Below are 71,065 nucleotides of genomic sequence, written 5' to 3' on the forward strand. Positions count from 1 at the left end.
CAAAACAGTTGGGTGTACCTCCTGTCTCAGATCCGAAAGCAATAAGGGATTGTTTCTAGAATCGGATCCTTTCCCGAGGAAAAGTTTCTCTCGAAAGAATTGAGTGGGAGGATGGTGGAGACTTGATGAGGTTATTGAACCGTCTCTTCAACTAGTGTGTGGCAGGGCACAGGGAGTTGTTCCTGCGGCACCTACACCAATTGAAGTGGAAGCTTATGATAGTGATCATGAAACTTCAGATCAAGACACTACCAAACCTCGTGGGATGACAAGGATGCGTACTACTTCAGAATGGTACGTAATCATGTCTTGGAAGTCATGTTGCTAGACAACAATGAACCTACGAGCTATGGAGAAGCGATGGTGGGCCTGGATTCCAAAATGGCTCGAGGCCATATAATCCGAGAGAGGATCCATATATGAAAACAAAGTGTAGACTTTGGAAGAACTACTTGATGGTCATAAGGCTGTTAGGTACATATGGATCTTTAAAAGGAAGACGGACAATGATGGTATGTATCACCATTAAGAAAGCTCGACTTGTCGTTAAGATGTTTTCCGACAAGTTCAAGGAGTTGACTACGATGAGACTTTCTCACTCGTAGCGATGCTAAGAGTCTGTTGGAATTATATTAGCGATTATTGCATTATTTATGAAATCTTGCAGATAGGATGTCAAAACATTGTTTCCTCGACGATTTTTTGGAGGAAAGGTTGTATGTGATACAACCGGAAGGTTTTGTCAATCCTGAAAGATGCTAACAAGTATGCAAAGCTCCAGGAATCCTTCTAAGGACTGGAGTAAGCATCTAGGAGTTGGAATGTATGCTTTGATGAGATGATCAAAGTTTTTGGGTGTATACAAAGTTTATGAGAAACTTGTATTTCCAAAGAAGTGAGTGGGAGCACTATAGAATTTCTGATGAGTATATGTTGTTGACATATTGTTGATCAGAAATGACGTAGAATTTCTGGAAAGCATATAGGGTTATTTGGAAAGTGTTTTTCAATGGAAAGCCTGGATTAAGCTACTTGAACATTGAGCATAAAGATCGATAAGGATAGATCAAAACGCTTAATGGTACTTTCAAATGAGCACATACCTTGACATGTTCTTGAAGGTGTTCAAGATGGATCAGTCAAAGAAGGAGTTCTTGCCTGAGTTGTAAGGTATGAAGTTAAGACTTAAAGCTCGACCACGGCAGAAGAAAGAGGAAGGACGAAGGTCGTCCCCTATGCTTTTGTCATAGGCTCCATACGGTATGCCATGCTAAGTACCACAACTGATGTGTGCCTTGCCACATATTTGGCAAGAGGGTACAAAGGTGATCTAGGAGTAGATCACCAGATAGCGGTCTAAATTATCCTTAGAGGAATAAGGATATGTTTCTCGGTTATGGAGGTGATAAAGAGTTACGTCGATGCAAGCTTAACACCTGTCCGGATAGCTCTGAGTAGAGATACCGGATACGTATAATGGAGCAACAATTTAGAATAGCTCCAAGTAGAACAGTTATTTGAAATGGCTCCAAATGTAGCATAGTAGTTGCATCTACAAGATGACATAGAAATTTGCGAAGTACATACGGATCTGAATGCTGCAGACCCGTTGACTGAAACCTCTCTCACAAGCATAACATGATCAAACCCAGAACTCTTGGGTGTTAGTCACATGGGGATGTGACCTTGAGTGTTAATCACATATCGATGTGAACTGGATTATTGACTCTGGTGCACGTGGGAGACTGTTGGAAATATGCCCTAGAGGCAATAATAAATTGGTTATTATTATATTTCCTTGTTCATGATAATCGTTTATTATCCATGCTAGAATTGTATTGATAGGAAACTCAGATACATGTGTGGATACATAGACAGCACCATGTCCCTAGTAAGCCTCTAGTTGACTAGCTCGTTCATCAATAGATGGTTACGGTTTCCTGACCATGGACATTGGATGTTGTTTATAACGGGATCACATCATTAGGAGAATGATGTGATGGACAAGACCCAATCCTAAGCCTAGCACAAGATCATGTAGTTCGTATGCTGAAGCTTTTCTAATGTCAAGTATCATTTCCTTAGACCATGAGATTGTGCAACTCCCGGATACCGTAGGAGTGCTTTGGGTGTGCCAAACGTCACAACGTAACTGGGTGGCTATAAAGGTACACTACAGGTATCTCCGAAAGTGTCTGTTGGGTTGGCACGAATCGAGACTGGGATTTGTCACTCCGTGTAAACGGAGAGGTATCTCTGGGCCCACTCGGTAGGACATCATCATAATGTGCACAATGTGATCAAGGAGTTGATCATGGGATGATATGTTACGGAACGAGTAAAGAGACTTGCCGATAATGAGATTGAACAAGGTATCGGGATACCGACGATCGAATCTCGGGCAAGTATCGTACCGCTAGACAAAGGGAATTGTATACGGGATTGATTAAGTCCTTGACATCGTGGTTCATCCGATGAGATCATTGTGGAGCATGTGGGAGCCAACATGGGTATCCAGATCCCGCTGTTGGTTATTGACTGGAGAGGTGTCTCGGTCATGTCTACATGGTTCCCGAACCCGTAGGGTCTACACACTTAAGGTTCGATGACGCTAGGGTTATAGGGAAAGTATGTACGCGGTTACCGAATGTTGTTTGGAGTCCCGGATGAGATCCCGAACGTCACGAGGAGTTCCGGAATGGTTCGGAGGTAAAGATTGATATATAGGAAGTATGGTTTTGGCCACCGGAAGTGTTCCGGGCATCACCGGTAGTGTACCAGGACCACCGGAGGGGTCCGGGGGTCCACCAGGTGGGGCCACCAGCCCCGGAGGCCTACATGGGCCAATAGGGGAAGGGACCAGCCCCTAGGTGGGCTGGGGCACCTCCCACCAAGGCCCAAGGCGCCTCCAAGAGGGGAAGGGGGCAAACCCTAGGGCAGATGGGCCCTAAGGCCCACCCCAGGTGTGCCTCCCCCTCTCCCCCTTGTGGCCGCCACCTAGATGGGATCTAGGGGCTGCCGCCACTCCTAGGGAGGGAACCCTAGGTGGGGGCGCAGCCCCTTCCCTTCCCATATATATACTTGAGGTATTGGAGGCTGCAAGACACACGAGATCCTCTCCCTCTTGGCGCAGCCCTACCTCTCTTCCTCCTCGTCTCTCGTAGTGCTTGGCGAAGCCCTGCTGGAGTCCCGCGCTCCTACACCACCACCACGCCGTCGTGCTGCTGCTGGATGGAGTCTTCCCAACCTCTCCTTCTCCCCTTGCTGGATCAAGGCGTAGGAGACATCACCGGGCTGTACGTGTGTTGAACACGGGGGTGCCGTCCGTTTGGCACTAGGATCATCGGTGATTTGGATCACGACGAGTACGACTCCATCAACCCCGTTCACTTGAACGCTTCTGCTTAGCGATCTACAAGGGTATGTAGATGCACTCTCCTTCCCTTCGTTGCTAGATTACTCCATAGATTGAGCTTGGTGATGCGTAGAAAAATTTGAATTTCTGCTACGTTCCCCAACATACCGGAACCCCCCGGGGGGTTATTGGGCCTCATGGGCCCAAAGTGGTGGAAGAGGAGAGGCAGCAGGAGGTGGCGTGCGGCCCCCCTTGCCCCAATCCGAATTGGGAAAGGGAAGGGGGTGGCGGGCCCCCTTCTCCTTCCTTCTCTCCAACTCCTCCTTCCCCCTTCTCCTAGTTGAAATAGGAAAGGGAGGCAAAACCTACTTGGAGTAGGATTGCCCCCCTTGGGGTGCCTCCTCCTCTTGGCCGGCCCCCTCCTCCTCCCCCCTTTATATACGGAGGAGGGGGCACCCCATAGACACAACAATTGATCTCTTGGATCTTTTACCCGTGTGCGGTGCCCCCCTCCACCATAATCCACCTCGGTCATATCGTAGCGTTGCTTAGGCGAAGCCCTGCATTGGTAGAACATCATCATCGTCACCACACCGTCGTGCTGACGGAACTCTCCCACAAAGCTCGGCTGGATCGGAGTTCGAGGGACGTCATCGAGTTGAACGTGTGCAGAACTCGGAGGTGTCGTGCGTTTGGTGCTTGATCGGTCGGATCGTGAAGACTACATCAACCGCGTTGTGCTAACGCTTCCGCTTTCGGTCTACGAGAGTACGTGGACACACTCTCCCCTCTCGTTGCTATGCATCACCATGATCTTGCGTGTGCGTAGGAATTTTTTTTTGAAATTACTACGTTCCCTAACAGCCCCCCTGCCCCCGTATATAAAGGAGCAAGGGGGAGGCCTGATGACCCACAAGTATAGGGGATCTATCATAGTCCTTTCGATAAGTAAGAGTGTCGAACCCAATGAGGAGCAGAAGGAAATGATAAGCGGTTTCAGCAAGGTATTCTCTGCAAGTACTGAAATAAGTGGTAACAGATAGTTTTGTGATAAGATAAATTGTAACGAGCAACAAGTAACAAAAGTAAATAAAGTGCAGCAAGGTGGCCCAATCCTTTTTGTAGCAAAGGACAAGCCGGAACAAACTCTTATAATAGGAAAAGCGCTCCCGAGGACACATGGGAATATCGTCAAGCTAGTTTTCATCATGTTCATATGATTCGTGTTCGATACTTTGATAATTTGATATGTGGGTGGACCGGTGCTTGGGTGATGTTCTTACTTGAACAAGCATCCCACTTATGATTAACCTCTATTGCAAGCATCCGCAACTACAACAAAAGTATTAAGGTAAACCTAACCATAGCATGAAACATATGGATCCAAATCAGCCCCTTACGAAGCAACGCATAAACAAGGGTTTAAGCTTCTGTCACTCTAGAAACCCATCATCTACTTATTACTTCCCAATGCCTTCCTCTAGGCCCAAATAATGGTGAAGTGTTATGTAGTCGACGTTCACATAAGACCACTAGAGGCTAGACAAGATACATCTTATCAAAATATCAAACGAATACCAAATTCACATGACTACTAATAGCAAGACTTCTCCCTTGTCCTCAGGAACAAACGTAATTACTCACAAAGCATATTCATGTTCATAATCAGAGGGGTAATAATATGCATATAGGATCTGAACATATGATCTTCCACCAAATAAACCAACTAGCATCAACTACAAGGAGTAATCAACACTACTAGCAACCTACTAGCACCAATCCCGGACTTTGAGACAAGAATTGGATACAAGAGATGAACTAGGGTTTGGAGATGAGACGGTGCTGGTGAAGATGTTGATGGAGATTTCCCTCTCCCGATGAGAGGAGTGTTGGTGATGACGATGGTGATGATTTCCCCCTCCCGGAGGGAAGTATCCCCGGCAGAACAGCTCTGCCGGAGCTCTAGATTGGATCCGCCAAGGTTCCGCCTCGTGGCGGCGGAGTCTCGTCCTGAAAAGTTCCTTGCTATTTTTTTCTCATCGAAATACTTCATATAGGAGAAGATGGACGTCGGAGAGCCACCAGGGGGCCCACGAGGTTGGGGGCGCGCCCTGGGGGGGTACCCCCCACCCTCGTGAGCAGGGTGTGGGCCCCCTGGCCTTCATCTTTGGCGAGGATTTTTCTTTATTTATTTTAAGACGTTCCATAGAGTTTTAGGACTTTTGGAGTTGCGTAGAATAGGTCTCTAATATTTGCTCCTTTTCCAGCCCAGAATTCCAGCTGCCAGCATTCTCCCTCCTTATGTAAACCTTGTAAAATAAGAGAGAATAGCCATAAGTATTGTGACATAAAGTGAAATAACAGCCCATAATGCAGTAAATATCGATATAAAAGCATGATGCAAAATGGACGTATCAACTCCCCCAAGCTTAGACCTCACTTGTCCTCAAGCGAAAAGCCGATAACAATAAATATGTCCTCATGTTTAGAGGTAGAGGCGTCGATAAAAATAAAATACGGACATGCAGGCATCATGATTATTCTCATAACAGCAACATATATAGATTTTGTCATATGATTACTTATGTTCAAGTGATGATCTATTCACAATGCAAAATTATAAATCATAAACCTTATTGGGCTCCGACAAATCATAATCTCAGTCATTGAAGCAATTGCAATTTATCATAACATCAGAAAGAGTCTATGTCAGAGCTAAAAAGCAAGTCCACATACTCAACTATCATTTAGTCATCCATAATTGCTAACACTCACGCAATACTTGTGGTTACGGAGTTTTAATCGGACACAGAGAAAGATAGGGGCTTATAGTTTTGCCCCACAACCTTTTACCTCAAGGGTAATGTCAACAATAATGGTTCATGCTCCCCTACATCCAATTAGATATATATATCATGTTCTTTCCAACATGCTGAGCTTGCCAAAGGATAAAATGAAAAAGAAAAGGTGAAGATCATCATGACTCTTGCATAAGGTAGAGGATAATATTAAAAGATAGGCCCTTCGCAGAGGGAAGCAGAGGTTGCCATGCGCTTTTATGGTTGGATGCATAAAATTTCAATGCGAAAGAACATCACTTTATATTGCCCCTTGTGATATGAACCTTTATTACAGTCCATCGCTTTTATTACTTCCACATCACAAGATCGTATAAAGCTTATTTCTCCCACACCAATCAATCATACATATTTAGAGCAATTTTTATTGCTTTGCACCGATGACAACTTACTTGAAGGATCTTACTCAATCCATAGGTAGATATGGTGGACTCTCATGGCAAAACTGGTTTATGGATTTTGGAAGCACAAGTAGTATTTCTACTTAGTGCTGAGAATTTGGCTAGCATGAGGGGGAAAGGCAAGCTCAAAAAGTTAGAGGATCTATGACAACATACTTTATCTCAGATATAAGAAAGATATAACTCATTACGTTGTCTTCCTTGTCCAACATCAACTCTTTAGCATGTCATATTTTAATGAGTGCTCCCAATCATAAAAGATGTCAATGATAATATATCTATATGTGAAAACCCCTCTTTCCTTATTACTTTCTATTAATTGCAACAATGACCAAAGCTATGTCTGCCAACTCCCAACAACGTTTAATCATCATACTCTTCTATGTGAAGTCATTACTCTCAATAAGATCAATATGAACTTTTTGTTTTTTTATTCTTTTCTCTTTTTCTTTTATTCACCCAAGATCATGGCAAAATAATCAAGCCCTTGACTCAACACTAATCTTTATTATATATAGCTCACAGACTCGATTACAAAGAGAGATCATAAAGCAAAACTCAAAACTATGCCATAAGCTTTATTCTACTAGATCAAGATACTATTAATAGGATCGAACTAAGAAAAACGATAAAGATAGGAGTTGTGATGGTGATACGATACCGGGGCACCTCCCCCAAGCTTGGCAGTTGCCAAGGGGAGTGCCCATACCCATGTGATTTTATCTCCTTCGTCGGTGAAGAAGGTGGTGGTGATGGATAATCGCACATCGAGCGTAAGAGGTCCTCCAGCTTGCGGATAATGCCCTTGAGTGCGACAATATGCTCCTTCAACAAAATATTTTCTTGTGTGAGATACTTGTTTTGTATACGAGGTAACTCAATCATCTTGAAAGCTTCGATCTCGGTTGGGGTAAGAAGGTTATGATCAAGTTGAAGGATGTCTTTTGCTGCCAGAGCTTGATCCTCCGTGGCCTTCTTGATCCTTTCATCCTTGTTGACCCTCGTGGGTTCTTCCCTCTTCAGATCTATCTTCATTAGCCAAGCATCGTTGTCACCATTGTTGGAGGAGGGAGACGACATGATGCCTAGCCTGGAAAACCCTGACAGAAAACAGATCGAAACAAGAACAGAGGAGGTTTGCGTGATACGGGAGTCAAAACCTTCGGGAGAATATATAATGAATTTTTACTGACCAAAATACGTATTGCACAAGAAGACGGAGTCTGGAAGGCACACGAGGTAGGGGGCGCGCCCAGGGGGGTAGGGCGTGCCCACCACCCTCATGGGGCCCTTGTGTCCTTCCCGGACTGCTACTTATTTTTCTATTTTTTAAATATTCCAAAACGGAGAAATATTGCCTTAAAAATTGTTTTGGAGTCGGTTTACTTACCATACCACATACCTATTCCTTTTCGGAGTCTGAAACATTCTGGAAAGTGTCCCTTATGTATTCCTTCGGGGTTACGGTTTCAATAATATTGGTTTCAACATTTATGGGATTACCTGAGATATAATGTTTAATTCTTTGACCGTTTACCACCTTCGGATTTGAGCCCTCGAAGTTGTTGATTTTTATGGCACCGGAACGATAGACCTCTTCGATGACGTAGGGGCCTTCCCATTTGGAGAGAAGTTTTCCTGCAAAAAATCTTAAACGAGAGTTGTATAGCAATACATAATCACCTACATTAAACTCACGCTTTTGTATCCCTTTGTCATGCCATCTTTTAACTTTTTCTTTAAACAACTTGGCATTTTCATAAGCCTGGGTTCTCCATTCATCAAGTGAGCTAATATCAAATAACCTCTTCTCACCGGCAAGTTTGAAATCGTAGTTAAGCTCTTTAATAGCCCAATATGCCTTATGTTCTAGTTCGAGAGGTAAGTGACATGATTTTCCATAAACCATTTTATACGGAGACATACCCATAGGATTTTTATATGCAGTTCTATAAGCCCATAATGCATCATCAAGTTTCTTAGACCAATTCTTTCTAGACCTATTAACAGTCTTTTGCAAAATTAATTTGAGCTCTCTATTGCTCAACTCTACTTGACCACTAGATTGTGGGTGATAAGGAGATGCAATTCTATGATTAACATCATATTTAGCAAGCATTTTACGGAAGGCACCATGAATAAAGTGTGAACCACCATCAGTCATTAAATATCTAGGGACTCCAAACCTCGGAAAAATAACTTCTTTAAGCATTTTAATAGAAGTGTTATGATCGGCACTACTAGTTGGAATAGCTTCTACCCACTTAGTAACATAATCAACAGCAACTAAAATATGTGTGTATCCATTAGAGGCAGGAAAAGGTCCCATATAATCAAAGCCCCAAACATCAAACGGTTCAATTACAAGAGAATAATTCATAGGCATTTCTTGACGTCTACTAATATTACCAATTCTTTGACATTCATCACAAGACAAGACAAACTTACGGGCATCCTTGAAGAGAGTAGGCCAATAAAAACCAGATTGCAGTACCTTATGTGCAGTTCTATCTCCAGCGTGGTGTCCTCCATAAGACTCGGAATGACACTTGCGTAGGATCTGTTCCTGTTCATGCTCAGGTACACAACGTCTAATAACACCATCTACTCCTTCTTTATAAAGATGTGGGTCATCCCAAAAGTAATGTCTCAAGTCATAGAAAAACTTTTTCTTTTGCTGGTATGTGAAGCTAGGTGGTATAAACTTAGCAACAATATAATTAGCATAATCAGCATACCATGGAGTACTACGAGAAGTACTTATAACATTTAATTGTTCATAAGGAAAGTTATCATTAATAGGCAATGGGTCATCAAGAATATTTTCTAACCTAGACAAGTTGTCTCCAACGGGGTTCTCAGCTCCCTTTCTATCAACAATATGCAAATCAAATTCTTGTAGCAAGAGAACCCATCTAATAAGTCTAGGTTTAGCATCTTTCTTTTCCATAAGGTATTTAATAGCAGCATGATCAGTTTGAATAGTTACTTTAGAATCAACAATATAAGATCTGAACTTATCACAAGCAAATACAACTGCTAAAAGCTCTTTTTCAGTAGTAGCATAATTTCTTTGAGCATTGTCTCGAGTCTTACTAGCATAATGAATAACATTTAATTTCTTATCAACTCTTTGCCCTAGAACAGCACCTACAGCATAATCACTAGCATCACACATAATTTCAAAGGGTAAATTCCAATCAGGTGGCTGAACAACAGGTGCAGAGACTAATGCTTTCTTAAGTATTTCAAATGCTTCTACACAATCATCATCAAAGACAAATGGTATATCTTTTTGCAATAAATTAGTCAGAGGCCGAGAAATTTTTGAGAAGTCCTTAATGAACCTCCTATAAAATCCAGCGTGACCAAGGAAACTTCTTATACCTTTGATGTCCTTGGGACATGGCATCTTTTCAATAGCATCAACCTTGGCTTTATCAACTTCAATACCTCTTTCAGAAACTTTGTGCCCCAAGACAATACCTTCATTAACCATAAAGTGGCACTTTTCCCAATTCAAGACAAGATTAGTTTCTTCACATCTCTGCAGAACTCGATCAAGATTGCTCAAGCAATCATCAAAAGAAGAACCATAGACGGAAAAGTCGTCCATGAAAACCTCACAAATCTTTTCACAAAAGTCAGAGAATATAGCCATCATGCATCTTTGAAAGGTAGCAGGTGCATTACATAAACCAAAAGGCACACGTCTATAAGCAAAAGTACCAAAAGGGCATGTAAAAGTAGTCTTAGATTGATCTCTAGCCGACACAGGTATTTGAGAGAAACCAGAATAACCATCTAGAAAGCAATAGTGTGTATGTTTGCATAATCTTCCTAGCATTTGATCAATAAAAGGTAAGGGGTAATGATCTTTCTTATTAGCTTTATTTAATTTGCGGAAATCAATTACCATCATATAACCTGTGATAATTCTTTGTGGAATCAATTCATCTTTATCATTAGGAACAACAGTAATACCTCCCTTCTTAGGGACACAATGGACAGGACTTACCCACTCACTATCAGCAACGGGATAGATTATACCTGCCTCCAGAAGCTTAAGTATTTCTTTTTTTACCACATCTTTCATTTTAGGATTCAGACGTCGTTGAGGATCATGAACTGGTTTGGCATCTGCTTCCAAATTTATTTTATGTTGACATAGAGTGGGACTAATGCCCTTAAGAGCATCAAGAGTATATCCAATAGCAGCACGATGCTTCTTCAGAGTTTTCAATAATCTTTCTTCTTCATGCTCTGAAAGGTTAGCACTAATAATAACAGGATATATCTTCTTTTCATCAAGATAAGCATATTTAAGATTATCAGGCAAAGGTTTAAGTTCAAACACGAGATCACCCTTGGGTGGAGGAGGATCCCCTAAAATTTCAACAGGAAAATTGTGTTGCAGAATAGGTTCCTGTTTAAAGAATACTTCATCTATTTCCCTTCTTTCATTCATGAACATATTATTTTCATGGTCTAGCAAATAGTGTTCTAAAGGATCACTAGGAGGTACAGCAATAGAAGCAAGACCAATAATTTCATCCTTACTAGGTAATTCTTCCTCATGATGTTGTTTACTAAATTTAGAGAAATTAAACTCATGAACCATATCATCCAAGCCAATAGTAACAACATTCTTTTCGCAATCTATCCTAGCATTAATAGTGTTCAAGAAGGGTCTACCAAATATAATGGGACAAAAGCTATCTTGCGGAGAAGTAAGAACAAGAAAATCAGCAGGATATTTAGTTTTCCCACACAAGACTTCAACATCTCTAACAATTCCAATTGGTAAAATAGTATCTCTATTGGCAAGTTTAATTGTGACATCAATACCTTCTAACTCTGCAGGTGCAATATCATGCATAATTTCTTTGTATAAGTCATGAGGTATAACACTAGCACTGGCACCCATATCACATAAGCCATGATAACAATGATCTCCTATCTTAACAGAAATAACAGGCATGCCTACCACAGGTCTATGTTTATCTTTAGCACAAGGTTTAGCAATTCTAGCAGTTTCACTTTCGAACTGAATAACATGCCCATCTATATTATCAGACAAGAGATCTTTAACAATAGCAATATTAGGTTCAACTTTAACTTGCTCAGGAGGTGTATATGTTTTAATATTGCTTTTACGAACCACAGTTGAAGCTTTAGCATGATCCTTTATCTTAACAGGGAAAGGTGGTTTCTCAACATAAGAAGTAGGAACAATAGGATCATTATAAGTGACAGTCTTTTCTTCAACTTTAATAGGTGCAGCTACTTTTACTTCTATGGGAGGATGATATCTAAACCACTTCTCCTTAGGGAGATCAACATAAGTAGCAAAAGATTCACAGAAAGAAGCTACTATCTTAGAGTCAAGTCCATATTTAGTGCTAAACTTACGGAAAATATCGGTGTCCATAAAAGATTTAACACAATCAAACTTAGGTGTCATACCTGACTCCTTACCTTCATCGAGGTCCCAATCTTCAGAGTTGCGTTTAATTCTATCCAATAAATTCCATCTGAATTCAATAGTCTTCATCATAAAAGAGCCAGCACAAGAAGTATCGAGCATGGTGCGATTGTTTTTAGAAAGCCGAGCATATAAATTTTGAATAATCATTTCTCTTGAGAGCTCATGATTGGGGCATGAATATAACATTGATTTAAGCCTCCCCCAAGCTTGAGCGATGCTTTCTCCTTCGCAAGGCCAGAAATTATATATATATAATTGCGATCACGGTGAACAAGATGCATAGGGTAATACTTTTGATGAAATTCCAACTTCAATCTTTCATAGTCCCATGATCTCATATCATCACATAGCCTATACCATATCAATGCATCTCCCTTCAAAGATAAAGGGAAGACCTTCTTCTTAGCAACATCATCGGGTATATCTGCAAGCTTAAATAATCCACAAACTTCATCCACATATATTAAGTGCTCATCAGGATGCTTTGTTCCATCACCTGTAAAAGGATTAGCTAGCAGTTTTTCTATCATACCCGAAGGATACTCATAAGGAATTTCATTTTCAATAGGTTCAGTAGGTTGAGGAGCAACTCTTTGATCTACTGGTCGGGGTGAAGATACCCCGAACAAGCCCCTCAGAGAATTACTTTCCATAGTAACAAGTGACAGTAAATTTCAGCACACTATATAAATTTTTCCTTACCAAATTCCACCTACCAAAGGCGCTACACTCCCCGGCAACGACGCCAGAAAAGAGTCTTGATGACCCACAAGTATAGGGGATCTATCTAGTCCTTTCGATAAGTAAGAGTGTCGAACCCAACGAGGAGCAGAAGGAAATGATAAGCGGTTTTCAGCAAGGTATTCTCTGCAAGTACTGAAATAAGTGGTAACAGATAGTTTTTTGATAAGATAAATTGTAACGAGCAACAAGTAACAAAAGTAAATAAAGTGCAGCAAGGTGGCCCAATCCTTTTTGTAGCAAAGGACAAGCCGGAACAAACTCTTATAATAGGAAAAGCGCTCCCGAGGACACATGGGAATATCGTCAAGCTAGTTTTCATCACGTTCATATGATTCGCGTTCGATACTTTGATAATTTGATATGTGGGTGGACCAGTGCTTGGGTGCTGTTCTTACTTGAACAAGCATCCCACTTATGATTAACCTCTATTGCAAGCATCCGCAACTACAACAAAAGTATTAAGGTAAACCTAACCATAGCATGAAACATATGGATCCAAATCAGCCCCTTACGAAGCAACGCATAAACTAGGGTTTAAGCTTCTGTCACTCTAGCAACCCATCATCTACTTATTACTTCCCAATGCCTTCCTCTAGGCCCAAATAATGGTGAAGTGTTATGCAGTCGATGTTCACATAACACCACTAGAGGCTAGACAACATACATCTTATCAAAATATCAAACGAATACCAAATTCACATGACTACTAATAGCAAGACTTAACCCTTGTCCTCAGGAACAAACATAATTACTCACAAAGAGTATTCATGTTCATAATCAGAGGGGTAATAATATGCATATAGGATCTGAACATATGATCTTCCACCAAATAAACCAACTAGCATCAACTACAAGGAGTAATCAACACTACTAGCAACCTACTAGCACCAATCCCGGACTTTGAGACAAGAATTGGATACAAGAGATGAACTAGGGTTTGGAGATGAGATGGTGCTGGTGAAGATGTTGATGGAGATTGCCCTCTCCCGATGAGAGGAGCGTTGGTGATGACGATGGTGATGATTTCTCCCTCCCGAAGGGAAGTATCCCCGGCAGGACAGCTCTGCCGGAGCTCTAGATTGGATCCGCCAAGGTTCCGCCTCGTGGCGGCGGAGTCTCGTCCTGAAAAGTTCCTTGCTATTTTTTTCTCATCGAAAGACTTCATATAGGAGAAGATGGACGTCGGAGAGCCACCAGGGGGCCCACGAGGTAGGGGGGCACGCCCCCCACCCTCGTGAGCAGGGTGTGGGCCCCCTGGCCTTCATCTTTGGCGAGGATTTTTCTTTATTTATTTTAAGACGTTCCGTGGAGTTTCGGGACTTTTGGAGTTGCGCAGAATAGGTCTCTAATATTTGCTCCTTTTCCAGCCCAGAATTCCAGCTTCCGGCATTCTCCCTCCTTATGTAAACCTTGTAAAATAAGAGAGAATAGCCATAAGTATTGTAACATAAAGTGAAATAACAGCCCATAATGCAGTAAATATCGATATAAAAGCATGATGCAAAATGGACGTATCAAGGTCGGCCGGCCCTAGCAGGGCGCGCGAGGAGGAGTCCTCCTCCTAGTGGGAGTAGGACTCCCCTTTCCTAGTCCCACTAGGAGGGGAAAGGAAGGAGAAGGGGAGGAGAAGGAAAGAGGGGGTGCAGCCCCTCCCCTAGTCCAATTCGGACTAGGCCCATGGGGGGCGCGCGGCCAGCCCTCGTGGCTTCTCCTCTTTTTCCCTTAAAGCCCACTAAGGCCCATATGTACTCCCGTATTCCCGTACCTCCCCCGGTACTCCAAAAAATACCCGGATCACTCGAAACCTTTCCGATGTCCGAATATAGCCTTCCAATATATCAATCTTTACGACTCGATCATTTAGAGACTCCTCGTCATGTCCGTGATCTCATCCAGAACTCCGAACAACCTTCGGTACATCAATTCACATAAACTCATAATACCAATCGTCATCGAACATTAAGCGTGAGGACCCTACGAGTTCGAGAACTATGTAGACATGACCGAGACATGTCTCCGGTCAATAACCAATAGCGGAACCTGGATGCTCATATTGGCTCCTACATATTCTACAAAGATCTTTATCGGTCAAACCGCATAACGGTATATGTTGTTCCCTTTGTCATCGGTATGTTACTTGCCCGAGATTCGATCGTCGGTATCTCAATACCTAGTTTAATCTCGTTACCAGCAAGTCTCTTTACTCGTTCCGTAATGCTATACATCCCGTAACTAACTCATTAGCTACATTGCTTGCAAGGCTTATAGTGATGTGCATTACCGAGAGGGCCCAGAGATACCTCTCCGACAATCGGAGTGACAAATCCTAATCTCGATCTATGCCAACTCAACAAGTACCATCAGAGACACCTGTAGAGCACCTTTATAATCACCCAGTTACATTGTGACGTTTGGTATCACACAAAGTGTTCCTCCGGTACTCAGGAGTTGCATAATCTCATAGTCATAGGAACATGTATAAGTCATGAAGAAAGCAATAGCAACAAACTAAACGATCATCGTGCTAAGCTAACGGATGGGTCAAGTCAATCACATCATTCTCTAATGATGTGATCCCATTAATCAAATGACAGCTCATGTCTATGGTTAGGAAACATAACCATCATTGATTCAACGAGCTAGTCAAGTAGAGGCATACTAGTGACACTCTGTTTGTCTATGTATTCACACATGTACTAAGTTTCCGGTTAATACAATTCTAGCATGAATAATAAACATTTATCATGATATAAGGAAATATAAATAACAACTTTATTATTGCCTTTAGGGCATATTTTCTTTAGGAATCACATTCATTGTGATATCTCAAGAAGAATATGGTGAGCCTTCATGGTGTTGGTGTGCCTGTCGGTGTCAAAACCGGCGGATCTCGGGTAGGGGGTCCCGAACTGTGCGTCTAAGGTGGATGGTAACAGGAGGTAGGGGACACAATGTTTTACCCAGGTTCGGGCCCTCTTGATGGAGGTAAAACCCTACGTCCTACTTGATTAATATTGATGATATGGGTAGTACAAGAGTAGATCTACCACGAGATCAGAGAGGCTAAACCCTAGAAACTAGCCTATGGTATGATTGTATGTTGTCCTACGGACTAAAACCCTCCGGTTTATATAGACACCAGAGAAGTTAGGGTTACACAAGGTCGGTTACAAAGGAGCAGATATACATATCCGTATTGCCTAGCTTGCCTTCCACGCCAAGTAGAGTCCCATCCGGACACGAGATGAAGTCTTCAATCTTGTATCTTCATAGTCTAACAGTCGGGCCAATGGATATAGTCCGGCTTTCCGGAGACCCCCTAATCCAGGAGTCCCTCAGTAGCCCCTGAACCAGGCTTCAATGACGATGAGTCCGGCGCGCAGTGTTGTCTTCGGCATTGCAAGGCGGGTTCCTCCTCCGAATACACCACGGAAGAATTTGAATATAAGGATAGTGTCCGACCCTGCAAAATAAGTTCCACATACCACAGTAGAGAGAATAATATTTCCACCAATCCAATTTGCTGACTTGTTTTGGTAACACGACATTATGTCACGGCCCGGTGATTATTCGAACTGTTTCCTTTAACTAGCCCCGCACATAACGTGAGGCAGTTTTTTGACACGTCTTGTCAAAGCAGAGATCGTGTCCCCTTATCACGGGATTCTCATTAATACGGGTGTGGGTAACCCAACCGCGCCATCGATTATGACGCTTGGGGGACAAGCGAGTTTTACCAGGCTAGTGGGGACGCATAGTTTCGTCCGCCCATATAAAGGGATAAGGATTTACCTTTTAATCCATGCCTTCTTCCTCCTTCGCTCGTCCATCTTCGCACACTCGAGCTCTAGCGCCCAAGTTCACATTTCCCACCTCGACCTTCTCCAACCATGTCCGGAGCGGGAGGCAGGTGGATGGTCTCCTCCGTCACGGAGGGACATGTCAAGAAGCTGAGGAGAGCCGGACACTTGCCCGACGACATCGCACACTGGCTCCCAGAAGAGGGGCAGCTCATCCCCACCCCCAGGCCCCATGAGAGGGTAGTGTTCCTTACCCATTTCCTCTGCGGACTGGGATTTCCTCTCCACCCATTTGTCCGGGGCTCATGTTCTACTACGGCCTGGATTTCCACGATCTGGCCCCGAACTTCATCCTCAACATCTCGGCGTTCATCGTCGTGTGCGAGACCTTCCTCCGCATCAAGCCCCACTTCGGCTTATGGCTGAAGACGTTTAACGTCAAGCCGAAGGTAGTGAGCGGCCGCCAGGCGGAGTGCGGAGGCGCCATGGAGGGCAAGATGCCCAACGTCACATGGCTCGAGGGCTCCTTCATGGAGACCATAAAGGGGTGGCAGTCGGGGTGGTTCTACATCACCGAGCCGCGTGACCCTACATGGGTGGCGGCCCCCGAGTTCCGATCTGGCTTCCCCACACGGCTCACCTCCTGGCAAGAGAAGGGCCTGTCATGGGGTAGTTCGGGAGAGCTGACCGGACTCCAAACATGTATTCAAAACATGGTCAACAAGAAGCTCAAACTTGTCAACGTAGTCCAGGTCATGCTCAACCGTCGGATCCTCCCGTGCCAACAACGGGCCTTCAACTTGTGGGAGTTCGACCCGGCGCAGCACCGAACTCTGAACAGGCTCTTCGACACAACTCACGAAGATGCCTGGAGGGTGCTGTTCAAGAGCGTCGAGGTCCCCCCTCCCACTACTGAGGATCGTGGATTCAGCATGAAGCGCCAAGCCAGCGTGGTAAGCTGCTTTACCTTTTACAGGATATTTTTTTTTCATAGCTTGACTCCGTGCGGGATCTAAACTCCCATACCTTTGACAGGACTGGCAGGAGACAGTCGGACAGATCGACTGTCCAGCTCCTTTGCCCGAAGGCCCAGCAGATGCCCTTTTGGCGAAGATGCTGACTCCGGCTCCTTATACGGTGCCAGAGAAGACCAAGAAGGCCAAGGGAACCTGAAAGAGTTCCCGGTGCTAGGCGTCATCGGACTCACCGTCCGAGGACTCTGCGGCGCAATCCTCCCCCGAAGACGAGGAGGCAGAAGAAAATGCTCCCCCTCCAGATGGGGGAGACAAGAAAAGGAAGGCCTCCCCAACTGGGGAGGCCGAAGGGTCCAAGAAGGGAAGGACTCTTCTTCCGGACTGCTCTACCACCGCCGCCGACGGCGAAGACGAGTAGCTGCCCAGGGTCAAGCCCCTGGGGAAGTCGTAAGTATTCGGGTACCAGAGTCATTCATAGCACCCCTTTTTCGCACTACTTTACCTAACGCCGAATGTGATAATGCAGGCCGCCCCGAGCCCGTATCGATGTATCATCGGGCGGCTCCCTAGGCTCGTCGGATATGGATAGCGATCCAGTTCCGAGCGCCACCTCCCCCCATCCTGCGGACAACGCCGAGGTGCTGTCTCAAGAGGCACTGGGGCGAGGGGAGACAGTCCCGGAGGTGCCTCAAGGCGGCCTCCCGGACTCCGGGAGCAGAGGGGACAAAGCCCCTGAGGGCTCCGAGTTCGGCCCTCAGCCGAACACCGCGCCGGAACCTCCCGTGGTTCCAGACTCGGGCAGGAGGCCCTCTGTCCATCCAGAGGCGCCGGACAATCTGCCGGAAGCGCTTCGCAGTGCTTCCATCGACGAGGAGCACCGCACTATTATGAGTGCGGTGATCCAGAAGGTTCAATCCGCTAAGAGCGGATTGACTGAAGCCTGTGCCAGCCTTCTAACAGGCTTTGAGGTGAGTGTTTAAAGTATAGGGAAAATATTACCGCATAGACAGTAGCCCCTGATGCTCTGTTTGGTGTTCACAAAGAAAAGCCGAATAGAGGATCAAACAATATCGCAGGAGTCTAATAGAAGTATGTCAATATGCATATGCAGGCTTCGCTGCTGGCGTCCGCCGCACTGACTGTGGAGGTCACCGTACTGAAGCAGGACCTTAAAGGGTCCTAGGACGAGCTCGGCCTTACCAAGAGGCAGCTCGAGGAGAATAAAGGTAAGTAGTACCTAGTCTATGTATATGTATAAAAATAATGCGATTGCAAAATGACAGGATCATCATGAATTTGCCAGGGGCCACGACCGAAGTGGCGACCCTAAAGCAAGCGCTGTCCGAGGCCGAAGATAAAGCGGCCAAGGAGCGCACTGAGTGGGAAAAACAAGAGGCTCGGGTGGGCGAGGTGCAGCAAGAGCTCCAGGCTCTCATGACGAAGCACGAGGCGTTGGAGCTTGACTAGAAGACGCTTGAGTCTGAGCTTGCCGCGGCCCTCGAGAGCGCAAAGAGTGCCAAGGCCGAAGCCCAAAAGGCCCTCCGGGAGATCGATGCGATGAAGAAAATAGCGGCGGGTAAGGCATTCTATATGAAAAGCTAGCATGTAAAAGTAAATTACCGATTACTTACCCGAATTCGGAGCTCTCCAGGAGCATTCGCAGATTTTCCCCGTGGCGTGGCGGATGCCTCGAAGTTTTACTGGGCCGAGGATGGCAGCTCAATGGAGAAGTTGTTCTGGGCCCAGTATACTGGGACCGAACACCCAGTGTTTGTGAGCGATCAGCTAAAGCAGTTGGTCGAACTGCACAAGGCGGCTGAATAGGCCATGAAGGGCTTTATAGTCCGGCTGTGGCCTGGCGACGCCCTTCCGAACAGCTACTTCGGCCTGGTGAGGCGGCTTGTGGATGCCTGCCCACGGCTGGAGGTCGTCAAGCGATCCGTCTGTATTGAAGGTGCACGCCGGGCTTTCGCCCGTGTGAAATTGCAATGGGTCAAGCTAGACGCCGTGAAGCTGATCAAGGAAGGGCCGCCGGAGGGCAAGGAGCATCGCCACCCCGAGATGTATTACGAGGGTGTTCTGCCGGGTGCCCGTCTCATAGCGGACGAGTGCACAAAAGATGTAATATTTGAGTAAAACTTGCTCGTGTGATCCTGTATTTATGAAAACTTGTTTCATATGTGCTATGCAACGCTTGTTTTAATTTAAAAAATTACCTTCTGTTTGGCTGTTTATCCAATCTGAGAGATGGCTAGTCCTCGGCTTCTGCCCCCATGCTGCGAGTGATGGGGTGTTCGGGATAAACCTGAGCACTCTTGTTCCCATTTTTGGGTCCTTCGAGGGAGGTGCTCAGCACAACGAACAAGGCAACCGGACTAATAATGCTTTATCACTCTCACTTAGCCATAGAATTCTATAATTTTAAATTTCGGTGAAGCCCCTAGTATTCGGAAGACCGAATTCGGGGCGCGATACACGCCTTTAAGCCGGACAGGGCCGGCCCCTCGCTCTAAGCGGCATAAGTCTTTAGGCACTCGAAACCTCGCCGAACAGCGACCAGTCTCTCGCCTTATCATGACAGTCAGTTTTAGCTTTCTCTACTGAGGTGCTCAGCCAGCAGAACTGGGGCACAATCGCAGTAGTTCTCCTAGCGCTACCTTAGCCGATAGAGCGGAACGTAAGGTACCAAAACATAGGAGCCGGGCAAACCCAACATTTGACCAAAGACATGATTCGGAGCTGATGCATATAATGCTATAAGTTCGGGGTGCCGCACTTGTGAAAGTGTTCGGACTTCTCACACCATATTGTGGGTACTTAAGCCCCTGGTGTATCGGCCGTACCAAAGTGTACGGTTGCAAGGCGTCATTAATGAACACATATATATAAAACATGAATGCAATAATAGTCGTAATGTTATGCATTGTTTATTCAAAAAGGTGCATTAAAGCAGAATGATACAGATAGTGCGATAAGCAAAGAGTAGGACTATGTCCATTCCAAGGGCAAGCTGATGAATAGCATTAAATCAAATACTTCACTCGTTACTGTAATCCACCTGGGAATTCCGTGGTGTGACGTAGCTTTCTGCCTCCTTGGTTGATGCATCATGTGTTCGGCCATAGGTCTGCCGGACAGGGTTTCCAGAGATTAATGTCCTGAAAAAGAGAAAAATAACCAAGCAGGAAGCCCCTAGTGCGGTTTAAGCCGCGTCTTGGGGCGTGCCGCAGTTGTGCCCCCCTCCCCGCCTGTGCCCATGGTATTTTTAATGCGTAATTATGTACGCGTGGCACGAGTTTCGCCGCTTGGCTGGGACTGGGGTGGGGGCCGCATTGCTACGTGAGCTCAGATCGCGCCAGGCGGTCTAGTTGCCGATTGCTCCGAGCGCGCTTGAAGGTGTCCGGGTCTTGAAACGCCGAACTGGTGGATTGCCTTGAGAGGCTACTTTGCGCTTCAGCTGTGAGGGCCGCAGTGTACTCCTCCGTTCGGAGAGAGCGTTCTGTGTTTCCATTGACTGTAATAACCCCACGAGGTCCTGGCATCTTGAGCTTGAGGTATGCATAATGCGGTACCGCATTGAATCTCGCAAATGCGGTTCGCCCGAGCAGTGCATGATAACCACTGTGGAACGGGAATATATTGAAGATTAACTCTTCGCTTCGGAAGTTATCCGGGGATCCGAAGACCACTTCCAGTGTAATTGAGCCTGTGCAATGGGCCTCTACACCTGGAATAACACCTTTAAAGGTCGTTTTGGTGGGTTTGATCCTTGAGGGGTCGATACCCATTTTGCACACTGTGTCCTGATAAAGCAGGTTCAGGCTGCTGCCGCCATCCATAAGGACTCGAGTGAGGTGAAATCCGTCAATGATTGGGTCTAGAACCAGTGCATCAAATCCGCCATGAAGGATACTAGTGGGGTGGTCCCTGCGATCGAAAGTGATCGGATAGGAGGACCATGGGTTGAACTTTGGGGCGACTGGCTCCAACGCATATATGTCCCTGAGCGCACGCTTCCGCTCCCTCTTGGGGATGTGGGTTGCGTATATCATGTTCACCGTCCGCACTTGTGGGGAAAACCTCTTCTATCCTCCGATGTGCGGCTGCCGGGGCTCCTCCTCGTCATCGCTATGTGACCCCTTATCCTTGTTTTCGGCAATTAACTTGCCGACTTGCTTGAACACCCAACAATCCTTGTTGGTGTGATTGGCTGGCTTGTCTGGGGTGCCGTGTATTTGACACGAGCGATCGAGTATGCGGTCCAAACTGGACGGGCCTGGCGTACTTTGTTTAAATGGCTTTTTCCGTTGACCGGGTTTAGAGCCTTTGAATCCGGCATTGACTACCGTATCCTCAGTATTATCGCTATTAATGCGGCGCTTATGTTTGTTGCGACGGGACTTGTTATTTCCGTCCTTGGTATCCGAGATACCATGGTTCTTTGACATATTGTTACTACGAGCCAGCCAGCTGTCTTCTCCCGCACAAAAGCGGGTCATGAGTGTCGTGAGGGCTGCCATAGATTTTGGCTTTTCCTGACCAAGGTGCCGGGCTAGCCACTCGTCATGGATGTTATGTTTGAAAGCCGCTAGGGCCTCTGGATCCGGACAGTCGACGATTTGATTTTTCTTTGTTAGGAACCGAGTCCGGAATTGCCTGGCCGATTCTTCTGGCTGCTGAATTATGTGGCTCAAGTCATCGGCATCTGGTGGTCGCACATAAGTGCCCTGAATGTTGTCGAAGAATGCGGCCTCCAGATCTTCCCAACAGCTGGTGGACTCTGCTGGCAAGCTGTTAAGCCAATGCCGCGCTGGTCCTTTGAGCTTTAGTGGGAGGTATTTGATGGCGTGTAAGTCATCACCGCGGGCCATGTGGATGTGGAGGAGGAAGTCCTCGATCCATACCGCGGGATCTGTTGTGCCGTCGTATGATTCAATATTTATAGGTTTGAAACCTTCTAGGATTTGATGATCCATTATTTCGTCTGTGAAGCATAAGGGGTGTGTGGCGCCTCTATATTGGGCTATATCGCGACACAACTCAAATGGGTCTTGCCCGCTGTGTTCGGCCCGGCCGGATTTACTTTTATTGTATCCGGCGTGATGTTTATCGTCTCGCATAGTGGCGTGCCCTCGTGATCCGTAGATCGATCTTGCATGTTTTGCTTTGTCCTCCAATACGTCTCGCAGGTCTGGCGTGTTTCCCCATGCTTTTTTATTTGAATGGCATCGGGGTGCGAGCTGATCTTTTTGCTGGAATACCTCTCTATCACGGCCACGAGGTGGCCGATCATCCGCATCATACGCTTCTTCCTCCAGTCGAGGTAGCAGCCTGCATTTTGGGTAACTCTTGGAGGGGCGCTCGAGTTTATATTCCTCGGCCGCGAGGACTTCAGTCCATCTGTCAGCTACCAGATCTTGATCAGCTTGAAGCTGCTGCTGCTTTTTCTTAAGGCTATTTGCCGTGGCCATAAGCCGACGCTTGAAGCGCTCTTGTTCGACGGGATCCTCTGGCACGGGGAATTCGTCATCGCCGAGGCTTGCCTCGTCTTCGGAGGGGGGCATGTAATTATCATCCTCCTCCTCTTCGTATGTCGCTCTCTCAGGAGGGCTAGCTCCTCCATCCTCCTGCTCGAAATCTTGCTGGAGGGGGTTGTTGTTGTCTTCGGCGCTATCCGAAGTGTTATTACCTCCTGTGCCGGTATCACCACTTTTGCTTTGGCGGGACTTAGAGCGGCGCCGCTGACGTCGGCGCTTGGGTTGCTTCTTGGAGGGGTCATCCTCCGCTGTCTCGTTGCCATTGCCTTCTTTGGGTGTATCCACCATGTATATATCATATGATGAGGTGGCTGTCCAGTGCCCTGTGGGCAGCGGTTCCTCTTCGTCTCCCGCATCGTCGTCCATCTCGTCGATATCTTCGGAGTCGAAGTCGAGCATGTCGGTTAAGTCATCGACAGTGGCTACTAAGTGGGTGGTGGGTGGGCCGTGAATTTTCTTCGTCGTCCGCATCCCAGTCCTGTCGGACGTAGTTCGGCCAGGACTCTCCTGACAAGGAGAGAGACCTTAATGAGCTCAGTATGTCGCCGAAGGGCGAGTGCTGAAAGATATCCGCGGAGGTAAACTCCATATCGGCGCCCAATCAGATTCGATAGGAATGGGCACAGGCGGTTCGGAGTCCGTGGCCGGAGAAGAATTCGGCAGTTTAACAACACGGCTCTCGGGCAAGTTAAGGTCGATGTTCGGCTCGATCGCCGCTAAGGGTAACGCCTCCGTGGCGGGGTCCATCCACCCATCCATGGACGGCGCAACCGGCTCCGAATTGAGGGTCGAAGCAGCTGCCTGCGCGATCTCCTGAACACTGTCCGATGGTAGAGCTAAATCGTGCTCATCGTGACCGCGTGACGCACAAGGCAGAGGCTCGAATTCGTCGAAGATCAAGTCTCCACGGATGTCGGCCGTATAGTTTAAGCTTCCAAACCTGACCCGGTGGCCAGAGGCGTAACTTTCAATCTGCTCCAGATGGCCAAGCGAATTGGCCCGCAGTGCAAAGCCGCCGAACACGAAGATCTGTCCGGGGAGAAAAGTCTCACCCTGGACTGGATCGCCATCAATGATAGTGGGAGCCATCAAGCCTAACAACGACGACACAGAGGAACTCTCAAATGAAAGCACCAATGTCGGTGTCAAAACCGGCGGATCTCGGGTAGGGGGTCCTGAACTGTGCGTCTAAGGCGGATGGTAACAGGAGGCAGGGGACACAATGTTTTACCCAGGTTCGGGCCCTCTTGATGGAGGTAAAATCCTACGTCCTGCTTGATTAATATTGATGATATGGGTAGTACAAGAGTAGATCTACCACGAGATCAGAGAGGCTAAACCCTAGAAGCTAGCCTATGGTATGATTGTATGTTGTCCTACGGACTAAAACCCTCCGGTTTATATAGACACCGGAGAAGTTAGGGTTACACAAGGTCGGTTACAAAGGAGGAGATATACATATCCGTATTGCCTAGATTGCCTTCCACGCCAAGTAGAGTCCCATCCGAACACGAGACGAAGGCTTCAATCTTGTATCTTCATAGTCTAACAGTCCGGCCAATGGATATAGTCCGGCTGTCCAGATACCCCCTAATCCAGGACTCCCTCAGTGCCTTTGTGGTAATATAATACCCACCCCTCCAACGTTGACTGGCTTCCCTCCTAGTAAGTGAATCGTCATCTCTGGAGTTTGAGTTATTCCTAACTCTAGCTCCATACTTGTGGTTACTTTGGTCGATTGACCTTGCATTTGCTATATCTATTGTGTTGTTTAGTTTCTACATATTGTTGTTGTCTTCCTTGCTTGTAACTCCTTAGCAATTGTTAGGCTCACATTTATATTCTGCACTTGCCTAAAATTGCTAATAAGTAATTAAAATTTGTAATTAAACCTATTCCACACCCAAACCAGTTAGAGGGTCACGCCCTACTCCGGGTACCCTGACCGCCCAGTGGTGGCTGGTATCTCTTGATGCCTCTGGGCACTCGGAGGTCCATGACCCTAGGAACCCGGACAACTTGCCGAGAACATTTCAACCTTGTAAAACCCTTCCTTTAGGAGACATTTTTTGGGAAGGCAATATGTGCACGAGTGAAATGAGTTTCCCAACTCCCTAATCTCAGAAACCCCTCTTAAATGTACGGTTTCTCCTATAACGCAAATCAATAAAAAAATCCGTGCCACCGAAGAACACAAGATTCCAATGTCCTGAAATAAACTTGACAACTAACATTAGATCTCCCTGATCCTATTGTTATCAACACCAAAAAAGTAATTGGGTGACAACTGACAATGCACTTTCATGGGGCCTTAAGTACTCTGGTGGATACACATGGTTTGGAACAAAGTAGTGTTCCATCAATATACAGTGCTAGACAATCATTTTACGTTGAAGAAAAACCGTTAACCAAGCATTGATGCCCCCCTGCTCTTTCCTGCCACTATCATCCTCATTTATAGCCATTGCAATGGCCGTCATGCAAGGACACCATTGCTCGCATATGAGCGGCCTTGGCTCCCAACCGCACGGCCGTCGCGAGCCCAGACATGTCTGTGGTGATCTTGAGGACCACTATGGTGTCTCCCCCCTCCTCTCTGGTGACCGCATCCGAGTGTGCCGAGCCCACCTGTCGCACTTGAAGATTATGCATAGCACATGTTCGACCAAATGCACGAGCGCCTATTTCTTCTCTGGAAATTGTGCAATGACTCATCGATTCGTATTTTTTCCGCGTGAATTAAATCATGGGAAGTGCCATTGTGCAAATGTCAAGCTCGAGATCGCTCATCCGGACTTTTTTTGTGACCCCCCCTGAAGTTTAACAATCTTAGAAAACCAATTCATTGCACGACCGCCACATCATTAGTTGTGTATTGCCTAACTTTGCATGCCCAAACGGTTGCTGATTTCTACAACTTAGTAGGTCTCAGTAGTGTAACACATCACGGCTGTGGCAACACAATATATCAATTAAATAAAATTCTATTGTGCAGTTGTCAGTTTTAGTTTTTGCAGATTAATCTATTTCGTGCATGATGGATAGAAGCGCCCGAGGGCGAGAGAAAGGGTCGTGGTTGGTTGCTGCGTCCTGATGATGCCACACCAAGATTGCACGGAGGCAGTGCGTCGTCGCTAGTGTAGGCGTAGCAAAGGGTTGACAGGTTCAGGTGGGGAACTTTTTCATTTGGACACCACTATCACGTGATGATGTTAGCCGATGCGTCATGCTCCCTTCTCAAATTTTGGACGAGAGCAGGCATGGGTTAAGAATCCGACTACACATAAGGTGTTGTGCTGGATAACCACACGGCGAACATGCACGCTTTATATATTCTGTTTCATTTTGGCGCCCAAACTCGAGACAGGGACGCCATGATCAGACGCGGCGTCGTTGGCGAGGGCTCGCCAGAGGCCGGGATGACACGACATCACCGTTGGAGGAGAGATGTTAGGCATGAGGAGGAGAGGGGCCCTGAAAGAAAGAAAAAAAACAGAAGGCGGAGGTTGAAGATAAGGAGAGACAAGGTGCGGAGAAGAGAGTCCAAGAGAGAAACCGGAGGTTAAGATGAAGGGAATCCAACTCTCCGAGACTGTTCAATAGCCGGGCCCAATTAGATCACCGGTTGATCCCCAAACACGCTGATTTGAAACCCTAAAACACCCCCAACACAAATCGAACTCGCCTCGCTTTACTTTTTCGCCGAGAAAAGAAAGCTCTCGCTCCGCCTTCGCCGCCGCCTAAATCGAGACCATGGACAGTGCCGCCCCCGTCGCGGGAGCGCCCCCGGCGGTGCCGCCCGCGGTGCTGTGCGCCGCCGAGGAGGCCCTGGCGGCCACCGAGTCCGTGGGGGACCACCTCGCCGAGATGCTCACCGCAGCGGCCGAGGACCCCGACGCCGTCGCCGAGCTCCCGCCCCTGCAGCGGGCGCGCGCCTTCCTCGCCGTAGCCCACGCCGCGACCTCCCTCTTCGCAGGCACGGGCTCGCGCCTCCTCGTTCTGCCGTATAGCTCGCGCATACATTCCTTTCTTCTTTCTGAATAACAAAGGTCGTTTTTTCCCGGTGTTTTGCAGTGCGGCTGAGGTGTTCCGGGATTAATCCGGACGAGCACCCTATCAAGAAGGAGTTCGTAAGTTTCTCTTTGAACACACATGTGATGCTTCCCGGTAGTTGACGCGCAGAAGTATGTGACTGTGTTTGCCGAATATAGATAGATTTTTTGCCTGTCAGAACAGATCTGGCAGGGCTTGTGACTTTCACCTCTGACTGTTTAGTGGGATGCTGTCATGTTGGTATCTCTTAATCTGATGTTGGAGCACTAAGTTACTACTTATAGGGAGGGTGATTTGGACATGAGAAAGTTTTGAGACATGTGTTTTTGGGTGTCATGAGAATTACATCATGACTTTCCTTTTGTCTTTTGACGCGAAGCAAGTTGGAGATTTCCTTTTCCTTTTGTGTGCTCAAACAGGATGTTACATTCCTAAGAGCTCTCCTTCTTTCTTTTGCAGGAGAGGTTGAGCCTGTGGCAGGAGAAGTTAAATCGATTGAACGAATGGGACAAGGGTACTTGACTTGTTCACTCTTGTTGCGTGCTTGGCTTACAAATTGATATTCAGTAAGATTATAAAAACCAATAACAACCTGGATTCTGAATTGCAGCACCACTGCGACCTTCCACCACCGTGAATACGCAAGCGGCTGCAAGGTTCATTGGTCGTTCGTTGTCCCATTTGACAGACGGTATATAATTGCTTGTTGAATTTGTATGGTCTCGTCTCTGTATGGTATAGAGTTGTGGTTCTGATTCTTGTTACTTTCAGACCAGAAGAAGGGCATGCAGGCAATCAGTAAAGGGGAAGGGGCGGGCTGGTCTGGGAGGAAGAGGAAGTCACAGCCACTGCCAGAGAGGAAGTCTGTTCGTGCTGCTGCGGAAGAGTTCCTTGCGAAGGCTACTCAGGAGCTCATTGGGTATAATGGTAGCGGGGTGAAGGGCCCTGTTAGAACTATTCTTGATGAAGACGAGGACTAGATTGATGTGTTGGTCTTATCTCTTGTGCAGCTCTCAGGTATTTATTGCTGCTTTTGTGCATTCAGAACCTCACTAAGTATTTATTGCTGCTGAACAAGGTCTGTCAATGTTTGATGCAAGTCCTTTCTTCCAGGCATTACCACGGTAGACTTAGTACTATGCAGTGGCCTGAATGTTCTAAGACTGCCACTCCCTAAAGGAAAACTTTTCTTTCCATATGTTTTTATAATTCATTCTTACACTGTAAATTTGACCTCAAATAAATCACACGTAACAAATCCTTATTAATAAGGAATGGCGTCTTGGTAGTACCAAAGTAAACGGAGCAGTTCCTCAATGAAAAGCTATGCAAGGATGCCAAAGTGACATCTCGGAGGCACCGGAAGGATTTGCTCGGAAGTAACGGACCAATGCCGAAACGGCTCGGAAGTGCCAGGGAAAACTTATCGTAGCTAACAGAGAAGGTTTCAAACTTCAAAGGTAACTTTGATTGGCAGTACCAGAACAAGATGCGCGGCAATTACAGTGCTGTGGAAAATTGGATTTGCTCTCTGGGTAAACTAACTCCTGAAGGATTGATAGTGATGGCTAGAAAAACACGGTGGTACTAGGGCTTTTGAAAAACGAGGAGTTGAGTGGCTTGAGTTGATTGTTGCAGGGCTTAGGCTTAGGATTTTCTTGGAGTTCAAATCAAAATACATTTTCTTGTACCCCTCTTGATAGTACGACTTCCCTACACTCTGAATCTCGGAAGCACCAAAAATCTAGAAATTTCATTGTAAAATCTCGGAACCACCTTCCGCCGACTCACCACTAATTCCATTCGTATAAACTGCCAAAACTCATCTAAGCTAATACCGAGTAAACCAAAATTGATCTCGTTTCTTGTGATTTTGTGCCGTAGCGTGCTGCAAGGCTGTCCTCGGCCTAGTGCGGTGAACGATTTGTCCAATCATTCACGGATCTCCGGTGGCGGATTTCGTGTCACTCAACCAACACTTGCTGACTATCATCACTAATCTCACTCGTACCACCAATCAAGACTCAACTAAGATAGTAGTATGTGGCTTTTGAGTAAACCAAATCTGATCTTGTTTCTTGTGCTGAGTGGCATAGTGTGCCAGGTAGCTATCCTCAACCTGCGCGTTGTCTGATCATTCACGACTCTTCGGCAACAGGTTCCGCGTCACTCAATAACCTCATGCTGTCTCCCACCAGTAATCTCATTTGTACCAGCTACGGAAACTCATTTAACCTTACAATGTCCCAGAGTAAACCAAATTGGACCTTGTTTCTTGTGGTTCATGGCATGCCAGTACCACGGGCATGTTGCTAGCCAGCTCTTATGAAAACTTTGGGACAATGTCAACGGGTCTTAGGAGGCCTGGGTGCTGTGAATTTCTCAGTTATGAATGTTTACTGAGTAGATGGTTGTGGAAAGTTGGTAATTAAGAGGGCCTCTGGCAGAAGCTCATTAGGAATAAATATTCAAGTAATGTAAATTTGTCAGTGTAAACTGAAGCCTGTACATTTCATTTCTGGTATGGTCTTATGAAAGTAAAAGATACATTTTTAGAAAAATTGGTATGAACATGGGACTATATTCTGGGAAGATGTATGGCTAGGTACCATCAGCTTAGCTGAGAATTACAGACTTTATAATCTGTGCAGCATTAGAAATGTAAAAGTTTCTGAAGTTTTTGCTGATGGATGGACTAGCTTTAGTTTTGGGAAAGTGATTTGGGGAGGGTTAGCTAGCCTGCGGGATCAAATGAAGAGTGATTGTGCTGGAGTGAAGCTCACAAATGAGATGGATAGATGCGTATGGACACTGACTAAAACTGTCAAATTTACGGTTAAGTCGGTGTACGGTGCTATTAAGGCTAGACAAGTCCAATGTCCTTTTAGGAAACTTCAGTTCATTTAGATTCCTTTATTAAAAAGTTGAATTGCTCTTGTGGCTGGTCAGTAGGAAAAGTATTTTGACAAAGGATGTTGTGTCACGTGGAGGATGGAAGGGTACTCGTGGGTGTATGTTTTGCAGCCAGTTGGATGAGGGGATTGTTCTTTCCTTTCCGGGTAGCGAGGCGTGTTTGGTATGTGGTGAAATGTGCTTTTATTAACCTCAGAAAGTGATTCCCGATTCGTTTGCTGATCCAGACGCGTGGATACAAAGCTTTCCTGTTAGTCGTCGTAAAGGTGTGATTGCCTGCGGGTGTTGCCGCGGTACCGTGGGTCATCTGGAAAACATTGGTTGAATTATTATTGGAATGGACTGGATAGAAAGCTTTCCTGTTAGCTGCGTGGAACAGTGCGTGCTTCGAAGGAGCGCTGCCTTGAGATCCTACAGCTGTTGCCCTTTTAGTATCTCACACATTGGGTGAATTAATTGTTGGTCTGGATTGCAGGAAAGAGGAGCTTGGAAAATCCGTCGCGACGGCGCGGCAAGTCTTCTGGTCCTGGCGGCGAATGATTTCTTCGGCGTGAAGCGAGGCTGGCCTCCCGTCATTCTCAGGATCGGAGACGGCTAGAAGAAAAGCTGTTGTGAGGATAAGTCTCGTTAGCTGTATGTAGGGTTGGACATATGTATTTTTAGAGGTTGCTGTTGCTCGTTCGTTTTGAGATGTTTGGAAGAATAATTCACCCCTGTGCGGGTCTTGTGTGCCAGAGGCACTTTTGTTACTCATCTGAGGTTCTCATGCATGTTGTCAAATGCTGGTCCCATTTGTGCTTATGTTTATTTTTATGTTTATATGTTGTGATTATGTTTATGTTTCGACGATCCTGCTGTGTCATCGTTGACAGTCTAGTCAGCATGCACTTGGGAATACCTGATAGTGATACTACCTATGAGAAATGGCGTTTAAGTATGCATACATACACGCACATCATCTAAGAATGATGAGGCTGGACGTAAATTTCTGATGGTGATGATGGATTAATAGTACATAGCGAGGCTGAATAATTCGACTGTTTTATATACAGTTCATAATAATCATGCTTCAGTTCGTTCACAGAGCGTTCACGCGTCTCTGTGTTGGCCATGGGAGGAGGAAGGGTGGCCGAACATGGGGTCGAACGGGAATGGCAGCAGGTGCGCGTCCTGGTCGTGCTGCTGCAGGCCGTGGTACTGGTACAGCGAGTAGTCGAAGCCGGCGGGGTCCAAGGCGGTGGCCGCGGACACGACCTCGGCGAGCTCCGGCGAGTCGTGGGTGCCCAGCGTGCAGTGCGCCGCCGACACGGCGAAGTAGCCCGGCCCGGCCGACGTCGTCGCGGCCGGCGATGAGAAGGACGCCGGGGCGAAGCAGCCTCCTCCCTGCAGCAGCCGCTGGCCGCCGCTCTCCGCCGGGGAGTAGCCCGCTGCTCCTGCCGCGGCGTAGGCGAACGAGAAGGCTGTGGTGCCGTGGCCATGTAAGGGCGGCGGCGGCGGCGGTAGCCCGTCGGTCTCCACCTTGAGGCCGTTCCTGAAATTCTCGAGCAGCTGCATGTCCGGATCCGGCAACGCCGGTGGTGACCGTTGGACGTCGTGCGCGGCCACCGCGGCAGGAGGAGGGGGAGGCGCGGCGGACCGGCGCTGCGCCTGGAGGCAGGTGTGCGCGCCCTGGTACGTGACGTCGAACACGGCGAGGTCGGCGTCGGAGCGCTGCACCTGCCTCGTGGCGGCGCACCCCTGCGCGTTGCGGTACGTGCACCGGTAGTAGCCCCTGCATGCGCGGCATATCCCCACCATCGTCGTCTCAGTCAGTGCCACAAACCAGAAGCTGGTCAATACTGTCTCTTCTTTCTACTATTTTTCTTTTTTGCAAACTCTTTTTTATTTCTAATATTCTTTTTTGCATGCAATTTGTCTATCTAATGTGTTCATGAGCATCGGCAAAAATCTAGAATATTATGAAATTACACACCAGCTAAATCTACAATATTATTTTTCTGTAAAGAAAATCGGTCACTAACCTTGGGAACTTGGCGCCGAGGATGTCCTTCTGGCCGTACTTCCTCCAGCTGAACCCGTCGTCCGGCGTGTACTCCAGATTTGCGTCGTCGGGTATTCTGAATTTTTCGGTCCATCTTGGCAGCCCCTTCCTGTGTCATACCCAGGACCATGCAGGTTCTTTTAGACTAATTCAAATGCTAACTAATGCCCAAGTGCTGGCTATATGTATGGTCATGGTAGATCGATGCATTTCTCTTTGACCAAAACACCAAAACCCCACTTTGTGCCATTACTCTACGTCGCTTTCTAGTTTCCCCGTTCGAGCGGTCGGGTACCTTTCAGACAAAAATCTCCATATCTAAGAACTGAATAGTTATTTAATTATCCACATATTTGAGAAATTTAAAACAGGAATGAAAACTTCCATAGGAGCAAGTGATAAGCATTTGGACTGTGTATTTAGTTTCTTCTATGTTGGCTTTATGTTTCCTGGCGATGACATCTTGACGGGGAACAAAAAATGGCACTAACTTCCATTAGATCTCTCCGCTCTTTAATTCTTGCTGGAACCACGAGTACTCCTTTTATCTGTCAATTTGGCTATGCCATAATGATGCGGTTTTTGATCGGAAAAGGTTAACTAACTCTATTATATATGCAGGTGTTATTCTCTTGTAGTACAACTTGTCAATGTCATTGTCTATGCTACAACTATCGTAGCATGAGGCGTTGATGCCATAGCGCGAAGAGATTGGAAGAGCTCAACGGCAGCAAGTTGATATCCCCAAGTTGATATCCCTGTCTGGATGGCAAGCATACATGCAACTAGTTGCCTAGTGTGTTATTGAATCATGCTCTAGTTGATTCATACAAACGTCTGAGCTGATGGAGAAGGGTGGACAATATATTTCAACATGTCTAACACCGTGTTACTACTTCTTTAGCATGGCTTGCCGCAATTTTTTAGCATGTTATTACTCCGCTTGGTTGATGGTGCCATAGCGAAACAGTGTAATAATCTTATAGGATGCGACAGTAATAAAGCCACTCCATCCGATCCATTCTGTACTAAATCGGCGAGAAATTAAAATGGATCCAACGGAGGGTCATATTTGAGACCAAAACATGCAAATATTTTGAGCATGGATTTGAAGCATCGGCATGTGAGAAGAAAAAGAATTCAGAGACACAAATATGTGAGCGTTTTCACCACCCTACTGGCTACTATAGCTGGCTGGCTAGCTCGACATTCCCGTAGGTACGTAGAAAAAGTGCGCCGTCCTAAATTTGAAATCATAATCGTGTACGTACGCACCTTCTCTTGCAGACGCCTTGGCCTTGGCGCTCCTGCGGCTGCGCCGCGTCCCTGCCGGCGCCGGCGCCCTCGTCGGCCGACCTTGGCGAGTCCCCGCCGGCCGCCTCGATGGCCTTAGCGACACCGATCGCCTTCCCGAACGTGCACAGCAGCTGCCGCGCCACGCCCCGGCAGCACTCGGCCGCCGGCCCCCGCCCGAGCAGCTGCCCCTCGTCGTCGGCCGGCGGCAGCTCGCCGAGGAGCCGCCTCGCCTGCTCCTCGCCGTCGGCCAGGATGCTCAGGAGCAGATGCATGCTATTGCCGTCCCCTCCTCCTCCTGCACCGTCCTGCATGGCTAGCTAAGCTTGCCGGCAATGGCGGGCTGGCGGCAAGTACGAGGAGTGCAAGGAAGGAGCACGGCGAGTTCGAGTTCGAAGAAACCGAGGAGAAAAGTAGAGGAGAGGAGACGAGATCTGACGGTAGATCGACGATGATGTGGTGGCCACGGGCCACTGGATCGCATATATATGCGGAGCTGAATTGCTGATGCACTTCCGGTCCTAAAGTTTGACCCAGCGAAACCCAGTTTTTTCGGGTTGACCAGTCTCCGGTCCTCATGCTTATCATCGTACTGCTGGCTTAGAAGGCCGGGAGGAAATTGCTAGGTCCACCCGGCGCAGCCAATAGGGGAAAAGAATTTCCCGGCCGAAAAGCTTATTGGCAAAGCATCATCTTTGTCAGTGGAGTCTAAAATTCCAGGATTGTCTCTTGTACTTAGTGTGGACATTCTGCTGATTAGTTGGTAAGGTGGATAGATTCGCTACTGTAAACCCAAATTTGTTTCTTTTAACACAGTACAGACGCAAGGGCTTATACATATGTGCATACACTCACCATCCTATGAATGCACGCACACACACTCTACGCCTATGAGTACCTTTTCAAAAATAATGCGAGCACCAGTACTTGAACCCTCGTGGGCTGGGGATACCACTTGTCCCTCTAACCATCCAACCACAGATTGGTTCGCCTAAACCCAAATTTGTCATTGTGTTTCCTTTTTCTTTTTAACTACGAATTTGCTTAGAAATAGCTGGGAAATCGCCATCGCAAGGGGTACAAGGGAAACCCAGGGGAGCCTTCCTTAAAAGTAGCATACTGATGGTTAAAGAACAAAATGAAGTGTGATGCCTAGTTCGGGGAAATAGCAGGATGCCAAGGCCATGGTACCACTGCACAAAATTCAAAATTTTAAGACTTAATTTTTTTCCAAAAATTGGTCAATGCTCACAAGATATGTATCCCTAAAAAAGTTCAAATCCATATTTGAAATACTCTTGGAAAATATCAGGCGATACCATGGGTTAGATGATCCCCGCTGCACGAAAATCAAATTTAGAGTGTTTCGCTATATATAAAAAAATTAAATCCAAGTCCGAAATACTCATGGAGAACAAAAAAAGAGACAAACCCCGACATGAACAGTTACATTTTGTCATCATGTCCCTTCTTCATTTTCGATCCACGAATTTGCTCTGAAATAGCCGCGGAATCGTCCCCGCAAGGAAGGAACGGCCGGAGGAAAACCCACGAAAGCGACACGGTTCGGCCGGACACCTGGTGCGCCTCACAAAACGGCACGGCGATGCATGTAGCACCAAAAGAGAAGAAATGTATATGCTCCTCCCTCCCTGACTGAAACCTCAGCGACAGTAGAATAGAATTTCAGCGGCAGTACGCACGCCAGACGCCCGGTCTCGCTTGCGACGGTGACATGCTCTGTGCCATCTAGCCGATGCCTCTCCCTTTCGCGTTGGCATTCACTCACTTGGTAGCAGCATGTGGACTGCTTTTGGGAAAGTTCGCTCATTCGTCAGTGGAGCTCAGAATGTTCAAAACCATAAGACAGCGTTTGACTGCTGACCATTGATTCAACGCCCCCCTCCAGTTTTAATGGTGGCAAAGAAAATTATTTCATCTAAAAGAAATGGTGCCAAAAAGCACAGTGATAATATTGGTGGGATACAGGTCAACAAAGACAGAAGAGAAGATTCGGAAGAACTGGCCGAGAATCTTCAAGCCTGTCTCCGCGTATAGGGCAGGGAATTTAAGAATGCCGGAGGGTGACGCCGGCGTCCGGACCTGCGCTGACGCCGGGCTGCTGACCGGAGAAGGCCGCACCAGCAACAGTAATAAGCCAATCAATCAGAGGGGTGCAGACAGAGCACCGAATAGGATTCAGAGGGAAGGAATATCGGTTGTGTGAAAAACGTAGGCAGCCTTCAGCAACAAGCCTTGTCGTATTAATTAACCCGGAGGGAATATCATCATTGTGTGAAAAACGTAAGCAACAATTGACAACAAAGTCTTGTACATTAATTAATTAATTTACATACACACGCGCGCACACGAGGATTCGATGGAAGCGCCGAGGATCGAGAAACCGTTTCGCTGCTGTTCAGAGTGCCCGCTCTCCTACTTCGAGCTCTTGTAGAGCGCGTCGATGGCTCCCTGAACATTAACGCAAAACATGATTCAGGTAAGCGATGGCGGTTTTTAGTCTTACTTGTGCAAACTGTAGAACTTTTGAAAAAAGAACGGCACGACAAGCCGGAATTGGGGAAAAGTGTGCGTTTCATTATGAGGTCTGACCTGGTAGTACTTGAGCATCTGAGGCCGTTTCTTCTTGTACGTCGGGGTGATGAGGTCGCGCTCCATGTCGAACGGCACCGCGTCAAGATGGACCGCCCTTACGAACTCGAACCCTTTCAGCTGGCAAAGGCGAAAACAACGGGGACATGTTAATACTGGCTGGAACAAACAGTGGCGGTAATTGGGCTGTAGATGGCTAAAACAGGGCGCTTTACCTTCTTCTCCTTTGCAGCCTTTGCGAGTTCTGCTATAAAATGCTCTTTAGTCTTCGCGTTCTCGCATAGTTCTTCCAGATTTCCAGTGATTCCATTCTGTCCAGCCCAGTTCTCGAGCGCTTGTTGGTTGGGGTTTATCACAGCAATAAGGAAAGATTCAAAGCTGTTCCCGTACACCCATATCTGAAATTGATCGGCAGAAACATGAATACTGAGACAAATGGCGGATGAATTGGATATAGAAAATAGACCAAAAACATTATCTATGTCTTGCATGTATGCCCTTCTTTTTTTGACACATGTGCTCTGTGTAGTCTCTCAAATGATCGCAAGTGAAACGACAAGAGAAACCACCAACAGAATATAATTTTGAGAAGTCGCTGTTTTCAGGGATTAACATTGATGCATGTTTGGATTATATACCTCTAACTAATGGCTTTTGCGGTGCTACTATGGTAAAAAAATTATATTACTGAAGAAATTAAGAAACATGTTATGGCATCAGCGGTCATCACACTGTACCAACTATGAACTTGTCTTCAACTTCAAACTAACACTTTAATTACCTACCTTCAAAATCATGTGCCCTACACAATTCTTTCACCAAGCATGTGCATAAAAGTAGGACCAAACCCAGTGAAGACAGAAATCGCGACAGTCACTTGCAAAGTGAATAATTGACTAATATTTACCGAATCAATCTCTGGAAGAACACCGTAGATATTCTCTAGATTTTCCACTGCAACATATTCTCCCTGTGAAAGCTTGAATATATTTTTCTTTCTGTCAATGATTTTCAAGGCTCCGTTTGGTTGCCACTCACCAACATCCCCTGTATCATTATTCAACTCACAGTCATCATCTAAAATATAATAACCTAAGATATCCATTGCCTCCAGTTGAAGTTAGGGATATAGCTAACCTGTGTGAAACCATCCATCAGTCAGGACTTCCTGTGTTAGGTCCTCTCTTTTGTAGTATCCAGAGAACAGAACACTTCCCTTTACGCATACCTCGCCACGAGGAATGCTAGCCAGAGCATCATAACCCATCTCTGAAACTGACTCAAGGCGAACGTCTATATGTGGAACTGGTGGGCCAACAGTCCCAGCCATGGAGAATTCATTTGGTATGGCAGCAAAAGATCCCGCACAGGTTTCGGTGAGTCCTAAAATTGGAAAAATTGGAATTATATAAAGCTTTATTAGGAAGTGCTTCTGTCATCTAATAATATGTGCAATTCATCTGCAGGGCTTGTCTACGTAATAATAAAGGAACTTAAACAACAAGGTGCATACCATAGCCTTGAACAACATGTGCACATGTCACAACCCTCAAAAATTCTTCAACCGCCACAGCAAGAGGAGCGCCACCAGAGACGATAATACGGATTTTTCCACCCAGCCTTTCTTTCACCTTAAAGATAAGCACTACGTTAGGACATAGTATATAGACATAAAGTTACATTGACATTTTTAATTCTATCTGATGAAGTATAAGGTTGGTTGCTCTTGAATGTCTAACTGTACCTTGCTGAAAACTAACTTGTCAAAGAATGGAGATGCCTTCTCATGTTTAATTCCTTTCTTCATGCTGTCTAGTTTCCTGATGATTCAATAAAATACGTAGCTATAAAAATAAAGTGATATGTGTACTTAAAAAAAGGGTTCTCGGTTATAATCATGTGCAAACTTACATCTTGTAACCAAGATTGAATAAGGTTTTCTTTAATATACCACCAGCAGAAATCTTGGTTGTAAGACCTACATAAAAATAATAATGCATCGAATATTAGGCAAAGTAAAAATAGACATTAGTACATTACATGTAATCTTCCATTGAAGCTATTCGTTACATGTCATCCATCTCTATGAAGTTTGATAGTCTCCGTTTATTTCCTTTTGCAGACTTATCGATTTTTTCCACCAATACTTTAAGTACGGTTTCAACAACTACATCAACTGAAAGCTACAGCATTTCCTCATTGGTGATTAATTAAGATCTTCGAAATCTATAACAATGAAACCGCAGAAATAACTTTTATTAATGCATTTGGAGATAATGAAACAAATATGAAATAATATCTGAACATGTTCACGTCACTGATAGAAGAAAGCAAGAGTTTACAGAAACTTGTGCAGTTATTACTTCTGTAGCAAGTTATGCAATCGAAGAAAAGTGCTTTATCCAAATGACACAATAATGGATTTTGTATAAATATCTAACTATGTTAACAGCTAACATCTGGAGTTTACCTGAATATATTCTGTCGAGTACACGTGGAACAGCACAAAATACTGTTGGTCTTAGTGCTGCAATATCATCAACCAACAACTTGACATCCTACAGATGCATGACACTAATATCAGTATGAACCAATTGACTACCTAGGTAAATAGAGTATTCACAAAGCATACCCCACGCCAGAATCCGATTCTCGATCCATGAGATATAAACACTTCCTCAAACATCCTATCGAAGACATGAGCTAGTGGAAGATATGACAAATAAACATCGTCTTGATCAAACTGCAACCACAAAGTGGAGAGTAACAAGCATTACTTGTGTGATCCAATGAAGCATGTGCAAAGATTATTTCCTTATGAAATGTGTTGGGGCTATATACTTACAGGTTCACCAATAGATTGCACTACAGAATCAGCACCTGCCAGGTTAATAAGAAGGCTTTCATTTGATATCATAACACCTTTAGGGTCTCCTGTTGTTCCACTTGTGTACATGATCGTGCAGATGTCGGATTTCTTCTTTTCAGGAAGATCAACAGGTTCACCTCCACCCTATAAACATGTCAGGCACACAAGTTTATGAGTAACTTTATTATAATGGTTCAATAGCACGTCATACAGGAGTAACTTGGAAACCTTACATTATGAATGAAATGAACTACAGTTCAGTATTTTCAACTAGAATACAGGACAGCCTGAACTATTTCAATAACAAGGGACCAAGATTATTCACAAAATTTACCTTATTGGTTGTGCAATATATACTATTATAACAATCATGTAAGACATATAAGTAGCTAATATGTCACATTTAATATGATATAGGTAAAGCTACTTCAGGGTTTTGCAGGGGGTGTTAAAGATCTTATTAGGAAGCACTAGATCTATTAAAAAAAAGTCCTATCTTATTAGGAGACATGCCAAAATAAGATAATTTGCATTGCATATTTCTTTTCTTAAAAGAAAGATTGTTGCGAAGCACTTCTTTCCATAACTTCTATCAAAACACCTAAAAGAAGCTAGCTGAAGACCAAATCTTACCGTGATCAGGAATTCCTCCCATGAGAAAATGGACAGCCCATGGTTCTTAGCTTCCTCTTTCTGATCGTTTGTGACTCCTCCGAAGCTGACGATTGCTGAAAATGAGTTAACAATAGAACCAATGTAAGTCCCACAGTGACGAACCATCTAATTGATCGATACCGCTTATTATTGCAACAACTTACTTTTCAAATACTTTGAAGTGGCATGACAGGTTTTCAAGAGCTGCCACAATTGAAAGCATCAGCAATCAGGGCACTAGGGACTGTAAAGGCTCAAGCAAACAGTAAACGGATCCAGAATTGTAATTTTCTCTTGCTAACACATCTCCTGATCTGTGAGGATAAACATAATTGAGAAAATTGCTTCCATTGGACAGAAGCGAGACCTCTCCGCGGCGCACTGACGATGAATCGGAGAACTAGCCATCTAAATAAGAACTAGCCCAACCTAGATCCTGTGGAGTTGACCCGGCCGTCGCAGTCGGCCGCGGCGGGGGGAACCCGAGAATCGCCTGCAGCGAGCCCATAGCACTCGCCTCTCTCGCGGAACGGACCTCCGTGCCGTCATTGGGACGGGGCTGCACCTCCCGCTGCAAATCTCCAGCGGTGATTCGCCGGGGAAGGCCTGGCGGCGTCGCCCGTGCGGCGCAGATGCCACCGGTGTTCGCCGTCAGTCTTTTTTTTTTTTTGCTGCACGGTCGTGGGGTTCACCGCGCGACCTTACTGGGCCGGGCCGGGCCGGGCTGATGTAAGGCTACGACTAGACGGGCCGAAAGGGTCGTACATACTTGTTGGACTGTTGTGGTTAACTGACCAGCTCGGTTTTTTTTTTAGAAACCCGTGTGACATTTCTCCATTCCTCCTCTTTCCACATCTCTGAAAGACCATAAAATTTAATACAGCTTGGTATCTACTCCCTTCGTCACATAATATAAGAGCGTTTTTTATACTACACTAGTGGTTCATTTGTGTAGAACTTCTTCTATATTATCATATTATGGGACGGAGGGAGTATTTTCAAACCGGGGTTCATTTGTGTAAAACTTCTCGGATTTTGATATTCATTGTGGGCCAATCATGCGCGCTTAAGAGGAATAAAAATATATTTGACCTAGTGTAGTAGTGATATTCTTTGTTTGAAACTTGTTAATGGAGTGATGAAATTTAGGACTAAGTGGCCGCATTGGTACCTCGCCAATCTTCTTCTCTTCCACAAAAACAATCAAGAGTTCGGCATGGCAGGTGATGAATTCCACTGCATTAGCACCTGGACAAAAAGGAGAGTATTAGTCGGATCCAATCTTGATTAAACTTGCGTCTTTGCTAGTCGTGAAGATTAGTATAACATGACTTCATGTCTTTCTTTCTTTTGGCGAGCATGTGTAACATACACATTTTTAAACCCTAGAAAAGTATGATTGTTACTAACGGGGCTAGGCACTTGTTTTTGCCAGAATAAAATAATTTACACGCCCCAAAATATGTGATGTGGTTTGAGTTTAAATTTTGAACAAAAATCATGTCACTTATTTTGGGATGGCGGGAGTAGTAAGTACTCCCTCCGTTCTTTTTTCCTCTGCATATTAGGTTTTCTTAGGTTATACTTTTGTGAAATTTGACTAAATTTATATTAAAAAAATAAATATATCAAAATATGTGACGTGGTTTTGTAAAATGCACGCACCAACCAGTTCACCGAAAAGCTTAAGCTGATGGAGAAAGGCGGGTTATGCATTTATACGCAACATTCCTTCTCACGCGTGGCTCCGTCAGGCCTCAATGTAGACCAAAATTAGGCTGCATTTTTTTATTTTTAAATTGCGCCAGCCGGGTCTTGAACTCAAGACCTCTTGGCTCTAATACCATGTAAAATTGTATGCATCAGTCAGTTCATCCAAAAGCTCAAACTAATAAAAAGCTGGGTTATGCATTTATACGTCAACAGTTTCTGTTGTCCCACGATGACGTGCGAGCTCGACTTTAAGATGGTGGTTTTGGGCAACCCGATGGCTATGGTTTTGTGACTCACAGTCCTGAGATGCAGGGATATGAATGAGGTGGTAGGTCATATGTGCTTTGTCTTAGGGCAGTTAGGTTTTTTGATGTACTAGGTTCGAGTTCCAGTCGAAGTAGATTTGGATCGTCGGATTGAGATGGAGGTTACAAGGTTGGCTTTTTTTGGCTAGACGGTAATTACATGCCCAAGTCGTCCTATTATTTTTGTATTTGACATGGCTTGGAGAAAAGAAAATACAAGATACTCCCTCCGTTTCTTTACTTCACATATTAGGTTTGTCTTCAGTCAAACCTTTTAAAGTTTGACCAAGTTTATAGAAAAATACAAACATTCACAATACTAAATACATATAATTAGATCCATCATAAAAAAGGTATGTGGATTTTCATAATCTTTAATATAAATTTGGTCAAATTGAAGGAAATATGCCCTAGAGGCAATAATAAAGTTATTATTTATTTCCTTATATCATGATAAATGTTTATTATTCATGCTAGAATTGTATTAACCGGAAACATAATACATGTGTGAATACATAGACAAACAAAGTGTCACTAGTATGCCTCTACTTGACTAGCTCGTTAATCAAAGATGGTTATGTTTCCTAACCATGAACAAAGAGTTGTTATTTGATTAACGGGATCACATCATTAGGTGAATGATCTGATTGACATGACCCATTCCATTAGCTTAGCACCCGATCGTTTAGTATGTTGCTATTGCTTTCTTCATGACTTATACATGTTCCTATGACTATGAGATTATGCAACTCCCGTTTGCCGGAGGAACACTTTGTGTGCTACCAAACGTCACAACGTAAATGGGTGATTATAAAGGTGCTCTACAGGTGTCTCCAAAGGTAGATGTTGGGTTGGCGTATTTCGAGATTAGGATTTGTCACTCCGATTGTCGGAGAGGTATCTCTGGGCCCTCTCGGTAATGCACATCACATAAGCCTTGCAAGCATTACAACTAATGAGTTAGTTGCGAGATGATGTATTACGGAACGAGTAAAGAGACTTGCCGGTAACGAGATTGAACTAGGTATTTGATACCGACGATCGAATTTCGGGCAAGTAACATACCGATGACAAAGGGAACAACGTATGTTGTTATGCGGTCTGACCGATAAAGATCTTCGTAGAATATGTAGGAGCCAATATGGGCATCCAGGTCCCGCTATTGGTTATTGATCGGAGATTTGTCTCAGTCATGTCTACATTGTTCTCGAACCGTAGGGTCCGCACGCTTAACGTTACGATGACAGTTATTATGAGTTTATGCATTTTGATGTACCGAAGTTAGTTCGGAGTCCCGGATGTGATCACGGACATGACGAGGAGTCTCGAAATGGTTGAGACATAAAGATTGATATATTGGATGACTATATTCGGACACCGGAAGTGTTCCGGGGAGGTTTCGGATAAAACTGGAGCACCGGGGGGTTACCGGAACCCCCCGGGGGGTTAATGGGCCTCATGGGCCTAAAGTGGAGAAGAGGAAGGGGCTGCCAGGGCAGGCCGCGCGCCCCTCTCCCCCTAGTCCGAATTGGACAAGGAGGGAGGGGAGGCGCCCCCCCTTTCCTTCTCTCCTTCCACCTCTCCTACTTGGACAAGGAAAAGGGAGGGGAGTCCTACTCCCGGTAGGAGTAGGACTCCTCCTGCGCGCCTCCTCTAGGGCCGGCCGCACCCCCCCTTGGATCCTTTATATACGGAGGCAGGGGGGCACCCTAGAACACACAAGTTGATCCTCGTGATTGTTCCTTAGCCGTGTGCGGTGCCCCCCTCCACCATATTCCACCTCGGTCATATCGTTGCAGTCCTTAGGCGAAGCCCAGCGTCGGTAGAACATCATCATCGTCACTACGCCGTTGTGCTGACGGAACTCATCCCCGAAGTTTTGCTGGATCGGAGCCCGGGGAGCGTCATCGAGCTGTACGTGTGCTAAGAACTCGGAGGTGCCGGAGTAACGGTACTTGGATCGGTCGGATCGGGAAGACGTATGACTACTTCCTCTACGTTGCGTCAACGCTTCCGCAGTCGATCTACCAGGGTACGTAGATCATACTCTCCTCTCTCGTTGCTATGCATCACCATGATCTTGCGTGTGCGTAGGAAATTTTTTTGAAATTACTACGAAACCCATCAGTGGCATCCGAGCCTAGGTTTTATATATTGATGTTATATGCATGAGTAGAACACAAGTGAGTTGTGGGCGATATAAGTCATACTGCTTACCAGCATGTCATACTTTGGTTCGGCGGTATTGTTGGACGAAGCGGCCCGGACCAACATTACGCGTACGCTTACGCGAGATTGGTTCTCCCGACGTGCTTTGCACAGAGGTGGCTTGCGGGTGACAGTTTCTCCAACTTTAGTTGAACCGAGTGTGGCTACGCCCGGTCCTTGCGAAGGTTAAAACAGCACCAACTTGACAAACTATCGTTGTGGTTTTGATGCGTAGGTAAGATTGGTTCTTGCTTAAGCCCGTAGCAGCCACGTAAAACTTGCAACAACAAAGTAGAGGACGTCTAACTTGTTTTTGCAGGGCATGTTGTGATGTGATATGGTCAAGACATGATGCTAAATTTTATTGTATGAGATGATCATGTTTTGTAACCGAGTTATCGGCAACTGGCAGGAGCCATATGGTTGTCGCTTTATTGTATGCAATGCAATTGCGCTGTAATGCTTTACTTTATCACTAAGCGGTAGCGATAGTCGTGGAAGCATAAGATTGGCGAGACGACAACGATACTACGATGGAGATCAAGGTGTCGCGCCGGTGACGATGGTGATCACGACGGTGCTTCGAAGATGGAGATCACAAGCACAAGATGATGATGGCCATATCATATCACTTATATTGATTGCATGTGATGTTTATCTTTTATGCATCTTATCTTGCTTTGATTGACGGTAGCATTATAAGATGATCTCTCACTAAAATTATCAAGAAGTGTTCTCCCTGAGTATGCACCGTTGCGAAAGTTTTTCGTGCTGAGACACCACGTGATGATCGGGTGTGATAGGCTCTACGTTCAAATACAACGGGTGCAAAACAGTTGCACACGCGGAATACTCAGGTTATACTTGACGAGCCAAGCATATACAGATATGGCCTCGGAACACGGAGACCGAAAGGTCGAGCGTGAATCATATAGTAGATATGATCAACATAGTGATGTTCACCAATGAAACTATTCCATCTCACGTGATGATCGGACATGGTTTAGTTGATTTGGATCACATAATCACTTAGAGGATTAGAGGGATGTCTATCTAAGTGGGAGTTCTTTTAAGTGAATTAATTGAACCTAAATTTATCATGAAACTTAGTACCTGATAGTATCTTGCTTGTTTATGGTTGATTGTAGATAGATGGCTCGTGCTGTTGTTCCGTTGAATTTTAATGTGTTCCTTGAGAAAGCAAAGTTGAAAGATGATGGTAGCAATTACACGGACTGGGTCCGTAACTTGAGGATTATCCTCATTGCTGCACAGAAGAATTACGTCCTGGAAGCACCGCTGGGTGCCAGGCCTGCTGCTGGAGCAACACCAGATGTTATGAACGTCTGGCAGAGCAAAGCTGATGACTACTCGATAGTTCAGTGTGCCATGCTTTACGGCTTAGAATCGGGACTTCAACGACGTTTTGAACGTCATGGAGCATATGAGATGTTCCAGGAGTTGAAGTTAATATTTCAAGCAAATGCCCGGATTGAGAGATATGAAGTCTCCAATAAGTTCTATAGCTGCAAGATGGAGGAGAACAGTTCTGTCAGTGAGCATATACTCAAAATGTCTGGGTATAATAATCACTTGATTCAATTGGGAGTTAATCTTCCAGATGATTGCGTCATTGATAGAATTCTCCAATCACTGCCACCTAGCTACAAGAGCTTCGTGATGAACTATAATATGCAAGGGATGAATAAGACTATTCCCGAGCTCTTCACAATGCTGAAAGCTGCGGAGGTAGAAATCAAGAAGGAGCATCAAGTGTTGATGGTCAACAAGACCACTAGTTTCAAGAAAAAGGGCAAAGGGAAGAAGAAGGGGAACTTCAAGAAGAACGGCAAGCAAGTTGCTGCTCAAGAGAAGAAACCCAAGTCTGGACCTAAGCCTGAAACTGAGTGCTTCTACTGCAAGCAGACTGGTCACTGGAAGCGGAACTGCCCCAAGTATTTGGCGGATAAGAAGGATGGCAAGGCGAACAAAGGTATATGTGATATACATGTTATTGATGTGTACCTTACTAATGCTCACAGTAGCACCTGGGTATTTGATACTGGTTCTGTTGCTAATATTTGCAACTCGAAACAGGGACTACGGATTAAGCGAAGATTGGCTAAGGACGAGGTGACGATGCGCGTGGGAAACGGTTCCAAAGTCGATGTGATCACGGTCGGCACGCTACCTCTACATCTACCTTCGGGATTAGTATTAGACCTAAATAATTGTTATTTGGTGCCAGCGTTGAGCATGAACATTATATCTGGATCTTGTTTAATGCGAGACGGTTATTCATTTAAATCTGAGAATAATGGTTGTTCTATTTATATGAGTAATATCTTTTATGGTCATGCACCCTTAAAGAGTGGTCTATTCTTATTGAATCTCGATAGTAGTGACACACATATTCATAATGTTGAAGCCAAAAGATGCAGAGTTGATAATGATAGTGCAACTTATTTGTGGCACTGCCGTTTAGGTCATATCGGTGTAAAGCGCATGAAGAAACTCCATACTGATGGACTTTTGGAACCACTTGATTATGAATCACTTGGTACTTGCGAACCGCGCCTCATGGGCAAGATGACTAAAACACCGTTCTCCGGTACTATGGAGAGAGCAACAGATTTGTTGGAAATCATACATACAGATGTATGTGGTCCGATGAATATTGAGGCTCGTGGCGGATATCGTTATTTTCTCACCTTCACAGATGACTTAAGCAGATATGGGTATATCTACTTAATGAAACATAAGTCTGAAACATTTGAAAAGTTCAAAGAATTTCAGAGTGAAGTTGAAAATCATCGTAACAAGAAAATAAAGTTTCTACGATCTGATCGTGGAGGAGAATATTTGAGTTACGAGTTTGGTGTACATTTGAAAAATTGTGGAATAGTTTCGCAACTCACGCCACCCGGAACACCACAGCGTAATGGTGTGTCCGAACGTCGTAATCGTACTTTACTAGATATGGTGCGATCTATGATGTCTCTTACTGATTTACCGCTATCGTTTTGGGGATACGCTCTAGAGACGGCCGCATTCACGTTAAATAGGGCACCATCAAAATCCGTTGAGACGACGCCTTATGAACTGTGGTTTGGCAAGAAACCAAAGTTGTCGTTTCTGAAAGTTTGCGGCTGCGATGCTTATGTGAAAAAGTTTCAATCTGATAAGCTCGAACCCAAATCGGAGAAATGTGTCTTCATAGGATATCCAAAGGAAACTATTGGATACACCTTCTATCACAGATCCGAAGGCAAGACTTTTGTTGCTAAATTCGGAAACTTTCTGGAGAAGGAGTTTCTCTCGAAAGAAGTGAGTGGGAGGAAAGTAGAACTTGACAAGGTAACTGTACCTGCTCCCTTATTGGAAAGTAGTACTTCACAGAAAACTGTTTCAGTGACACCTACACCAGTTAGTGAGGAAGCTAATGATGATGATCATGAAAGTTCAGATCAAGATACTACTGAACCTCGTAGATCAACCAGAGTGAGATCCGCACCAGAGTGGTACGGTAATCCTGTTCTGGAAGTCATGCTACTAGATCATGATGAACCTACGAACTATGAAGAAGCGATGGTGAGCCCAGATTCCGCAAAATGGCTGGAAGCCATGAAATCTGAGATGGGATCCATGTATGAGAACAAAGTATGGACTTTGGTTGACTTGCCCGATGATCGGCAAGCAATTGAGAATAAATGGATCTTCAAGAAGAAGACTGACGCTGATGGTAATGTTACTGTCTACAAAGCTCGACTTGTCGCAAAAGGTTTTCGGCAAGTTCAAGGGATTGACTATGATGAGACCTTCTCACCCATAGCGATGCTTAAGTCTGTCCGAATCATGTTAGCAATTGCCGCATTTTATGATTATGAAATTTGGCAGATGGATGTCAAAACTGCATTCTTGAATGGATTTCTGGAAGAAGAGTTGTATATGATGCAACCAGAAGGTTTTGTCGATCCAAAGGGAGCTAACAAAGTGTGCAAGCTCCAACGATCCATTTATGGACTGGTGCAAGCCTCTCGGAGTTGGAATAAACGCTTTGAAAGTGTGATCAAAGCATTTGGGTTTATACAGACTTTCGGAGAAGCATGTATTTACAAGAAAGTGAGTGGGAGCTCTGTAGCATTTCTGATATTATATGTGGATGACATATTACTGATTGGAAATGATATAGAATTTCTGGATAGCATAAAGGGATACTTGAATAAAAGTTTTTCAATGAAAGACCTCGGTGAAGCTGCTTACATATTAGGCATAAAGATCTATAGAGATAGATCAAGACGCTTAATTGGACTTTCACAAAGCACATACCTTGACAAGATTTTGAAAAAGTTCAAAATGGATCAAGCAAAGAAAGGGTTCTTGCCTGTGTTACAAGGTGTGAAGTTGAGTCAGACTCAATGCCTGACCACTGCAGAAGATAGAGAGAAAATGAAAGATGTTCCCTATGCTTCAGCCATAGGCTCTATCATGTATGCAATGCTGTGTACCAGACCTGATGTGTGCCTTGCTATAAGCTTAGCAGGGAGGTACCAAAGTAATCCAGGAGTGGATCACTGGACAGCGGTCAAGAACATCCTGAAATACCTGAAAAGGACTAAGGATATGTTTCTCGTATATGGAGGTGACAAAGAGCTCATCGTAAAAGGTTACGTTGATGCAAGCTTTGACACTGATCCGGACGATTCTAAATCGCAAACCGGATACGTGTTTACATTAAATGGTGGAGCTGTTAGTTGGTGCAGTTCTAAACAAAGCGTCGTAGCGGGATCTACATGTGAAGCGGAGTACATAGCTGCTTCGGAAGCAGCAAATGAAGGAGTCTGGATGAAGGAGTTCATATCCGATTTAGGTGTCATACCTAGTGCATCGGGTCCAATGAAAATCTTTTGTGACAATACTGGTGCAATTGCCTTGGCAAAGGAATCCAGGTTTCACAAGAGAACCAAGCACATCAAGAGACGCTTCAGTTCCATCCGGGATCTAGTCCAGGTGGGAGACATAGAGATTTGCAAGATACATACGGATCTGAATGTTGCAGACCCGTTGACTAAGCCTCTTCCACGAGTAAAACATGATCAGCACCAAGGCTCCATGGGTGTTAGAATCATTACTATGTAATCTAGATTATTGACTCTAGTGCAAGTGGGAGACTGAAGGAAATATGCCCTAGAGGCAATAATAAAGTTATTATTTATTTCCTTATATCATGATAAATGTTTATTATTCATGCTAGAATTGTATTAACCGGAAACATAATACATGTGTGAATACATAGACAAACAAAGTGTCACTAGTATGCCTCTACTTGACTAGCTCGTTAATCAAAGATGGTTATGTTTCCTAACCATGAACAAAGAGTTGTTATTTGATTAACGGGATCACATCATTAGGTGAATGATCTGATTGACATGACCCATTCCATTAGCTTAGCACCCGGTCGTTTAGTATGTTGCTATTGCTTTCTTCATGACTTATACATGTTCCTATGACTATGAGATTATGCAACTCCCGTTTGCCGGAGGAACACTTTGTGTGCTACCAAACGTCACAACGTAAATGGGTGATTATAAAGGTGCTCTACAGGTGTCTCCAAAGGTAGATGTTGGGTTGGCGTATTTCGAGATTAGGATTTGTCACTCCGATTGTCGGAGAGGTATCTCTGGGCCCTCTCGCTAATGCACATCACATAAGCCTTGCAAGCATTACAACTAATGAGTTAGTTGCGAGATGATGTATTACAGAACGAGTAAAGAGACTTGCCGGTAACGAGATTGAACTAGGTATTTGATACCGACGATCGAATTTCGGGCAAGTAACATACCGATGACAAAGGGAACAACGTATGTTGTTATGCGGTCTGACCGATAAAGATCTTCGTAGAATATGTAGGAGCCAATATGGGCATCCAGGTCCCGCTATTGGTTATTGATCGGAGATTTGTCTCAGTCATGTCTACATTGTTCTCGAACCGTAGGGTCCGCACGCTTAACGTTACGATGACAGTTATTATGAGTTTATGCATTTTGATGTACCGAAGTTAGTTCGGAGTCCCGGATGTGATCACGGACATGACGAGGAGTCTCGAAATGGTCGAGACATAAAGATTGATATATTGGATGACTATATTCGGACACCGGAAGTGTTCCGGGGAGGTTTCGGATAAAACTGGAGCACCGGGGGGTTACCGGAACCCCCCGGGGGGTTAATGGGCCTCATGGGCCTAAAGTGGAGAAGAGGAAGGGGCTGCCAGGGCAGGCCGCGCGCCCCCTCTCCCCCTAGTCCGAATTGGACAAGGAGGGAGGGGCGGCGCCCCCCCTTTCCTTCTCTCCTTCCACCTCTCCTACTTGGACAAGGAAAAGGGAGGGGAGTCCTACTCCCGGTAGGAGTAGGACTCCTCCTGCGCGCCTCCTCTAGGGCCGGCCGCACCCCCCCCCTTGGATCCTTTATATACGGAGGCAGGGGGGCACCCTAGAACACACAAGTTGATCCTCGTGATCGTTCCTTAGCCGTGTGCGGTGCCCCCCTCCACCATATTCGACCTCGGTCATATCGTTGCAGTCCTTAGGCGAAGCCCTGCGTCGGTAGAACATCATCATCGTCACCACGCCGTTGTGCTGACGGAACTCATCCCCGAAGCTTTGCTGGATCGGAGCCCGGGGAGCGTCATCGAGTTGTACGTGTGCTAAGAACTCGGAGGTGCCGGAGTAACGGTACTTGGATCGGTCGGATCGGGAAGACGTACGACTACTTCCTCTACGTTGCGTCAACGCTTCCGCAGTCGATCTACCAGGGTACGTAGATCATACTATCCCCTCTCGTTGCTATGCATCACCATGATCTTGCGTGTGCGTAAGAATTTTTTTAAAATTACTACAAAACCCATCACAAATTTCACAAAGTTTGACTTGAGAAAAGACTAATATGCAAAGGAAAAAAGAAACACGAGGAGCACTTACTAATATTATATTCTATGAAAAAAAATTCTAGTCCTTTAACTACTCCCTCTGTCCCATAATGTAAAATGTTTTTTGACACTACACTACACTAGTGTCAAAAAGCGTCTTACATTATGAAACGGAGGGAGTAATTTTCTATGGTTTTAAAAGTGGCCTGTTAGACTTGGCAGATACTACGTACCAAGAGTGTCGTAGAGCGGCACGCAGCAAACTCCAAGGGCATTGCAAGCCTGCAGTATATGGTGAAATAAGTTGCAAAGCCAGACAAAAACATATGTATATACAATATTCATCTGGAAGTACTGCAATGTTTTTCACTACAACATCATATACGGGGATAAACACTGTTTAAGTGAGGGATGATTAAGTAATGATTTACCTCCATGCTGATAATCCATTCCGGACAATTTGCACCGTAGATGCCAGCGCGTTCACCCTGAAATTAACATCACTTTATTTCAACTTTCTTGTGAGGATATTATGGTACGTGTCAGAGGGTTCGTTAGTAAACATTCGGACAACACGTACGAGAGTTGTTTTTGTCAAACACAAATTAATTTAATTTGTGTTAATGGAAAACGAATATGATAGATGCAGCATCTACACGGCAAGCACGATCGAACTGGTCAACTCTTCCCTGCAGCTAGCGTATGAGCTGGTCAGACTTGAAATGGTTCTGGTGAAGACTAGACTATTCCATGCAAGAGAAAACTTCAAGGGTGGACTTTCTTCGCATCCAGACCACTAGACCAGCCATATCCATGTGACAGTGGTTGTATATTTTGTAGTACTAGTATATATCTGGTTGTAATTTAAGCTTATACAGGATACTGGAAGGGATAAGCATGCTATCCTTTTGTTAAAGCCAAAGGTGATAACACTAACGGTCATTGGCTGATGATGCACCCCATCACCTTTTTAATTGAAACACTTGCAGAGTTGCTACCCAACAACAACAAAAAGATCTCATCATGAGACTATTAACCAAGTATTCTCAACCGCAACTATATTGGTGGTGAGCAGCATATCCGGTATTATTAATAGGTGTATCACTTAACTAATGCAGTTTAGCTACATGTCAGTCAGCTGAATTTCGAAATCGGGTCAATTGATTTTGAATGAAGGAAGGGGAAGGAAAGAGCCTCGCCGGAGAGATGAAGAGGCTCACTATCAGCACCCCTTTATCTATCTTAGGGTTCAAGGGCGGTGGTGGGGCTTCGCCGGAGAAAGAAAATGGACGCGGGCGGGGCTAGAAGGGTTGACCCGGGGCGGCAGCAAGACCCGTGGTGGGGCGAGGCGGTTGCTGGCGGCGGCAGCACACGGCAGGTGGAGGAAAACGCACTGAGGAAGAAGACATAATCTGGGCCGTTCAATTTTCCATCTAACGCTTTAAACTGATCCAGACCAAATTGACTGACCCAAATCAAAATTTCAGTTGATTGACTCCTAGCCATTCCCTAACTAATGATTTCCTCAACGGTTTGTTCAACTTGGCAGCTGTGGACATCGTGGTCCAACCGTGCTCCAGCTAATTAACCGATTACACGAGCAAGCTATGCACGCGATATGGGCATATTATACCTCCACCAACGAACTGTATTGCTAATGATATAGTATTAACAAGTAGCCTGGCGTACGCGTAATTATTACTAGTTGCAGCTACTACTTAATTATATAATTCCGGAGGATTAGGATCGAGAGCAGGGCTTGGAATTTTCTGTCCCCGTGTTGGATCGATTCATGAGCAGTTGACCATCGATCGATCTGATCGCCCAAATTAAGTTTTAGCTGTGGCTTCACATTGTGATAGCTGGTCTACATCATCACGGTCACAATCAAGCTGTGTGTATGCACGCACGCACGCACGCACCTGTTTGACTCCGGAATTGCTCATGGCGGCGGCGAGCTTGATCACGACGTCGCAGACCTCCCTGTAAGTCATCCAGGCGTAGTCGCCGGCCTGCATGGTATTTTGATTCAGCTGCTGGCTCCATTGATTCAAGCTGGCAGAGGGAATCGGCACGGGTTGGCTAGTTGAACTGAAATTCAAGTGAGTACCTTGCCGTCGACAACTGGCCGGTGACCGAGCATCGGGTTGCTGGGGTACTTCTCCACGGAAGCGCTGCAAGATCGCTCGCAAAAGGCGTGTTAGATCGATGGACGAAGCTTCAGAAACAGAGCGGGTTTGAGCATGTGCAGCTCGATCGCCATGGATTTTTTTTAAGCGTATGCTGGCACGGTGGTCGCCGGCCATACGTCCGGCGAGGTGGGATGGGAGTGGGAGTGGGAGGGGTTGCGTGCTAGCTGAATAGCTCACCGGAAGAGGTCCCAGAGGCAGTCGACGCCGGGCGGCGACTGCAGCAGGCCGGTGTCCTTGGCCAGCACGTTCCGGTACGACGGCCCGGCATTCCCCTCGGCGCCGCCCGACTCCACAAGGAACTTCATCGCCTCCGACGACGACTGTACGATACGAGAGCGAAGGGAGAATAGTTGAGGATGGGATGGATCGGAGAAAGGTAGCTGCTGACACGATGCTGGACGGAACAGACAGAGACAGAGAGATCGGAAAGATACATAACATAGTACCATATATACAGCCGTTGGGAGACGTGCTGGAAGCTGTTGCAAGTTTTTTTTTTGGACAGAGAGAGAAGGAAGCCGTTGCAAGTTGGAGTAGTCGTCTCTTCTCAAGACTAAAAAAAAGATCTCTGAAAATTATATTCGGACACGAGGCCCACCAGCCCGCGTCGTACGATGGAAATTGTATTACAGATTGCCCTAAGCATAAAACGTTTTTGTAGGCAGACTATACTGTACGGCGCGGAAAGCGTATAGTGGTAAGCAAACTTCAATTGATATAACAGTACATAGACATGTACTCCCGCTGTTAGGCCGGGGGGAGTATTCTAGAAGGAAAACCAGTCATGTATATTAGGGAAAAAAAAAGGCATATATCGTTAAGATACGCTATAGTTGGATTTTTTTAACATCAGTATAGACACAAACGCTTATATACACGCGCATACACTCATCCTATAAACACACGCACGCACACCCTACCCCTATAAGCACCTCTCAGGAATAAATGCGAGCACCAGGATTTAAGTCCTGGTCCCTATAAACACACGCACGCACACCCTACCCCTATAAGCACCTCTCAGGAATAAATGCGAGCACCAGGATTTAAGTCCTGGTCCCTATAAACACACGCACGCACACCCTATCCCTATAAGCACCTCTTAAAAATAAATGCGAGCATCAGGATTTAAGTCCTGATGGACTGGGGATACCACAGAACCTCTAAAAGCATATCCAACAACCGCGCAACGCGCCGCGCGTTAAAAGTAGGAATACAGCTGGGTTAGCCAGCTTTTGCACGCGGCGGTGCGCTGACTCCAGCGGCTGCTGCAAATTAAAGCGTGCGCGAGCCGCTCCAGCAGACGCGGTATATTTCATCTGTTTTTTCCTACTACGATTCATAGTTCATCCGACTCGGACTCTGCCTGCTTCTACGATAGTCTACTTCTACGATACAAAATAAAACGAAAAACGTGTACTACTCGTCTGACTCAGACTCTGTCTTGGTGATGTCCTCGTCCGACGTGTGTGCGTAGGCGTCAAGGAACCGCTCGTCGTCGGAGTCCAGGAGGACGCATATCTTAGCGCGATGTTGTATTTAGCTGCCGCCCTCCGCGTTCGCTTGTCCTCGCGATAGGCGGCTCGCTCCTCCCTCCTCTTTGCCCTTTTCGCCCTTCTCTGGGTGAAGAACTGTTCCTCGTTGGTATCTTCCGGGAAGCGATGGCTCCACAGCGCTAGGCTTGCTCGTTCATCTCGGCCAGCCTGTGACGACGCTCCCGTCTCCGTTGCTTGCGACGATCCTCGTCGGTGAGAAGCTGTGGGAAAGGCGTCAACTCCTGTGCCTGCTCCCGCGTCGCCACATCGGCGAAGTTCATGTCTTGACGGGACCGCAGGAGACGCCACGCCGCAGCGTCGTACGCCTGGGCGCTCTGTTGGGCGGTGTCGAAGGTTCCGAGGGGGAGGCGCATGCCGCCGCCCGACCGAATCTCGACGGAGTAGGTGCCGAACGGACGCATGCGGACGCCGCGGTAGCCCGAAGCTCCCCGACGGCGAGGCAGCATAGTGGCGCGGTGGTGGCGTGTCGGCGGCAAAGGGCGATGGAGAGATGGAGAGAGCGGCAGATGGCGCTGCAATTTATAGGCGCGCCGGATGCGGCGCGCTAAATATAGCGCGTGAGCTGCCGCCTTTTCCCCGTGTACGCTAGTTTTCCGTCACCGCTGGAGCGCGCGAAAACGTCCCGAGCATGCTAAAAAGCCAATTTACCGCACGCGTCTTTTAACGCGGCTGTTGAAAATGCTCTAACCATCCAACTATAGATTGGTTCGCCGCTACAGTTGGATTGGATGACGATGTGTTGTATGTTTGACTATGCAGGGGCGGAAAAGAAAAAGAAAAACTGTACAGATCAGCTGGTCGTGGTCGATGGTACCTTCGTATTTTTTCTGTACAAGATCGCCGCGTTGTCAGATCTAATTTAGAAATCGATTTCGAAGTTTGGTTGGGGCAACTCCTTGATTCTGATTTCGAAATCTCGACGCCCCGCTTCTGAATCATGCGGTTAGGAGGTCGTCGACCTTATCTTGTAGCCGCATTGGTGCGCACCTGCCTCGATCGGACGCAGTCATCAGCCATGACATGCCATTACATTTGAGATCACGGCAGGTTAATATAGTGTGGCTAGGCAACTTGGGCGTTGGCTTGGCACAATGTCAGACTGCTTCACAACAAAGCAAGGAGACGAACATTAGCCTGCTTTATCAGAAAGAAATCACATGCTACTTCCTCTGTCTGAAAAAAAATTGTTTCAAACATGTCTCTTAAATGAATATATCTAATACTAATTTGGTGCTAGATACGTCCATTTAAGGGATAAACTTTTTCGGACGGAAATAGTACTATTTATCACTCCTATTTAGTTACACGGCGGCTCTCGCTCAACGTATCAAAGGTACGCCGGGGATAACACGCTGATGACTCCCAATAGCTCTTATTGACGGAGTCGTTTGGCACCTCGATGTCGACTAGTTACATGGCGATGAAATTTCTGTCCACATCTTATCCAGGAGGACGACTCGACTAGATTTCTTTAGGAGAAGTATGGGACATGCTAGGGGTAAGTTTGACTGAAAAATAAATTTGGATCAGTCGATCTGTTTCTAGCCGTTGGATGCGAAATGAGTGGCCAGATTGTTTTGTTCTACCTCCTGCATCATCTATTGTTCATCTTCTTCCTTGAAACCTGAAAGCGCCACACGTGCCGCCGGCCTAACCACTGCCCTCCGCCACCCTGGGCTGTCGGCGCTCTCGCGCCAACCCGGCTGCCCCGCCCTCGCCTCAATCGCCGCCCACCGCCGTGCTTCCTCTGACCACGGCCATCCCTCTAACCCCGGCAGACCTCCAACTCCGACGCCGATGAACTTGCAACCTCTCCACCCCTAAGATGGACGATGAGGCTGCTGCCCCCTCTGCACCCGTTGCACCCCTAAGATAGACGAGGAGGCTACTCCGTCGCGGCTGCTGCTGCCTCAGCCGGCGGCCTCGGTGCTCCTCCATGGCCGCTGCTTCCTCTCTACCGAAACGACTGACACAAATTCAAATTTCAGGTGACTGATGTTGAGCAAACCTAGAGAATTATATATAGAACTCAAAGAGATATGCACGCCGCGCACGTCTCATACCCTACGCCTTGTGTGTCCCGCGCAAGGGTGATTAGCTAGGGATCTCACGCCTCCCATCGGCGTCACCAGAAACCAGCTTTGCCTTCTATGGACTTAAGGCCATGGAGGCGCAGTGGATTCTGGCCCTTGCCGGTGAGAGGACTCCTGCTCCGTTTTTATGTGTTTCCCCCCGTTTCTTTAGGTTTATGTCCTGCTCTGCAAGACGAGACGACATCGGCTCCTTAAAGTTGGAATAAGTTTCTCCTCGCCTACCCCTCGTTCTGGTGATGCGTCTAGCGCAATTAGAGTGCACGTGGAGGTATTTCTCTGGCGGATCTCACATGATTCGGTTGGTGTTTGTCTTTGATGCATCCCTTTGATCCGGTATTTGTTCGTTTATATTCGTGTGTCTTCAGGTTGGACCCTTCCGGTCTATGCATCTCTTCATCGGCGGCGACGATTGCTGTTCTGGTGTGATGGTCCTATTGGGCCTCGGTACGGCAACTTTCTGATTGTGGACTACAATAAGATTTGCCCGGCTCCGCTGAGGGACCGACGATGATGGAGGCACGCCTTCAGCTCGCTCAAATGCTTTGTAGTCATTGCTAGATGGTCTATGAACCTAGATTTTCTTTACTTCTAGTGTTTTTTTGTAAAATATTGACAGATGATGAATAGATCAAAAGTTTTTCCAACAAAAAAAAGATATGCGCGAGAATAAAATTGGAGCATATTAATCGAGCAATTGGGATCCTATTCCGAGGTGTTGGATGAGACCACCTATTTGACGCCCACTGGCATCAAATAGGAGAAGCTCCACCTGAAAACCAGCTTAAATGGGCTGGCCCAGTCTGTCGCGAGCGGATTTTCAGTTTTTTTCCTCCTTCGTTCATTAATCTGTTTTTCTAAAAATACTGCTGTTGTTTTTTACGGATCTAGATATTTAAAAAACTTATTAAAACTAACAATATATTCATAAATTATTCAATATTTGTTTTGATAAAAGTTTTGTGTATGTTAAAATACAATTTTTTTTTCACATTTTGTGTTTTTTCATTTTTATCTTCGCTTTTATTATTTTGTTTTATTTATTAATCCACAAACTTATTTCGTATCTTTCTAATTTTTATTTTACTTTTCCCTAGTTTGTAGTCCACAACATTTTTTTCAGAAAATATTTTTAATTAACAATACATCGCCTAGCATATGCAATGAACACTTTTTAAACCAGGGGAGCATTTTTCAAAATCCAAGATTTTTTAAAAAAAATTACAGTATTTTTAAATTAGGGATTTTGATTCATGAACATTTTATACTTGTGGATAGTTTTAGAATTTCGGGATATTTCTTAATTTTCGTAATCTTTTTCAATTTTAGAAATGAAATAAACCGGTGGACATTTTGTTGGATTTTTGAATATTATTATTAAAATTAAGGTTATTTTTGAAGTTTGAAAGCGTTTTTTAGTTTACAAATACTTTCTAAAACATGTCAAATTCTTTTTATGTAATAAAAAATTATGTCAAAAAATAGTAATGGCCTGCCCAAGAAGCGCTTCTGACAAATTGCTTGGATACATTAGTCGGCAGTAACAATTATTTCAAACAAGGGAGCAATTAATTACTCACTCCGTCCCATAATATAAGAGCGTCTTATATTGTGGGACGGAGGGAGTAGAAGATGCCCCTTGAGTGAGCTTTCATGAGGCGTTCTTGAGTGGGCGGGGGAGTAGTCTTACGAGGACACATGTCGTATGCGGAGCGCATGTTGAGTGGTTGCCCGTTACATTTTTCTCTTAGTTTTTGCTCTATTTTCTTTGTTTTCATTTTTTTCCTTGTAATCCCTGATTCGTCTTGGCCATTTTAGGTTTTTGGGTTTCTGCTGTTTTTTCTTTTTCTTTGGTTTTCCTTTTTTGGAAGGACAAGTAGGCTGCACTTCCAAAAAAAAAAACCTTAGGCTGCACAGAGCCTAAATATTTCGAGGCTCATATCGCCTGGACTGTGCACCATCTGTTCTCCGCTTCTGACATGCATGCAGCAATGAAACACCGGCAATATTTTCAGACATAATTAGCGAAGGACAAAGCTGCAAATGACGTGACATTTTCTGTCCATAGAATGAGAATAATCACGAGCGTTTATTTAATGGCAATCAATATGTAGCGTTTTGGACTGAGCCCTCTTTTGGACTTCCGGAGCTGTACCTAGCGATTGCATTAACGTTGAAGTCATATTCAACGAAAGCAAATCTGCCAAGCTAAGTTGCCGTCAATCACGAGTCAAGTAGGGAAAGAGACTTCTTAACAGTATCCTCCAATGTGTTTGAGAGAAGGCAAATGATTTTCCTCTAAAAATTGCCCGAGAGGGAGCTAATTACTAGTACTTCCTCCGTCACAAATATAATACTAGTATATTTTAGATATTTCAATATTTACTACATACAAACCAAACTGAGTGAACAAACAACCTAAAACGTGTTTACATACATCCGATCCATAGAAAAGTTAGAACATCTTATATTTGTGAATGGATGGAGTATTTTTCAAAAAAATTACGATGAACTTTAATATATTAATAATATGGATAAGATACAGATTACAGTTTAATATATTAATAATATGGATAAGATACAAATTACACGTGGACTTAAGTTTCTAAATATTGTTTCAAAGTAAACAGCTCCTGCTTGCAATGATCTTTATTCCAAAAATCATTACTAACTAGATTATTCTTCTGTTTACTCTTTGTGAAATTGAAGAAGGAAAAAAGAAAAGAAAGAGAAACGTAAATATGCCCACCACAAGTCTTGCAAGTCATCTTATTCGATGCTCTTTGTTGGGCGCCATGATTAAGCCGACTTCTCAATCAGCTCTCGGAATCCTGAAAAGGGACTAAGCATTTTTATCTATTCACCTTTTGGAAAACAAATTACGAACAAGGCTATTGAAGCATCTGGCACGAACAAAATTTGGAGCACGCATGTTTTCTCGAGGTACGTACCGATAGCAGTCGAAGTCGTGGGCGGTCGGGAGGAAGGAGATGCGGACGCTGCACCTGGCGGGGAGCGTGGCGGCGCGGCGGGTGAGCACCTTGCCGGCGGCGACCATCTCCTTGTGGATGCACGCGCAGAGGGCGCGCCGCCGGTCAAAGGTCGGCGCCATGTCCTTGATGTCGGCGAGCCCCCTGCAGCAGCGCGGCGAGAGCTTGTCCTCCACGCCGGCGACGTAGCCGGTGCAGTCGCCGAACGCCGTCTGGGCGACGGCGCAGTCGTTGTCCGCCGTCCCCGCCTCCGCGCCGTGCAGGCCGCCGAGCATGAAGAATAGCGAGGCGGCGGCGGCCAGCGCTGCGAGGTAGCGGGTAAGCGTCATGGTGGTTGCGCTGCACTTGTAGACACGACTACGACTACGAGTGCGTGTCGACGTGCGCAGGGTATTTATAGGGAATGTTCTCGGGCGCAGATGGGAACGTTTTATCTTCTGCTGGATCGGCGCAACGAGTGGAGCTGGATAATATGGAATTGCAGTAATTTGTACTCCCTCCCGTGCCGAATTACTTGTCGCAAATATGAATGTATCTAGATGTATTTTAGTTCTAGATACATCCATTTCTACGACGAGTAATTTAAAACGGAGGAAATAAGTTGTAATTTTTTTTCTTGTGTTTGGACTGCGAATATATGATGAAAAACGCTTGGCTTCAACCGGCGGATCACACGCAAGTATCCGCTCGCTCGGCCATGCGGTGCATGTCTTGTCCGAGCAGTTCCTTCTTTCCCTTTTTTTTTGGTCAATTTGGCCGCTGCTCACTTTCCGCTACAATGAGTTTCTGTTGCAAAAACAAAAATTTATAATGAGAGCTCGGTTGTAGAAAAATTAAATTGCAATGAGAACTTTGCTGCAAAAAAAACTGAATTGCAATTAAAAAAAGAACTTTGTTGCAAAAAAAACTGTAACAATACTCTGTTGCAAAAACAAAATCCGCAACTTTACCTATGTTTGTAAAAATTCTACAACATGACCCGTATTGCAGAAAGTTCCTGCAACACGAACTGTATTGCAATGCAGGAAGGTGATGCTCGGTCGCTCAATTCGTCAGATCCAACGACGAGGTGATGGATCTTTAAAAAAGATCCAACAGCCGATGCATAGCGGCACTCAATACATCTTATTTCCACAAAGCAGCTACAGCCCGTAAGAAAAGGAATTGTATCCGAAGATTGCTTGACCATACAGGGGTTTGGAAGGAGGAGTTGGATTATATAAACAGTATCATTACGAGTTATTTCAAAGCGCTTTTTACATCCCAGATGACCGTTCCCGATATTAATGTTTTCAGTAAAGTCCATAGGCGAGTTTCGGAAGCAAGGAATAAGCAAGGAATACGTCCCTGATGGCGCCATACATGGCCGAGGAGGTACGAAAGGCTCTCTTTTTCATTGGAGATTTCAAGGCACCAAGACCGGATGGCCTTCACGCGGTCTTTTGTAAACGGTTCTGGTCTATGTTGGGTGATGACCTAGTCATGGAAGTTCTGAATGCGATCAATTCCCGGGTTATGCCAGAAGGGTGAAATGACACTACTATTGTCATGATCCCAAAAGTAAATTCCCCAAAGAAAGTTACTCAATTCAGACCGATCAGTTTATGCAACTAGATAATACCCCGCACGTTGCTGCGGAATAGATTGTAATATATACTAAAAGGAATTGATATTATGAAACTTGATTTTTTGAATTTAATATGAAAACTAAAACCGAATGTACAGATGATTTATTATATGATTGTTGTTTATATTTAACAAAAGTGTCATTTTTTCATGCATGGTACATATGCTTTAGAATTGGCAAAAAATAATGAGGAAAACATATTATCCATCCACTAAGTTAATCGATGATTTTTATGGAAACATGTCGTTAGCACTTCAGGCTTATTTTTTGCCTTTGGCGGCTTGAATGTGACGCCCCTGATTCAATCGTACACTAATCATACATGCAAACGTGTACGATCAAGATCAGGGACTCATGGGAAGTTACCACAACACAACTCTACAAATAAAATAAGTCATACAAGCATCATATTACAAGCCAGGGGCCTCAAGGGCTCAAATACAAGAGCACGATCATAGACGAGTCAACGGAATCAACAATATCTGAGTACAGACATAAGTTAAACAAGTTTGCCTTAAGAGGCTAGCACAAACTGGGATACAGATTGAAAGAGGCGCAGGCCTCCTGCCTGGGATCATCCTAAACTACTCCTGGTCGTCGTCAGCGGGCTACACGTAGTAGTAGGCACCTCCCGAGTAGTAGTAGTCGTCATCGACAGTGTCGGCTGGCTCCTGGGCTCCATCGTTTGGTCGCAGCAATCGGGTATAGGAAGGAGGAAAAGGGGGAGCAAACCAACCGTGATTACTCATCCAAAGTACTCGCAAGCAAGGAGCTACACTACATATGTACGCATTGGTATCAAATGGAATAAGGCTATCATATGTGGACTGAACTGCAGAATGCCGGAATAAGAGGGGGATAGCTAGTCCTATCGAAGAATACGCTTCTGGCCACCTCCATCTTGCAGCATGTAGAAGAGAGAAGAAGGTAAATCCACCAAGTAGCATCGTGTAGCATAATCCTACCCGGCGATCCTCTCCTCGTAGCCCTGTTAGAGAGCGACCATCGGGTTGTATCTGGCACTTGGAAGGGTGTGTTTTATTAAGTATCAGGTTCTAGTTGTCATAAGGTCAAGGTACAACTCCAAGTCGTCCTGTTACCGAAGATCATGACTATTCAAATAGATTACCTTCCCTGCAGGGGTGCACCACATTCCCAACACGCTCGATCCCCTTTGTCCAGACACACTTTTCTGGGTCATGCCCGGCCTCGGAAGATCAACACGTCGCAGCCCCACCTAGGCATAACAGAGAGGTCAGCACGCCGGTCTAAATCCTATGCGCGCAGGTGTCTGGGCCCATCGCCCATTGCACACCTGCACGTTGCGTCGGTGGCCGGAGAGCAGACCTAGCAACCTCCATTACAAAGGAAGTTGCGTTACGCGGTCCAACCCGGCGCGCGCCGCTCAGTCGCTGACGCCATGAAGGCTTCGGCTAATACCACGACGTCGAGTGCCCATAACTGTTCCCGCGTAGTTGGTTAGTGCGTATAGGCCAGTAGCCAGACTCAGATCAAATACCAAGATATCGTTAAGCGTATTAAGTATCCGCGAACGCCGACCAAGGCCAGGCCCACCTCTCTCCTAGGTGGTCTCAACCTGCCTTGTCGTTCCGCCTCAAAGTAACAGTCGGGGGCCGTCGGGAACTCAGGCCCACCACTACCTGGATGGAGCCACCTGCCCCTTCAGCCCCCACATCAGAATCACCTGCGGGTACTCAACGAGCCGACCCGACTTTAGTCACCACCTGTATAGTATGTATAAATGTATAAGTATTTACCCGTGATCACCTCCCGAGTGATCACGGCCCGATAGTATAGCATGGCAGATGGACAAGAATGTAGGGCCACTGATGAAGTGCTAGCAACCTATACTAAGCATGTAGGATTGCAGGTAAGGTATCAACAGTTGTAGAAACAATGACATGCTATGCAACAGAATAGGATTAACGGAAAGCAGTAACATGCTACACTACTCTAATGCAAGCAGTAGAGAAGAATAGGCGGTATCTGGTGATCAAGGGGGGGGGGCTTGCCTGGTTGCTCTGGCAAGAGAGAGGGGTCGTCAACACTGTAGTCGTACTAGGTAGCAGCGGCGTCGGTCTCGGTGTCTAGCGAGAGAAGAGGGGGAAGAAACAATAAATATTAAGCAAACAGATGCATAGTAATGCATGACATGACAAGTATCGGTGCTAGGGGTGCCCTAACGCGGTATGAGGTGGTACCGGTGAAGGGAGGAAACATCCGGAAAAATATCCCCGGTGTTTCGCGTTTTCGGACAGATGAATCGGAGAGGAAAAATTGAGTGTTCGCTATGCTAGGGGTGCGTGGTGGACGAACGGGCTACATATCCGGATTCGTCTCGTCGTTCCGAGCAACTTTCATGTACAAAGTTTTTCCATCCAAGCTACGGTTTATTTTATATTGATTTTAAAAGATTTAAATCATTTTTAGCATTTATTTAATTATTTTAATCCAACATTATCCAGAACAGTGCACGCTGACGTCAGCATGATGTCAGTATGATGTCAGCAGTCAATAGGGGGTTGACTGGGTCAAACTGACGTGTGGGTTTCGTCTGTCATTGACACATCACCCTAACTAACATATTAGTTAGGTTAATTAGATATTTAGGTTAATCAAGTTTAATTAGTTTAACTAAACATGATTAATTAACTTAATTATTTAGTTAGTTAATTAATTAATTATTTTTTTATAAACCGTTCTGTGGGGTGGGGCCCCACATGTCATAGGGCCAGCGGGGCCTAACGGGCACACGGGCGTTGTAGGCGCCCGACCTAGGCGACGACCCGCGGGAGTGGAGGGGTGCCGATGCAGCGCGGGCGCCGGAGATGGCCGCGGCGGGGCGGCGGCCCAACGAGCCGGAGGTGGGGCGGAGCAGGACGGCGCGTCAGCGGCCGCAGTGGTGGGTGGAACCGGCGCGGCCACGGCGCGGTTCGGCGGCCGGGCGCAGCGGCGGCAGCGATGGCAGAGCAGGCGCGTAGCGATGGCAGAGCAGGCGGCCGCAGGAGGCACGAAGGCGAGTGCGAGGCCACGGCGAGACTGGCGGCGCGAGCAGCAGGGGGTGACGGGCGCAGTCGGGCGGTGGACCGGAGCAGGGCGAGACCAGCGCGCGGCAGCACCAGGAGCCGGCCACGGCGGGCGACCCAGGCAGTGGCGGGGGTGCGTGCGCAGCCGCGGGGCGCGGTGAGCGTGCCAAGGGGGAAGAAGGGAGCGACCACGCAGCGGGGCAGCGGCGATGCGACGCGTTGAGGGAGAGAGGAGGAGAGGGAGGGGCGCGGCTCACGGAGGGCGTAGGGATCGTGGCAGCGGTGCGCGAGGTGGATGACGGGGACGACGGCGAAGAGAAAAAGCAGGCCGGCGGGGGAGCGCTCCGGGCGGCGGCGGCGTCCTGGCGCGGGGGCAGCGACCTCCTCCCCGATCCCGATCCAATCGGGGAGAGAGGGGGCAGATATTTTTGTGGGGGGAGGGGAGGTGGGGTGTCGGTGGAGTGGGTTACGGGGGGTGAGGGGATAAGGAGTGGGGGTGGGTGGCCGACTGGGCCTGGTGGGTTGGCCCGGTTGGGCCACGGCCCAGGGGGTTTTCTTCCTCTCTTTTCTTTTTAGTTTAGTTTTCTGTTTTTGTGTTTTCTCCTTTTCTTTTATTTATTACCCTTTTCTGTTTTAGCTTAGTTTCCTTTTATTTTTGATTTAGCAAAATACCAAAATGGTACCTACTTTGACGTTACCAAATATGCCACTACCACATTAACTAGCTACGTAAAATAAAATAGTTTTGCAATTATTTATTATTTAACAATATTTAAATAATAGTTTTTGCTACTGTTTTATTTATCTTATAACATCTAAACATTTTATAAAAGTAGGGTTTCTTCACCATAACTGCCTATGCAATAGTTGTCACAACCCGAACATTTTAGTTTTAACATTTGAAATTTTTTGTTGTTTGCCTTGATTTTGAATTTCAATTTGAATCGGTTTCTAATCAATGCGAGTTTATCATTAGTAACCGAGGTGATGTGGCATCATTACGAGGGGGTTACCGTAGCTTAATTACCCGGGCATCACAAATCTCCTCCACTACAGGAAATCTCGTTCCAAGATTTAAGAGGTAGTGAAAGGGGGGAGGTCTGGTAACGAATCTAGCGGGTCTTCTCATCCTGGCTTCCTCTTCTTGAAGAGGCCGGTCCAATACATTGATGTCTTCATTTCTCTGCTTCAGGTCATCATGATGAAGTCGGCATCCTTTCTTCAGGAACTCCATCGTACTTCTAAAAGAATAAAGGGTGGGCATTCCGGGAGAACAAACCTATGCAAGGTCGACTATCTAGTCGACAACATTAGGGAAGGTGGCGGATACCGGATAGTAACTCTTGAATTAAAACTTAAGAAAATATCGAGAGCAAAGTAAGAAGGCGCAAAATAGAAGTTTGAAGCGCATAGGCATTCGTTCGTTGCCTAAAATGAAGGGTGACAGGGGTTCAGAGCAATGGGAATAAGTATTGCGTCTGATACCATAATAGATCACTAAGTAGGTGGCCCGTGAATTACATACGAAGTCAAGCGCTAGAAATAACTTTGATAATAGGTTGTACATGAGAGTCAGGTTTCGATCCAGTGGAACTGTGGGTTATGGGTCCACCATGTGGGTTAAAAGTATGAAGGGTGATGACATCTTGCACGATCATGTGAGCAAGGCATGTTAGAGGATAGTCTGTCGGTTATGTCGGCAACAACATCGGTACCAAGGGAGAGGGACAAAGAGAACCATTCTCCTGCTCGTTGAACGAGGCGGGCCAATAGGCAAAGTTCTCGTCCATCGGTGGCTACCGGAATGATATCAACAATAGTAACAGGGTCTTACTGACAGAGTTATACACCGAGGTGTTTGCACAAGCAAGGAATTATTACTGCTTTTATCATATAGATCACAGTAAGGGTTTAAACAAACCAATGGAAAGGGAAAAGTGTCTATCAAATTTAATCAGAACAATGGAAAGAAAAATGTGTTTAAACACATATTTCGGGGCTATATCCTTCCCAAGGTCAACCAGAGCATGATATCCATGATAGGATATAACGTAGAAAACCATTTAGGTAAGGGGGGAGGGCGTTCATGACATTACCCAAGCAACGGTGTTTGGATAACTAGGCAAGAAACATTTAGCTTTGGGCTTCAAATGTTTTTGTTGAAAATCGAAGTACCACAGACATGCTTCGAGATAGCACTGACATGGTCTTCAAGCAAAGTTTAGACCTTGGAAACACAAAGGATCCATCAGGATAACTTATTAAACAAGGCATTCAAATTCTTCATGGAAAAATGGTTCTCCTTGCTAAAAAGGAAATTATAACAATAGGTTCTCCGGTCAGGTGTGCTAGGCATGACATCACCTTACCGAGTCATATAAAGACCAATGTTATAACTCTTGTAAATATGTTCCCACCATCATATCTGACCGAGATTCAGATTTGATTGGTGTCAGGATACCTTAGACTCAGGATGCCTGAGAAGAAAAGGTGCAAAACAAATTGACGAGATGACATTGTAAGATTCTCGGGAAATGTACTATGGAAGGGAGTTCCAGAACAAGAGCTCATCATTAAACCAATGAAGGGATAAGGAGGTAGTTGATGAACTCAGTGACAATTCATCGAGATTTCGAAAGGATGGGTTTCCACAATTATGTGAACAAGGAGATAACATTTGTCAGATCAAGTGATATAATGATGTATGCTCGAGGAAAGCATACACAATTGAACATTGATTGAAAGGTGCACCCGAAAGATGGGCTTAGGTAGCATGATCAATGTTAGAATGGTGGTTCAACAACCAATAGTCTAAGAACGAACTATCGACCATCAACTTCAAAGCAATAGGGTTGTTAGAAGTACAAAATCCACGCAGTACCGTTCACTTGTTGGAATCCCGGTTAGAATCAACACGGGGACCAAGAAGGGAAGGTTATGGTTAGAAGTATTACTTGCATCAATAATTCATAAGAGGTGGTGAAAGTCTCATGACATTCTTGACAAGACAGATGGTAATACTCCAAGGTAAAGAAGAACAATTGTTGGATATCACGGAACTCAAGGTACAACACAAAACAAGAACAAGTTTTGTGTTGGAGGGAATGCAATAATGTTGTCGATGTTAACCCAAATCATCGAGGGGGCAAGCATGGAATTTCTCATCAGGAACTCAATGTACGTCTTGGAAGAAGTTAAAATGTTGACGATGATCATGACACATTTATCGAGAGGTTTCAAGAAGATGTAATCGATCGGCGAAGACATCACATCAAGGGAATGGTGAAGTAAAAGGTTACTACAACCATAGATAAGATGCCATCTCAGAATTCGGGGTTGTCTCTCAAGACAAACAATATGATCTCAAAGTTCGATGTAAGCTTAGAGCACTATCGGGATTGTGTCCCGGGGATGAAGGACATAGGTAGAATGGTCAAGCAGTCAGCCTGACGATGATGATGTAGTCAATCCGTTGGGAATGACATGATCAAGTGCAAACTCGTAAGAAATGAAGATTACTAAAAGTTGTCGAATCGCAGTGAGAACTCGATCCACTATTCGGTGTTCTCGGTTGACGACAACCCAGAACTCGTGGAGTGACTATGACAGGGAAAGGTATTACTCCATTACAAATTCATAAGATGTAGTGCAATGGCATGATATCCTCGAGATACCAGGTGGATAATACTCGAAGGCATATCAAATTAAAGGTTGAAGTGGGGTGTATTGATCTATAGAAGACAAGCGCTTTAAATTGTCGGAGAAATGGAATCAAAGGAAGAAATTATGGTCGGAACCACAATCATAAATGATCAAACCATGGATAAAAGATGAACTCATAACAAGGGGGTAATTATTTTCACGAGCAGCTTCCATGATAACTTCTACATCGTGTCCATGGGCATGAACGCAAAGTTCAAGGTCGACTCCCACTTCTCCAATGCATAACCTTTCATTCACTCCTCAAAATAAAAATGATTTCAGTGTCAAAACCTACCCGGTGAATTACCAGAGGAGTATGACCCGTGAAAACTTCTGGGTTCACACAGATTATGGAAAGCATAGGTTCAACCCATCGGGGCATCTTAGGACATATACCATGAACTTTAAGGTCAACTAACACGTGCTTGAAGCAGAGCATGGTTGACAAGGCATAGGATATAACTTGCCAAAGGCAGAAGACATAATTTACCAAAGGCATTATGTATCAGGGGAGAAACTCTCAAGGTTATTGGAAATGAAGGACACAGTCGGATAATAACCAAGCAAATGGTCTCGCGGACCACAAGGAACCTGGTGTGCGTATCAGTACTCAATCAGAAGGGAAAACAATGCAAGGTATCAGATTATAGAAACCATTAACTAATTCAAAGCTCAAACGCAAATGATTATGATTGCCAAATCAAGGGATCAGAAGAAAACACTTTGATTAAGAATGGACAAGCTGAATAGACTTAGGGGTATATTCGACGACAACTTGATTGGTCGAGGATCAGCTCATGTTCAAATTGACACTGAGTCGGAAGGATGAATTCTAGGATTCGACCAAGGAATGCGAGCATTCGCATCTTATTGAATCAATGGACTCAAAAGGATAGTGGCAAAGGATGCCAATAAGATTACACTACTTATGGGATTAACCAAAATGCAAGCAAGCAAGAATTTCAAGAGCAATAAGCTGTTGAGGATTTTCGGAAGATCGAATAGTATTTTGAAGACCTTTGTGAATTACTTGAATCAATTGGGGATGAGCAGATACTCGATAAGTGCGAGAAACTATTTGTAGGGGTATTCAGGGGGCAAAGAACTACAAGGCAGTAGGCACAAGTATTCTCGAGGTATCTCCTAATAACAAGATCAATTGTGAATAAAAGTAAGAACGACATGTGTAAGTATTTATCCATAGGGATATTTCGGTGGTAGGGAATTGCAAAAGCAACGGGGACAAGTCTCGAGAAAACATGGAGATTATCTTTGGGATCTTCTGATGCAGCAGGCGACCATCAGTAATAAGGGGCTCTCCGGATGGAAGTGACCACGAGATCCTAATGTTAGAGTTAGTAAAATTCATTTAACCCGAGTAGAAAAAGTTTAGAGTCCCAGAGTAAAGGTCGAGGAGTAAAAGATCCTAATACCACCCAAATGGCGACGTGGGCCCGTAAGGCACACAGCCATGCTAGTAAAAAGTTTTGTAATGTCTAGACTCGACTTTGGCCAAGGAGTGTGGAAGGGGGATTCCTACAGGCAGTCGGCTCTGATACCAACTTGTGACGCCCCCGATTCAATCGTACACTAATCATACACGCAAACGTGTACGATCAAAATCAGGGACTCACGGGAAGATATCACAACACAACTCTACAAATAAAATAAGCCATACAAGCATCATATTACAAGCCAGGGGCCTCGAGGGCTCGAATACAAGAGCTCGATCATAGACGAGTCAGCGGAAGCAACAATATCTGAGTACAGACATAAGTTAAACAAGTTTGCCTTAAGAAGGCTAGCACAAACTGGGATACAGATCGAAAGAGGCGCAGGCCTCCTGCCTGGGATCCTCCTAAACTACTCCTGGTCATCGTCAGCGGGCTGCACGTAGTAGTAGGCACCTCCCGAGTAGTAGTAGTCGTCATCGACAGTGGCGTCTGGCTCCTGGGCTCCATCGTCTGGTCACAGCAATCGGGTATAGGAAGGGGGAAAAGGGGGAGCAAAGCAACCGTGAGTACTCATCCAAAGTACTCGCAAGCAAGGAGCTACACTACATATGTATGCATTGGTATCAAATGGAATAAGGCTATCATATGTGGACTGAACTGCAGAATGCCGGAATAAGAGGGGGATAGCTAGTCCTATCGAAGACTACGCTTCTGGCCACCTCCATCTTGCAGCATGTAGAAGAGAGAAGAAGGTAAGTCCACCAAGTAGCATCGTGTAGCATAATCCTACCCGGCGATCCTCTCCTCATCGCCCTGTTAGAGAGCGACCACCGGGTTGTATCTGGCACTTGGAAGGGTGTGTTCTATTAAGTATCCGGTTCTAGTTGTCATAAGGTCAAGGTACAACTCCAAGTCGTCCTGTTACCGAAGATCACAGCTATTCGAATAGATTAACTTCCCTGCAGGGGTGCACCACATTTCCCAACACGCTCGATCCCCTTTGTCCGGACACACTTTTCTGGGTCATGCCCGGCCTCGGAATATCAACAGGCCGCAGCCCCACCTAGGCACAACAGAGAAGCCAGCACGCCGGTCTAAATCCTATGCGCGTAGGGGTCTGGGCCCATCGCCCATTGCACACCTGCACGTTGCGTGGGCGGCCGGAGAGCAGACCTAGCAACCTCCATTACAAAGGAAGTTGCATTACACGGTCCAACCCGGCGCGCGCCGCTCAGTCGCTGATGTCACGAAGGCTTCGGCTGATACCACGACTTCGAGTGCCCATAACTGTTCCCGCGTAGTTGGTTAGTGCGTATAGGCCAGTAGCTAGACTCAGATCAAATACCAAGATCTCGTTAAGCGTGTTAAGTATCGGCGAACACCGATCAGGGCCAGGCCCACCTCTCTCCTAGGTGGTCTCAACCTGCCCTGTCGTTCCACCTCAAAGTAACAGTCGGGGGCCATCGAGAACTCAGGCCCACCACTACCTGGATGGAGCCACCTGCCCCTTCAGCCCCCACATCAGAATCACCTGCGGGTACTCAACGGTCTGACCCGACTTTAGTCACCACATGTATAGTATGTATAAATATATAAGTATTTACCTGTGATCACCTCCCGAGTGATCACGGCCCGATAGTATAGCATGGCAGACGGACAAGAATGT

General features: G+C 45.6%; 5 protein-coding genes across 5 annotated transcripts; 1 reads left to right on the plus strand and 4 right to left on the minus strand.

Moving 5' to 3' along the window:
* Window positions 1-26,705: 26,705 nt before the first annotated feature.
* On the plus strand, window positions 26,706-30,955 carry LOC125520153 (Sas10/Utp3/C1D family). The gene is made up of 6 exons (XM_048684987.2): window positions 26,706-27,133; window positions 27,232-27,287; window positions 27,670-27,724; window positions 27,821-27,901; window positions 27,982-28,227; window positions 30,599-30,955. The coding sequence occupies exons 1-5, from the start codon at window positions 26,911-26,913 to the stop codon at window positions 28,188-28,190; spliced, it is 624 nt and encodes a 207-aa protein (XP_048540944.1). The 5' UTR covers window positions 26,706-26,910; the 3' UTR covers window positions 28,191-28,227; window positions 30,599-30,955.
* A 115-nt stretch (window positions 30,956-31,070) lies between these two features.
* LOC125520152 (uncharacterized) lies at window positions 31,071-33,987 on the minus strand. Its single transcript, XM_048684986.2, has 3 exons — window positions 33,440-33,987; window positions 32,145-32,273; window positions 31,071-31,894 (listed from the first exon to the last, which is right to left on the minus strand). Exons 1-3 carry the CDS (start codon window positions 33,769-33,771, stop codon window positions 31,213-31,215), a joined length of 1,143 nt encoding a protein of 380 aa, XP_048540943.2. The 5' UTR covers window positions 33,772-33,987; the 3' UTR covers window positions 31,071-31,212.
* A 1,712-nt stretch (window positions 33,988-35,699) lies between these two features.
* LOC125523187 (long chain acyl-CoA synthetase 4) lies at window positions 35,700-53,360 on the minus strand. Its single transcript, XM_048688238.2, has 19 exons — window positions 53,114-53,360; window positions 52,855-52,918; window positions 52,667-52,756; window positions 51,176-51,232; window positions 50,978-51,026; window positions 40,765-40,841; window positions 39,758-39,797; window positions 39,573-39,667; window positions 38,916-39,083; window positions 38,703-38,813; window positions 38,541-38,628; window positions 37,982-38,048; window positions 37,815-37,890; window positions 37,584-37,701; window positions 37,208-37,453; window positions 36,978-37,117; window positions 36,286-36,468; window positions 36,071-36,190; window positions 35,700-35,929 (listed from the first exon to the last, which is right to left on the minus strand). The coding sequence occupies exons 1-19, from the start codon at window positions 53,239-53,241 to the stop codon at window positions 35,894-35,896; spliced, it is 1,953 nt and encodes a 650-aa protein (XP_048544195.2). The 5' UTR covers window positions 53,242-53,360; the 3' UTR covers window positions 35,700-35,893.
* Window positions 53,361-54,608: 1,248 nt separating this feature from the next.
* Window positions 54,609-54,935, minus strand: LOC147958163 (ethylene-responsive transcription factor ERF105-like). Its single transcript, XM_087531980.1, has one exon. It carries the CDS (start codon window positions 54,933-54,935, stop codon window positions 54,609-54,611), a length of 327 nt encoding a protein of 108 aa, XP_087388106.1.
* A 4,179-nt stretch (window positions 54,936-59,114) lies between these two features.
* LOC125521512 (non-specific lipid-transfer protein A) lies at window positions 59,115-59,942 on the minus strand. Its single transcript, XM_048686567.2, has 2 exons — window positions 59,531-59,942; window positions 59,115-59,410 (listed from the first exon to the last, which is right to left on the minus strand). The coding sequence occupies exons 1-2, from the start codon at window positions 59,896-59,898 to the stop codon at window positions 59,392-59,394; spliced, it is 387 nt and encodes a 128-aa protein (XP_048542524.1). The 5' UTR covers window positions 59,899-59,942; the 3' UTR covers window positions 59,115-59,391.
* Between the last annotated feature and the right edge of the window lie 11,123 nt (window positions 59,943-71,065).

Source organism: Triticum urartu, chromosome 7A (assembly GCF_056163025.1).
Source record: "Triticum urartu cultivar PI428250 chromosome 7A, HENAU_Tu73, whole genome shotgun sequence".
In the NCBI taxonomy this organism is placed as follows: Eukaryota; Viridiplantae; Streptophyta; class Magnoliopsida; order Poales; family Poaceae; genus Triticum; species Triticum urartu.

Bases quoted from the DNA above. Each gene is read 5' to 3' on its own strand.
- LOC125520152 (XM_048684986.2), bottom strand. From the start codon at position 33,771: ATGCAGGACGGTGCAGGAGGAGGAGGGGACGGCAATAGCATGCATCTG. The intron at 32,274-33,439 runs GTGCGTACGTAC...GGTATGACACAG, and splicing joins CAAGGCGTCTGCAAGAGAAG to GAAGGGGCTGCCAAGATGGA. The intron at 31,895-32,144 runs GTTAGTGACCGA...CCGCGCATGCAG, and splicing joins CTCGGCGCCAAGTTCCCAAG to GGGCTACTACCGGTGCACGT.
- LOC125520153 (XM_048684987.2), top strand. From the start codon at position 26,911: ATGGACAGTGCCGCCCCCGTCGCGGGAGCGCCCCCGGCGGTGCCGCCC. The intron at 27,134-27,231 runs GCACGGGCTCGC...GGTGTTTTGCAG, and splicing joins CGCGACCTCCCTCTTCGCAG to TGCGGCTGAGGTGTTCCGGG. The intron at 27,288-27,669 runs GTAAGTTTCTCT...TTTCTTTTGCAG, and splicing joins ACCCTATCAAGAAGGAGTTC to GAGAGGTTGAGCCTGTGGCA.
- LOC125523187 (XM_048688238.2), bottom strand. From the start codon at position 53,241: ATGAAGTTCCTTGTGGAGTCGGGCGGCGCCGAGGGGAATGCCGGGCCG. The intron at 39,084-39,572 runs GTAAGATTTGGT...ACATGTTTATAG, and splicing joins GGGAGGAATTCCTGATCACG to GGTGGAGGTGAACCTGTTGA. The intron at 36,469-36,977 runs GTAAATATTAGT...GATCAATTTCAG, and splicing joins TTCTTCCAGAGATTGATTCG to ATATGGGTGTACGGGAACAG.
- LOC125521512 (XM_048686567.2), bottom strand. From the start codon at position 59,898: ATGACGCTTACCCGCTACCTCGCAGCGCTGGCCGCCGCCGCCTCGCTA.
- LOC147958163 (XM_087531980.1), bottom strand. From the start codon at position 54,935: ATGCTGCCTCGCCGTCGGGGAGCTTCGGGCTACCGCGGCGTCCGCATG.